The sequence below is a fragment of the Homo sapiens genome, chromosome 12, assembly GCF_000001405.40.
Source record: "Homo sapiens chromosome 12, GRCh38.p14 Primary Assembly".
In the NCBI taxonomy this organism is placed as follows: Eukaryota; Metazoa; Chordata; class Mammalia; order Primates; family Hominidae; genus Homo; species Homo sapiens.
Window position 1 is genome coordinate 3,981,559 of NC_000012.12, and position 69,025 is coordinate 4,050,583.

General features: G+C 46.4%; 1 long non-coding RNA gene across 3 annotated transcripts, besides 16 other annotated features; it reads left to right on the forward strand.

Moving 5' to 3' along the window:
- Positions 8,678 to 9,200: an enhancer, noted in NCBI's record as "H3K4me1 hESC enhancer chr12:4099402-4099924 (GRCh37/hg19 assembly coordinates)". NCBI's record gives its function as "activates a minimal SCP1, AML or CMV promoter by ChIP-STARR-seq in naive H9 embryonic stem cells {active_cell/tissue: H9 hESC(naive)}" and the evidence as "EXISTENCE:reporter gene assay evidence [ECO:0000049][PMID:30033119]".
- Positions 9,201 to 9,723: an enhancer, noted in NCBI's record as "H3K4me1 hESC enhancer chr12:4099925-4100447 (GRCh37/hg19 assembly coordinates)". NCBI's record gives its function as "activates a minimal SCP1, AML or CMV promoter by ChIP-STARR-seq in naive H9 embryonic stem cells {active_cell/tissue: H9 hESC(naive)}" and the evidence as "EXISTENCE:reporter gene assay evidence [ECO:0000049][PMID:30033119]".
- Positions 30,351 to 45,100, forward strand: LINC03141 (long intergenic non-protein coding RNA 3141). 3 transcript variants are annotated; one of them, XR_931568.3, is made up of 5 exons: positions 31,462 to 31,556; positions 31,852 to 31,945; positions 32,134 to 32,228; positions 37,424 to 39,523; positions 44,664 to 45,100. It is a non-coding gene; the product is annotated as a long intergenic non-protein coding RNA 3141 (long non-coding RNA). The 3 variants fall into 3 exon arrangements; XR_007063171.1 differs by lacking the exon at positions 31,852 to 31,945 and having other exon boundaries at positions 30,351 to 31,556; XR_007063170.1 differs by lacking the exon at positions 31,852 to 31,945 and having other exon boundaries at positions 30,351 to 31,556; positions 37,424 to 37,581.
- Positions 36,739 to 37,336: an enhancer, noted in NCBI's record as "NANOG-H3K27ac-H3K4me1 hESC enhancer chr12:4127463-4128060 (GRCh37/hg19 assembly coordinates)". NCBI's record gives its function as "activates a minimal SCP1, AML or CMV promoter by ChIP-STARR-seq in primed H9 embryonic stem cells {active_cell/tissue: H9 hESC(primed)}" and the evidence as "EXISTENCE:reporter gene assay evidence [ECO:0000049][PMID:30033119]".
- Positions 37,337 to 37,932: an enhancer, noted in NCBI's record as "NANOG-H3K27ac-H3K4me1 hESC enhancer chr12:4128061-4128656 (GRCh37/hg19 assembly coordinates)". NCBI's record gives its function as "activates a minimal SCP1, AML or CMV promoter by ChIP-STARR-seq in naive H9 embryonic stem cells {active_cell/tissue: H9 hESC(naive)}" and the evidence as "EXISTENCE:reporter gene assay evidence [ECO:0000049][PMID:30033119]".
- Positions 41,515 to 42,112: an enhancer, noted in NCBI's record as "OCT4-NANOG-H3K27ac-H3K4me1 hESC enhancer chr12:4132239-4132836 (GRCh37/hg19 assembly coordinates)". NCBI's record gives its function as "activates a minimal SCP1, AML or CMV promoter by ChIP-STARR-seq in naive and primed H9 embryonic stem cells {active_cell/tissue: H9 hESC(naive and primed)}" and the evidence as "EXISTENCE:reporter gene assay evidence [ECO:0000049][PMID:30033119]".
- Positions 42,113 to 42,708: an enhancer, noted in NCBI's record as "NANOG-H3K27ac-H3K4me1 hESC enhancer chr12:4132837-4133432 (GRCh37/hg19 assembly coordinates)". NCBI's record gives its function as "activates a minimal SCP1, AML or CMV promoter by ChIP-STARR-seq in primed H9 embryonic stem cells {active_cell/tissue: H9 hESC(primed)}" and the evidence as "EXISTENCE:reporter gene assay evidence [ECO:0000049][PMID:30033119]".
- Positions 43,307 to 43,902: an enhancer, noted in NCBI's record as "OCT4-NANOG-H3K27ac-H3K4me1 hESC enhancer chr12:4134031-4134626 (GRCh37/hg19 assembly coordinates)". NCBI's record gives its function as "activates a minimal SCP1, AML or CMV promoter by ChIP-STARR-seq in naive H9 embryonic stem cells {active_cell/tissue: H9 hESC(naive)}" and the evidence as "EXISTENCE:reporter gene assay evidence [ECO:0000049][PMID:30033119]".
- Positions 43,903 to 44,500: an enhancer, noted in NCBI's record as "OCT4-NANOG-H3K27ac-H3K4me1 hESC enhancer chr12:4134627-4135224 (GRCh37/hg19 assembly coordinates)". NCBI's record gives its function as "activates a minimal SCP1, AML or CMV promoter by ChIP-STARR-seq in naive H9 embryonic stem cells {active_cell/tissue: H9 hESC(naive)}" and the evidence as "EXISTENCE:reporter gene assay evidence [ECO:0000049][PMID:30033119]".
- Positions 45,525 to 46,030: an enhancer, noted in NCBI's record as "H3K4me1 hESC enhancer chr12:4136249-4136754 (GRCh37/hg19 assembly coordinates)". NCBI's record gives its function as "activates a minimal SCP1, AML or CMV promoter by ChIP-STARR-seq in naive H9 embryonic stem cells {active_cell/tissue: H9 hESC(naive)}" and the evidence as "EXISTENCE:reporter gene assay evidence [ECO:0000049][PMID:30033119]".
- Positions 46,031 to 46,535: an enhancer, noted in NCBI's record as "H3K4me1 hESC enhancer chr12:4136755-4137259 (GRCh37/hg19 assembly coordinates)". NCBI's record gives its function as "activates a minimal SCP1, AML or CMV promoter by ChIP-STARR-seq in naive H9 embryonic stem cells {active_cell/tissue: H9 hESC(naive)}" and the evidence as "EXISTENCE:reporter gene assay evidence [ECO:0000049][PMID:30033119]".
- Positions 49,604 to 49,843: a silencer, noted in NCBI's record as "silent region_4144". NCBI's record gives its function as "represses an Ori minimal core promoter by ATAC-STARR-seq in GM12878 lymphoblastoid cells {active_cell/tissue: GM12878}" and the evidence as "EXISTENCE:reporter gene assay evidence [ECO:0000049][PMID:35858748]".
- Positions 62,504 to 65,654: a meiotic recombination region, noted in NCBI's record as "this region was identified as a recombination hotspot within the HapMap YRI population". NCBI's record gives the evidence for it as "EXISTENCE:nucleotide sequencing assay evidence [ECO:0000219][PMID:20981099]".
- Positions 62,504 to 65,903: a biological region, named in NCBI's record as "meiotic recombination hotspot 12B".
- Positions 63,938 to 63,950: a nucleotide motif, noted in NCBI's record as "nucleotide motif; similarity to the predicted 13-mer PRDM9 A binding motif (LD hotspot motif), CCNCCNTNNCCNC".
- Positions 64,496 to 65,895: a meiotic recombination region, noted in NCBI's record as "crossovers mapped in sperm cells of males of African ancestry with hotspot activity specific to the L6 and L8 alleles of PRDM9". NCBI's record gives the evidence for it as "EXISTENCE:DNA detection assay evidence [ECO:0005519][PMID:21750151]".
- Positions 65,102 to 65,117: a nucleotide motif, noted in NCBI's record as "nucleotide motif; similarity, but not exact identity (6/7 nucleotides), to the predicted 16-mer PRDM9 C-type binding motif, CCNCNNTNNNCNTNNC, found close to the center of the hotspot as mapped by sperm typing". NCBI's record gives the evidence for it as "COORDINATES:motif similarity evidence [ECO:0000028][PMID:21750151]".

Genomic DNA, 69,025 nt, shown 5'->3' on the forward strand with positions numbered 1-69,025 from the left:
ACAAAAAAAACTATTGAAAGGCTAACAGTTTTGAAGGGAAGACATGGAAAAATAGAAATTCATAAATGATTTCTAATCCAACAATCTTATTTTACAGATAAGAATGCTGAGGACTAGAAAAGTAAGGCAAGACTTCTGCTTCTAGCCAAAATGCAGTAGGAGGGACCATATTTACCTCCCCACTCACACTGGACAAAAAAAAAAAAGTATATATCTATATCTATATTTACATCAATCAATGGTTTTCTGACATTTGATATCAGGCAACACAGGACAGTGATCCACAAGATAAGGAAAACAAATAAGTTGAGTTTCCCAGGTTCCTGCCTGGAAAGAGTTTCGAGGGTACAGCACAGGGAGGAGAAATCCAAGCAGAGCCCAGCAGTCTCTCTAAGTTGAGGAAGTGAATCTGGGAATCTGGGAGGGTCAATGGAGCTAGAGTTCCCAGGGCAGAATATCAGCACACTAGAGAGAAGAGAACTGCACCGAGAGAGCAGCAGAGGTCTGCAGAGGGCTCCCCAAAAGTCTTCAGCTGGGTACCCATCAGTGAATGTGTGTGAGGAAACTGTCCAGATCAACTGGAAAGAAGGAGATGATGCTCCTGATGCTCACACAGGGCTGCAAATATTTCATGATCCCATTCCCACCAGAGCAGAAAACTTCATAGTTCATGGAGCAATGGGTAGAGTACTCACAAAAGTGTTGCATCAGTAATGGAGAAAAATACCCCTAAAGTAAAGACTTCCTGGTTTTACCTAATGAAGCTCAAAATAATGCCCCAAAGGGGTCAAACTGTTTCCAAGTAACATAACTTTAGGACAAAGATTAAAATTATTTCTAGGAATACAAAATTAGCTAGTGCCCAATGAGGTCAAATTCTTGATGTCTGCCATTAAGTAAAAAATTACCAGCCATAAAAAAAAACAAAAAAACAAACAAACAAAAAATAACAGAAAAGTAACACTAATAAAGAAGAGAAATTGATCAATAGAAGGAGATCCAGAAATCATACAGATGATACAGTTAACAGATAAGGACAATGAGACAGTTATAATCTATACATTCAAGAAGTAAAAGACCATGTTGAGTAGAGATATGAAAAATTTAAAAGGACTCAAATTGAACTTCTAATGATGAAAAATATAATACGTGTAATGAAAAATGCACTGGATTGAATTAATATCAGATTAGACACTGTAAAAGAATAAAGTCAGACAGGCGCGGTGGCTCATGCCTATAATCCCAGCACTTCGGGAGGCAGAGGCGGGAGGATCACCTGAGGTTAGGTGTTCAAGACCGGCCTGATCAACGTGGTGAAATCCCGTCTCTACTAAAAATACAAAATTAGCCAGTCATGGTGGCGCATGCCTGTAATCCCAGCTACGCAGGAAGCTGAGGCAGAAGAATCACTTGAACCCAGGAGACAGAGGTTGCAGCAAGCCAAGATCGCACCATTGCACTCCAGCCTGGGCACCAAGAGCAAAACTCCATCTCAGGAAAAAAAAAAAAAAAGGATAAAGTCATAGCAATAGCAACTATCCAAAATGAAATAGAAGAAAAGACTGAAAAAAATAAAAAGGGCATAGTGAGCTCTAGGACAACTTCAGGCAGCCTTTATATTAATATATATAATTAAAAACGCTAAGGGCAAGGAACAAAAAGTATATTTACAGAAATATTAGATAAAAAGCTTCCAAATATGGCAAAGTTAAAACTCCACAATTCCAAGAACTTTAAAGAACCTCAAGCACAAGAAACATGAATAAAATTACACAAAAACACATCATAAAGAAATTACCTAAAACCGGCCAGGCACAGTGGCTCACACCTGTAATCCCAGCACTTTGGGAGGCCAAGGCGGGCAGATCACAAGGTCAAGAGATCGAGACCATCCTGGCTATCACAGTGAAACCCTATCTCTACTAAAAATACAAAAACATTAGCCGGGCGTGGTGGTGGGTGCCTGTAGTCCCAGCTACTTGGGAGGCTGAGGCAGGAGAATGGTGTGAACCTGGGAGGTGGAGCTTGCAGTGAGCAGAGATTGCGCCTCTGCACTTCAGCCTGGGCAACAGAGTGAGACTCCATCTCAAAAAAAGTAAAGTAAAAAATAGGAATTACCTAAAACCTATGATAGGCCAGGTGTAATGGCCCATGTTTGTAATCCCAGCATTTTGGGAGGCCAAGGCAGGAGGATTGTTTGAGTCCAGGAGTTTGAGACCAGCCTGGGCAACAAGATCCCAGCTCTACGAAAAAATAAAAAATTAGCTGGGTGTGATGACACACACCTGTGTTTCCAGCTCCTCAGGAGGCTGAAGTAGGAGGATCTCTTGAGCCTGGAAGGTTGAGGCTACAGTAATCTATATTTGTGCCACTGCACTCAGCCTGGGTGACAGAGTGAGACCTTGTCACACACAAAAATTAAAACTTATGATAAAGAGAAAATCTTAAAGGTAGGCATAGAAAAAAGTCCCATTATGTACAAAGGAACAAATATACAAGGGACAGTAGATTTCTTGTTGAAAACAATACCAGTCAAAAGACAATGGAACAAATTTTTTTTTTTTTTTTTTTTTTTTTTTTTTTTTTTTTTTTTTTTTTTTTTTTGAGGAGGAGTGTCACTCTGTTGCCCAGGCTGGAGTGCAGTGGTGCAATCTCGGCTCACTGGAAGCTCCACTTCCCAGGTTCATACCATTCTCCTGCCTCAGCCTCCCAAGTAGCTGGGACTACAGGCACCCGCCACCATGACCGGCTAATTTTTTTGTATTTTTAGTAGAGTCGGGCTTTCACCATGTTAGCTAGGATGGTCTCAATCTCCTGACCTCGTGATCCACCCGCCTCGGCCTCCTAAAGTGCTGGGATTACAGGCGTGAGCCACTGTGCCCGGCCGGAACAATATTTTTTTAAGTACTAAAAGGAAAAAATTAGTCAACCTAGAAATCTCTACCCCATGAAAACATCTTTCCTTTTTTTAATTTTTATTTTCATTTTGAGATGGAGTCTTACTCTGTCTTCCAGGCTGCAGTGCAGTAGTGCAATCTCGGCTCACTGCAACCTCCACCTCCTGGGCTCAAGCAATCCTCATGCCTCAGCCTCCTGAGTAGCTGGGACTATAGGAGCCTGCCACCTAACCTGGCTAATTTTTTGTATTTTTAGTAGAGACAGGGTCTCACCACATTGGCCAGGCTGGCCTTGAACTCCTGACCTCAAGTGATCTGCCCACCTAGGCCTCCTAAAGTGCTGGGATTACAGGTGTGAGCCACCGTGCCCAGCCATATCTTTCAAAAATTAAGTCAGGCCGGACACAGTGGCTCACACCTGTAATCCCAGCACTTTGGGAGGCTGAGGCGGGCGGATCACAAGGTCAGGAGATCGAGACCATCCTGGCTAACATGGTGAAACCCCATCTCTACTAAAAATAAAAATTAAAAAAAAAAATTAGCCAGGCGTGGTCGTGGGCACCTGTAGTCCCAGCTACTTGGGAGGCTGAGGCAGGAAAATGGTGTGAACTCGGAAGACAGAGCTTGCAGTGAGCCGAGATCATGCCAGTGCACTCCAGCCTGGGCAACAGAGTGAGACTCTGTCTCAAAAAAAAAAAAAAGACAAAGTGCACAACCTTGTGAATATATTAAATGCCACCGCACTGTTTACTATAAAATAGTTAATCTATAATATGTGAGTTTTGTCTCAGTAAAAAAAGTGAAAAATAAGGAATTTTATTTGAATAGGTAGTTTTAAAACTACCCATTGGTTACTATGCTCACAACCTGAGTGACAGATTCTGTTGTATTCCAAACCACAAGATCACACAATATACTTTTGTAACAAACCTGCACATGTACTCCCATTCTAAAATAAAAGTTGAAAAGAATTATTATATATTTTATATATATATATATATATATATATATATATATATATATATTTTTTTTTTTTTTTTTTTTTTTTTTTTTTTTTTGAGACAGAGTCTCGCTATGTCACCCAGGCTGGAGTGCAGTGGCGCGATCTCGGCTCACTGCAAGCTCCGCCTCCCGGGTTCACACCATTCTCCTGCCTAAGTTTCCCAAGTAGCTGGGGCTACAGGCTCCCGCCACAATGCCCGGTTAATTTTTTGTATTTTTAGTAGAGATGGGGTTTCAAAATGTTGGCCAGGATGGTCTCGATCTCCTGACCTCATGATCCGCACACCTCGGCCTCCCAAAGTGCTAGGATTACAGGCCTGAGCCACCACGCCCAGCTTTGCGTTTCCAGCTACTGGGGAGGCTGAGGCAGAAAAATCGCTTGAACCTGGGAGGTGGAGGTTGTGGTGAGCCAAGATCGTGCCACTGCACTCCAGCCTGGGCAACAGAGTGAGACTCAAAAAAAAGAATTTTTCAAACATATAAAAGCTGAAGTAATTCAAAGTAATTCATCACTAACAGACTCGAACCACTGGAACTATTAATGGAAGTATTTCAGGTGGAAAATAAATAATACCAGATGGGATCTTGGATCCAAAAAAAATTAGAAAGCCAGAAATGGTAAATATGTGTATGGGAGAGACGGGTAAAATATTTTTCTTAAATTAAAAATCACTTCAAAAGATAATTGATTATTTAAATAGACTTATGACAATGTATTTTGAAGTACACTGCAAATGTAGATGTAAAATATATGACAATCGTGGCACAAAGGTCAGGAGAGGGGAGTGGAAAGGTGCTGTTGTAAGGTTGTTATACTGTGTAAAATAGTATATTACTTGAAGGCATATTGTGATAAGTTAAAGATGTTTTACTATAAGTCCTAAAGGAAGCTCAAGTAAAAACTTCTCAATTCATAAGGCAGAAAAAAAGGAAAACAGAGAATAAAGAACAGATAAGACATAGAGAAAAATAATAGTACCATGATACATCAATAGTCACATTTGGCGGGGCGTGGTGGCTCACGCCTGTAATCCCAGCACTTTGGAAGGCCAAGGTGGGCAGATCACAAGGTCAGGAGATCGAGACCATCCTGGCCAACATCGTGGAACCTCGTCTCTCCTAAAATACAAAAAATTAGCCAGGTGTGGTGGCAGGTGCCTGTAGTCCCAGCTACTTGGGAGGCTGAGGCAGGGGAATTGCTTGAAGCTGGGAGGCAGAGGTTGCAGTAAGCCGAGATTGCACCACTGCACTCCAGCCTGGCAAAATATCAAGACTTTGTCTCACACACACAAAAAAAAGTCACATTCAATGTAAATGGTCTGAACAGCAATTAAAGGGCAGAGATTGTCTGACTGTAGCAACCAAGCAAGACCTAATTATATGGTGCTTATAAGAATTCTCTCTCTCTCTCTCTCCAAATATATAGATAGATATAGATGTAGGAATGAATTAAAAGAAAGCCAAAGCAGCTATATTATTATCAGACCAAGTAGAATTCTGAGCGAAGAATATTTCCAGGAGTTTACTAATGGCAAAGATATCAATTCCTCAAGACAGTCAGAAATATTTATGCACCTAATAACAGAGTTTCAAAATAGGTGGAGCAAAAATTTACTAAACTGCAGGAAAATCAGAGAAATCCACAGTTATAGTCTAGGATTTCAACAATTCTTTCTCAATAATTGTTACAACAAGGAAATAGATAATCAGTAAGTATATAGAAGACTTGGAAAACTCTATCAACCAACTTGACATACTTGATATTTATAGAACACTCCACCCAACAACAGCAGAATACACATTCTTTTCAAGTACACTCACAACATGTACTAAGATAGGCCAAGTCTTAATAAATTTAGAAGGATTTAAGTTATACCAACTATACTCTAAGTATATTCTCTGACCATAATAGAACTGAAATAGAAATCCAAGAGTAGACTCACTCATGTATGGTCAGTTGGTTTTTGACAAAAATGTCAAGGTAATTTAATGGGGAAAGTAATGTTTCAATGAATCATTCTGGAAATTTTTGTTAACTATATGAAAAAGAAAAAGAAGAAGGAGGAGGAGGAGGAGGGAAGAAATTCAACCCTTACTTCACACCATTTACAAAAATGTAAGAGCTAAAACCATAAAACATATAGAAATCACAAAAATCCCAGGGGGAAATATTAGATGTCTTGTGTTTAGCAAAGATTTCTTACATGTGACACACAAGAAAACATAAATTTTGAAAGACAATAACGGCAAAGGTAAGTACCTGAAACCTCTGTTAGTCTTCTCACGGTTGATGATCTCTCTGAATCATCATGGCCAGCTTGCTTCCAGTGGTGCCAGGTCACACTTGATTAATGACACGCCAGTGCTACTCATTCCTCTCCCAGGGTCTACACGAAACCCTCCTTGCTTTTCCTACATTTTCCTGTGAGGGTCCTCATTGCTGTGCTTTAATTTACTTCATTTTCAGTATAAAGTATGTGAGATATACAGAAAGCTTAAAGAATACTCATGAGCCCACCACCTAGCTTAATATCTCATTTTTTAAAACTATTTTTAAAATTATTTTTTTTTTTAATTATTATGGGTGTATATATTTATGAGGAAGAGATATCTGCATTCCCATGTTTTTTGTAGCACTATTCACAATAGCCAAGATATGGGATCAACCTAAGTATCCATAAATGGATGAATGGATAAAGAAAACGTGCTATGTATGTACAATGGAGTATTACTGAGCCATAAAAAAGAATGAAATTCTGTCATTTGCAACAACATGTGTGGAACTAGAGGACATTATGTCAAGTGGAATAAGCCAGGCACATAAAATTATCTTCTACGCAGCTATTTTTTTGCCGTCAATAATTTTTTGCTTCTCAAGGACAGGGAGCATAGCTTCAGTCTTACTCTCAACTCTAGCACAATGCCCAATAGACAGTGGGTATTAAGTAAATGCTTGAAGAGAGAGAAAGAGAGAGAGACAGAGAGGTTGCAAGCACTCAGCTACCCTCTGGATTAACAATTGCCTCTCTTTGTGAGGACTTAAAAGGACGGAACAAGTGAGGCATGAGACGCACTTGCAGGACTCTGAGAGTGACAGTCTCCCTTAGCACTTCCCTTGCCTTGAGAGGAGGGCTGTGTGTGGTTGAGATAAAGCTCCAGGTAAAGAGGTAAAGTTCTTAACTCTGTGCTCTGAGCTCTACTTCCCCTTTGTTGCCTCTCTTATGTGGTTTCAGTTTAGACTCTACTTTTAATAACACATACACTCACACCAGCCTCCCTGTCTCTTCCAGCAATCCTCCCTGCACCCATCCACTGCCACTCAGCCGCCATTACTCAGATGCCCCACTGTGGCTGCTGCCTTGAGCCAAGCTGTGGTCGAGGCCACCTCCCCAGCATGCTGTTCTGCCAGAGCTCACTTTCTTGTCTTCCTGGTGCATTGGCTACCTGGTTCTTCCTAGAAACTGTCCTGCTTTTTTGTTTTCCCCCCAGCATTGCAAGTTGTACTCAGGGCCCCTATGATTCATGTCCAAACCCTGCCTTCCATCTTCTGGGGGGAGTACTCAAAGTAGAGAATGTGCAATCAGATTGGGCTGAGCTGGCCTTGTCCCTTTTGTGGAGATGATGACATGGAGGATTGGGTGGGTTTGGGAAAGATGTACGAGGTGGGAATGTGCTGAGACAAGCTAAATGCCACTGTGGTTAGAAGTCTCTGTTTTCTAGCAATTGTGAAGCAGTGGGACTGCCCCTCTTTCTAGAAGTCAAAACAAACCTTAGAAAACCAGTGCAAATGAGCCTTTCTGCCCCGTATTTCTCAAGACCCACTGCTTTGCTTGTAACCAAAGTCCTCTACAGAGAGATACCAGTTCCTAGCCCGGGCTCTGGTCACTCTCCTGACCAGACAGAGGAAGGACAAATTCCTTTCCCTTATCAAAGCCAAGGATCTGACTTAGGATAACAGAATCTTGGGTTGGGAGGGCTCCCTCAAGAAACATGTCATCCATTCCCCTGCCTTCAGCTGAGTTTTCATTTACTCCTCTGTGAAGACACCCTTGGCTGTCTGCCCTCCCCAGAAGCAGCCCCTACTTACTCACACTTTTTTGGTGATTGGCAACTCCATGAACATGTCACAGACTGGAAGAATACCTTTCTGAGATATGATCTAGACGTCACTGCTTTAGTGCAAGACTAGTTTCTCTTGTCTTGTTCCTCATGGAGAAGGGAATAGAAAAGATGGGGGCTGGAAGGGCATCAGAGGAAGGAATAGAAACGGAAACCAAGACAACTGAGTCCAAGGCTGAAGGCACTCTGTTCTACCTAAACTCTTGCCATTCAAAATGCGGCCCATGGGACAGGTGCATGAGCCTAACCTGGGAGCTCAGTAGAAATGCAGAATCTCGGGCCCCACTGCAGACCCACTGAATCAGATTCTGCATTTTTGTCAAGATCACCAAGTGATTCATTTGTGCATTAAGTTTGAGGAGCACTGGGCTGGGGCTCATTCTCCATCACTCACTGTAAACGTTGGGTCCAGAGCCTCAGCCCAGAGCTGGATTCTGTGTCAGAGCATCTGAATCTGTCTCTATGCAACACACCCTGCCTTCAGCCCTCTCCAGGGCTCAGCTAGAGAATTATCAAAGCCATCCAGCCCAAACCTTTTGACTTTGAAGGAGAGCGGGAGTGTTCCCCCAGATGGATGGGTCAACTTGACTTTAATCATATGGAAAAGCCCTTCCTATATGCTGAGCTATGGCCGTGCCCACCACACCACCAACATAGCTCCACCTTGGAGCTGGTTTTGAGCTTATTACAGGGAACTGCATTTTGTTGGGTGGTGATGTTTTTTTCTTTACGTGTGCATGATTCATTGGGATTGCTTCTTTTTGTTTTTTAACAAAGGGTAGTTTTTGTGTTTTTGAATGACACCTTTACGGTCCCCGTTACCCCAACCCCCTTTGATGCAAGGCCTCTGTTTTTAAGCATCAGGGTTCTGCCACCCGGACCTGGTGAGGCATATTTAAAGCTGTTTAAATTGACAGACCGGGCAAACAGGATTAAGTCGGTGGGCCCAGAAGGGGAGGTGGGGGCAGGGGGAGAGTTGCAGAATGGTTTACATGGATGAGCAGGACAGCCGGCTGGGCTGGGAAGGGGCCTATCGCTCCAGCCGGCCAAGAATTCTCGATCTGGGAGGTAGGCAGAGAGTTTGCAATCTGCCGGTGATTGGATTAGACATGGTGTGAAATTTGGAGCAGGGCTACGCGGCTGGGGCGGGGGCCCAGGCTGCTGTGGGGCCAGGCTGCCGAGGCCCCGCTGAGGAGACCGTGTCGGGATGCCTGTCCCTGCCCCAGCAGGCCTTGGCGACAGCGTCAATGTCACAGCCCTCGGAGGCTCCCCCACAGCTGGGCCGTGTTGTCTTCCCACACCACTGAGCCTTCAGTGCTTTCTCAGGGAAAGCAGAGGCCGCCTGGGCCCCCATTCACAGGGCCCCTTCACCCCTGGCCTCTCAGCGGTGGCCCAAGCTGCGCAGGAGTAAGACGCCTCCGTCTTTCAAGTCTTTGGGTTCTGAACAGCTCCCTCTTGATATCTTTTTTTCGCCTTTTTCTTTCTTTGTCTCTCCTTCTCATCTTTCGAGTTTTCTCACTCCCTCTCGCACAATCTGTTTCATTCAGGAGGATGCCGCTCCATCTGGATTTGTTCAAGGGCCCAAATCAGCTTGGGTTTTCCACTTTTTCAGGGATTTGGAGGTTCTGATTAACCTCTTTGAGGATTTTGAATCTTATTCCAGAACCCTAATCAGGCAACTGTGGGGTTGGGGGGTAGGGAAGGGGGGTGTGGAATTCGTCATCGCTGGGACGTTGACAATGTGTGACAGAGGCAGTAACACAAGGTGCAAGGCTAAAGAGACGGGCGGGTGGGGGGCCGAGAGGAGGAAGATGAAGGATGGAAGTGGATTTGAATGGGCATTCCCAAAGCCCATCCAATAATGAAACGGGCTCTTTTTGTCAGGAGAGCCAGTAGTGAGAGCCAGAGTATGGACACCCGGATCCCTGGCAGAGAACTGTGAAGCTAGATGTCTCTTGACCTCCTTTCTGACTCTTGTCTATAAAAGGCAAATTTTAAAAACAAAAAACAAAGCAAACAAACAAGCAAACAACTCTAAGCTATCTTGCCCACCTAGGGAACTCTTTAATTCTAACTCGTCTCCTCAGCTACTGCACAAGTATAGCTTTGGCCAAGTTTTCTTTCTTCTCCATCTTGGCTTCACTGTGTCCGAAGCAGAGGTGTGAGTGATCACATTCACTTCGTCTGCTTTGAAAAGTCCTCCATCTGTTGATCCAGGAAAGACCTCCCAAGGGCATCTAGTTATATGACTGTAGTATTTCAGAGCAGAGAAAGATCACAGAAACAAGCTCCATTTCTTCACAAATAATGAACTTGAGAACCCTTGGGTCCCGGTGTCACTTCAAAGTGTCCAGTCATCTCACCAGCTCCCCCTTGTTAAATGGTCAGTCCTCTTAACAGTTGGGGCAAAGCTCAAAATAGAACACAGGTCTCACACTTCCCGTTCAGGGCTCTTTTCTCTTCTGCCTGCTGGGTCCACGTAGCTCTGCCTCCAGGGACACCTGAGCTTGGTTCCCAATAAACCATGAAAGGCTTGTTCTTTCTGTGATAGCCAGGAAAGTACCTGTCAGGACGGTACCTTTCTCTCTTCCCCTCTCTTATATTCTCTCTTGCTCTGAGTGCAAACCTAGGCGAAGGAGAGCAAGTCCGGCCTCTCCCGGTCACAGGCGTAGTTACCGACTTCTCTCTCGGCATGGGACTTTTGTGCCTCCTTGATGTCTTTTAGAGTGGATATCCTGTATTAGTAAATATATTTCATGTCATGGGCCAATTTGGATCTATTTGCATTGTCTACTCAGGTTCCAAGTCCAACTCTGGGTTTACTACAGAAGAATGTTGGAACTAATAGGAATGCTCACCATGGATGAGGAAAAACTGCAACTTCTGAGCTTGGTCTCAAAGGCAGGTTGGCACACCTCTGAGAGGACATGTGTCCCCAGATCTGCAATGGTCCCACCCATATTTCCAAAACCAGCCACTTCTCCTTCTAACGAGGGTCCCTCCCCTCTCTTGCTACAGCCTGCAGCATGCTCAGGGCTTCCCTTGCCTTTGTGTGGTCATTAAAACGAGAGGTTTTTCTGGTGGAGAGAAAAAGCTTTTTGAACACTTCAATCACCAATATGCAAATAAAAACCCAATTATAGAGACACCGACAGATCATGGGGCTTGCTGAAAATGTTCCCAATTCTGCAGGCATCTTCTACCTGCAATTGTCAGTGCACTGTGTGTGGCAGCAAGTCTCCAAAGGTGGCATCCCAATCATTCTTCACCTCCCTGTACTTGTATATGCTTCTCCAATTGAGACAAGGAGACAGAGTCTATTTCCCCTCCTCTGATTCTGAGCTAGCCTGTGACTTGCTTGGACCCATAGAATTTGGCAAAAGTAACTTTTTGGAATTTCCAAGCCCAGGTCTTCAGAGGATTGGTAGCTTCTGCTTCCTCTCTCTTTGGAAGCCAGCTGGGATGTGAGGAGTCCAGCTCGCTTAAGCCCACAACGCTGTGAGGAAACCCAAGGTGGCCACGTGGAGAGGCCACATGGAGGAGCACCAAGGCATCAGACACATGAATAAAATATTCTTGGGTTTTCAACCCAGCCCAGGCACTAGTGGAATGCAGGCAAGTGAATGACCCCAGATAATAGGTTATGCTCAGAACTGCCTGGCTGAGTCCTGCCCGAATTCCTGACCCAGAGAATCATGGAAAATCATAAATTATTGTTATTTTAAGCCACTAAATTTTGGAGTGCTTTGCTACACATAAATAGATAACTGGAAACGCTGTCTTCTGTGATCGTAGATGTGGCACAGTCCCTGTGGAGACCCTCACTTCTTTGACCGTCTTGTTTTGCTCTTGCCTGGGTAGGCTGGAGATTGCCTATAGCAAGAAATGCTGCACAGGTGCAAGGTGAGTCCACCCGTCATCACAACTTCTTTAGAAAAGTCAGTCTACCACTGGTGTTTGTTGCTTTGGCCGCAAACCACCAGTATAACTGCCTTGGTCCTCGGAATTGAGGGAATCACCCAGCTTTCTTGACTTTGTGTACAGAGGATGAGGACAGGGCTGGAATGGTATGGCACAGCTTTGGAAAGGGACATGTGGGTCTGTTATGTTTCTTTTTAGCCCACTGCCTGATGTCTCTTTCAATCTTCATTTCCTTTGGTCCTTCACTTCTTAGGTTTGTGTGCCCCTCTAAGAGTGGTGCAGCTTCAATTACACGTAGGTAATTTCTAGTTTAATGTCAGGGTCATTGTTTTGATCCGTCCTCCCAGAAAGTCTCATCATTCCTCTCCGAGAAGTTCTGGAGTAAAAGCTCTTCTTGTCATGTCAGTTCCCAGAGTCTGAACAGATCTTGTTCTAAGATCCAATGCTCTGTCCCTGCCCTCCATCCTGCATTCTGCTATCCTGAGGGCATTCAGAGCTCTTTTGTGTGCAGCTGACCCTCAAGAGTGAGTCCCCAAGAATTGCTGTGGTAGGTATCAGGCAGATAAACCTCCAATGGTTCAGTAACACTATATATATATATATATATATTTTTTTTTTTTTTTTTTTGAGATAGGGTCTTGCTGTGTCACCCAAGCTGGAGTACAATGCTACAATCTTGGCTCATTGCAACCTCCACTTCCCGGGCTCAAGTGATCCTCCCACCTCAGCCTCCTGAATAGCTGGCACTACAGGCAGGCATGACCATACTTAGCTAATTTTTTAGTAGAGACAGGGTCCCACTATACTACCCAGGCTGGTGTCAAACTCCTGGGCTCAAGCAAGTCTCCCTCCTTGACCTCCCAAAGTGCTGGGATTACAGGCATGAGCCACTGCACCTGGCCCCATAACACTATTTTAAACAGTATTAGAAGGTGGCTAAAACTGAGAAGGAGAGAGCAAAAATATTTTACTAATATAAGCTCAAGAGTACTTATTCTAAACAAACCTAGTTTCTATCCATAGAAGGCTGGTTAAATAAACCACAATATTATCACATGATGGAATATTAACAGCTATAAAAAGAATGAGGAACTTTAAAAATATATTGATATGGAAAATTATCCAATGTATACTGCTATGTGGTGGGGGAAAGGCTCAAAATGGTGTGTATAGCATGCTTCCTTTTCGCCTAAAGGGGAAGAACAACAATAATGTTCATTTGCATGTGTCCATATTTGCATAAAGAAATACCAAGAGAATACATGGGGCAATTTAACAACGATTACCTCTGGCAGAGGGGAGATGGAAAAGGGTAGAGAAGGCTGACATGGAGGATTGACATTAACTTTAAACTTCTTTATTGTTTCGATTTTTGTACCATATAAATTGCATTACCTAGTCCAAAACAATGTTGGTGGAGAAAGGATTCATACTTTGCCTAATTTGATTAAAGAATAGCACAAGAAGAAAACTCAGGCCGGGCACGGTGGCTCACGTCTGTAATCCCAGCGCTTTGGGAGGCCGAGGAGGGCGGATCATGTGGTCAGGAGATCGGGACCATCCTGGCTAACACGGTGACTCCCCGTCTCTACTAAAAATACAAAAAATCAGCCAGGCGTGGTGGCGGGCGCCTGTAGTCCCAGCTACTCGGGAGGCTGAGGCAGGAGAATGGCATGAACCCGGGAGGCAGAGCTTGCAGTGAGCCGAGATCATGCCACTGCACTCCAGCCTGGGCGACAGAGCGAGACTCCGTCTCAAAAAAAAAAAATAAATAAATAAAAAGAAAACCAGCATCAGAAGGTTTGAATGGAATCATGCCTGTTTAAATTGCCTGGAGTAACCCCAATATGAACAAACTTGAAAATAATATGAAGGAGGCTAGGCAAAGGGGAATGCTACATCACTGTTTCCAAGAATCCGAAGGATGTGTGCCTGAGGCGAGAGCTGGAAGAAACAGGCTTCTCTAACCTGAAGAATTACAGTAGTCTTGAAGACTTGTGAGAATGGGTTTCCCATCTGGCCTTGGAATCTCACACTCTGATTTATGTGAATTTTGTCTGACCTTCTGGACCCATGATTCCATGAAAGTTATTCCAGTGCAGATGCTCCTTGACAGTGAGAAAGAGGTCTCTAGCTGTGTTTCTGAGCATCCCAATCAAGGGTGCAGGGCAGTGGGTCAGAAGCTGTGCTCTGTGGTTCAGGGGGCTTGCAACTTGGGTATTAACCCTGGACATGGTGAAATCAATTGTACTCATTAAATTAGCATTCCTGTCCACTCTTTAGATAGATAGTAACTTCTCAAGACCAGGGCATACGCATCTTACTCATTTCAGTTAGTACTTGTTGAATGAATGAATAAATATGAAATACACTTTATTTGCAAATTGTTTGAAAAAGTATTTGCAATAAGTATTCAAAATTTTTTTATCTGAAGCAATGAAGGCTCCATCCAGGCATTTCTAACACTGGAAAGATGATATTGTTGCCAGTAGAGGGCAGTGGTGCCTTTATCAATTAATAAAAGAGAGCGGGAGCGTGTGTGTGTGTGTGTGTGTGTGTGTGTGTGTGTGTGTGTGTGTGTGTGTGTGTGTGTGTGTTTGATTTTAAAAATCTAAACAATTAATGTATTATCAATTAATAAAAGAACATGCGCACACACTCACACACCCACACACCTCTCTATTCTTTCTTTCCCAAATTAGCTTCTTCCTATTGTTTCATCAAGACAGAAGGACCTGTACATATAGTTCAGTGATGGGCAGTTGAGGTCATAGTCATTGACCACAAAGCCCCCTTGGCCAACTTGGTAAACCCACTGTGTGCTGGAATGAACTTGAATTCTACATCAATACCTTCTTAATAACACTCAGAAATTGTGGGGACTGTTTTCAGGGAAAAGAAGATACCAACCTCCTTCCTTCTTCTCTCTCAGGGCCTCTGACCCACCCCTCTGTCTCCTACAGGGTCCACATCTAATCATGGGAATCAGGGGTAGCCTCTGCAAGACCTGAGTTCTTCCCGAGTGGCGAAAGCAGGCAGGGACATGCAAAGGGCCGTGACTGCAGGCTGCTCAAATATTTCAGGGTACAAAGAAGCAGCTGTCAAGCCAGTGTGGCTCAGTGAGGGAGAAACAAGTCAGCCTGAAAATTACCTGTGCTGATTCTTGCCATAGACGATTTCTCATCCCCCTGCAGCTCCTTGTACCCAACCTACCACGTTCAAATCAGCACCAGATGTTGTTGCCCTGAATTCCTTTCATCAAAAACTCTGGGAAATATGACTTTCTGCTCTAGAGCAGTAAACTGGTGCTCCATAGACCTTGGGAAAGTCCTTCACCCTTGAGTTCTTCTGGATTTCGGTTACTCAATCTGATGCATAGGACAATTAAATTCACCAGTTCACCGCTTCCAAACCAGATGTTGTGTGTGCACAGCCCACATGGACTGCTAGGTGCCCATGTTGAGTGCCTCCGTGTGCTTGAAGGGCACATGTCAACAGATTGAGGAGCCACATGGTGTCTCGCAGAATGCAAATGGTGGCCCACTAAGACCAAATGAATTCCAGAAAGTCAGGTATATGTAAAGTCAGATTAGACCTAAGTGGGTAGAGTGTAGAATGGAATGGAATGAGGGCATGAAGAGGTGTCAGAAGGAAAGGGAGGATCGCTGCAGTATTCAAATAAAAATCATCCACTATCTTAGTGTAACTCCTTGCAAAGTGCTTCCATGCCCAGCATCTCACTAAAACCTCAGGCTGGATGGTAATGTAGGCCAGGGCATGGTGCTCCCCATTTTAAAGAGAAATTGTTGCAAACACAGGTTAAGTGACCTCCCCACGTTGACACAACTCACTTATGTCAGAGCCAGTTCTCCTGGGTCCATCCTTTCTATTTCTAGGAATGAGTATAGGTTGCTTTTGGAAATAAATAAGATTTCCATGTTTCACATAGCAAGGACACAAAGTTCAGTTTGGAGGACCTGGGAAAGGCCTTTAAAGTGGGAGGCCCCCACAGGCACACCAGATCGCCGCCAAGCACTGTCAGTAGGAAGGCGCTCGCTAGAGGTGAGCCCATGCTGTCACAGAGCTGAAAGGAAGAGAAGAAAAAGGAGAAGCCATCAGTCTCACTTTTCAGAGGTACAGATCAGGAGCTGTTTGGTGTTTAGGGTTCATTTTACTCCAACACTGCAAATAACTACAACCCTACATACGCTGAGTCCAGAAGAAGTTATGCAAAGGAGTAGAGGGTACGAAGTAAGTGTCATCTACTGCCCTCCTCCTCCGCAGTAATGAACACACCTCTCCTCTCCCTGGTGTTAGATGGGTCTTCACAAACAGTAATTATTGGGAGCCAAGGATTACTGCTGAGAGCACTGGCTTATCGTTGACCTGAAAGAGGTGGAAGGACAGGTGTACCCTGCGGCAGGAAGCCACTCTAAACGTAGGTGTGGTCGCTACCACTGTCTGTGGCTGGTACAAATCTCTGTCCTGAAGATATTTTAGAAACACTGTGAGACACAGTTGACTGGGTATATCACTCCTCCCAGGCAAGAAATTACTGAAAATAATAATTATTGTTATATTGTCAATACCTTGGTATATTACATTTCATAGCTTAAAGTTTTCATATGCATCTTTTCTTGCTTGATCCTCAACCATCTAGAATACACACAAGGCAGGATTTATTACTGTTCTTTTACAGACAAGGAAACTGAGACCCAGGGAAGTGAAGTGGTTTGGCCAAGGTTTTGTAGCTGGTACTTCACTGGGTGGAAACTCAAACATAGGACTTCTGACTCCAAATAGTCCCAGCGAGGTTGAGTAGTGTTGAGTGAAGGAAGGGCCCAGCTGCCACCGTGGGCCTCCAGCCCCTTTGAAGAGCCTCGTTGGATCTGGCTCCTAGAGAAAGGCAGTGCAGAGCTGTCTCTGTGCAGGCTGAGGCGCCTGGCAGAGCTCCTCATGATTTCAGGAACGTTGCTTGGACTCTCCACTGGAGCATGAGGAAAAGGGAACGGTTGGTTATGAGGGGTGGAGAGGGGTGCAGAAAGGAATGAAGAAAAAGCATCAAACTGAGTGGTCTCAGAGTCCTGTTCTGACTGTACTGTAGCTTGGGGCAAGCCCCTTCTCCCTGAGCCTCAGGTTCACCTTGTGTTGAATAAGGTGCTAAAGCAAAGGATTCTAAGGTCCCTCCTAGCTCTCAAGTGTTAGAATGATGACAGGCACACGCGCACATACAGTGTTGCAACCAGCTTCTGAATTGTAACATTAATTAATTCATTGAGTCATTAAGTAGCTATTGAACATCTATTATGTGCAAAGCAATGCTAGTGCTTGATAATGGATTAAAGGTGAGCATAGGCTAGATGCAAATTTGGCTTTCAATATAAACCAAGATATTAATGTTGGTATATCAAGCTCTATATACCAAGAAGAGGGTTGAAAATTTGGAATAGGCTATCAATGCTTTGGGCTTGCAGGAAACACTGAATCTCCACATTAATCCCAGCTATTAGCAAGCTAACAGGGCATGTCCTGTTGTACATTAGCTGAACCTAGCTATCTAGAAACACGTGAAAACATGGTGAAACCAAATGCACAGGTTCAATGAATGATTTCACCTACCCAATTCTTCAGCAATGGCTGCATTTGCCCTTAAGATATAGATCATCCTAAGAGATACCATGTCGTCTGAGCATTCTCGTGCATTAGTGTAGCTGAGTGACTGGAGAAGAGAAGGGGTTAATAAATGGTGGTTTGCTGAGAAAGATGACTTTATGAGGCCTGGCAGGGTAAACATCTCTCCTGCCCACTTCTGCCTGGTGCCACCGTGGAATGAGACACTTCCTCCTACTTTCCAATTGCATCTGCCCTCCTAATCCCACCATGTGGCCAGGGTTAAGGGTAGGAGCCAGGAAGGAGAGCCAGCTCACCTAAGACACAGAGAGAAGAAGCCAATTGTCCTGGCCCACACAGGAAATCAGAGGCAGGGGCCACAGCCAGCCCTGGAATTCACGAGCTCCAGGCTTCGCTTCCAGACAGATGTTTGTGTTTCCTCCAATGTTTGTTTAATGCTAGAAACATTTCAGTAGAAACCAGAGAGCTGGCTCCTCTGAAGCTCACCTGTTGCTTTGGAATGTATTTATTTGTACCTGGGGCCCCCTCTCAGCAGACTGTTCCTTTCCTACAGCCAGAAGGCTGATGTGCTCACGTCACTGTCTCCACAGCAACTGACTGTGATATTACAAACAGCAGATTGTGCCTGGAGGTAGATAGCAAATGGTCTGAGCAGGTAAAGTGGGCCAAACAAACTTCCTGTTTCCAGGCAAAGGTCTCAAAGAACAGTGAAACGTTCCCTCACCCTCCCACCCCCAGACATGCTCTTCTCCAAAGAAACAAATATCTCACAAATTGTGGTCTTGTGTTTTTTTCCTCTCATTATTCGTGCAAAGGGAGGCAAAAGCATTTCTGCTTTCCTTACTGATTACCCCCACCCCATATCTCTGCCTCTAATTTACCCATAAATTAAAAACAAAGAAGGAACTCTTGCTCCTCTTGGCATGGTTATGACCTTGGTATTTAAATATGCATTGCAGTCATGGTGGTAGCGAATCATCGCGGGTCTACATTGCGTTGTCCTCAAAGGAAAAGAAAAACTGAAATAATGGAAAACCATGCCTTCACTAGTCAACACATCTATTTACCACGAAGCCCAGGGTGGCAGGGCCCTCCTCATAGTTTGACTCCAGTGTCCCCGAGAGCTTGACCACCAGTTTCTGATGATCACCAACCTACTCCACCGCCACTCACTTTCATTTGCTCTGTGATGTTTTCCATGTCACTAAGCTTACAGCAACCTCTTGCACCGTGACATTCTTCTAAGTCTCTGGAAATAGAATCATGGAGCTCAGAGGAAGTGGACATGACCAGAAGGTGTATGCCAATCCAAGCTCTCCCCTTGTCTCCCTGACATCACCTACCTATGACTTCTATGTCCTCTGCCAGGGCATGACCACAGCTGGCTGAGCATTCTCAGTTGAGGTTTTGAGCCTTCAACTCCAAGGCACTCAAGGAACTGAGCTAAGATGTTGCAGTACCAACTGAAATCTAAGTCTGTCTCTAACTCAGAAACTGAGTGCTTACCTTGTCTTCTTCCTTTAGCTTTAGACGATTAAAACATCCCTCAAAACACCTGGATTTCCTACAGAATACACTCTTGCCTATAGCCAACACCTCTAATATCCATATTCTTGGGAGGGGGTGGTTAGTCATCACACTGCAAAGATGGGGACATCTTACAATGGGTTTGGAGAAAGAGCAAACCTGAAGAAGGCTTTTCTGTCCCCAACAGTCCTGCATGTCTGACTCTTTCCCATCCTGCAAGACCACAGAGGCCACCTGCTCCACAAAACACACCTGGTAGGGAGCTCTTCTCCCTCTGCAGACCCATAACACCTTATACAAACTTCATGTTCACAGCTAAACATCACCTTACATTCCCTACTAGACCTTATAAGCTACTTAAGAACAGAGTCTATGTCTGATCATCTTTTCATCCTCTTTTGCCTTGAACATAATAGCTGCTTAATAAATTAGGGTAAATGAATAAATGTCAATAATGCAATGGACTGTGTGTGTCTTCATTACCTGGACTATTTCCACCCACCCTCTCCTTTCACTCCTTAAAGGGATCTTATGCATGCCTTCATCACCTGAAGGGGCCATTTTATACCCAGCTGTACTGTAAGCCTCCCCTCCCTACCATAGCCTAGCCAAACTTTCAGTCATTCCTTATTATCCTAGGTGAGGCATGGGGGTTAATGCCACCCAAGCAGTTGCTTGTGGGCAGTGACTTCCCCAAACAGGTATTTATTCTATTTTTCAGTCAATACAAACAGAGACCTTTTATTTTATTTTTCATTTTAAAAGTTGAGGTCTCACTCTGTTGCCCAGGCTGGAGTGCAGTGGCATGATCATCGCTCACTGCTGCCTTGAACTCCTGGGCTCAAGTGATCCTCCCACCTCAGCTTCCCCAGTAGCTGGAACTACGGGTGCACACAACCATACCTGGCTAATAAGAGATCCCTTTTTGAGACCTTAGGATTCTAGAAACTATCTTTGAACCTTAGGCAAGAGATCTACTCTTCCAAGATTACTTGATCTTTTCTTCCACACAAATCAAAGTTTTGCCTAATCTAGCATATCTCTAGAATGGACTATTTCCTTCTATATGCACCACAAACTGTCTACTTGTAAGAACTAGTTTTAGCTTTGGCTACAAGTGACAGAAACTCAAAATTCATGGTCTTAAACAAGATGGAAATTTATTTCTTCATCTCATAGAAAAATTCTGAAGAAGATAGCATGGGGGATACCAGGGAAGCTCCCAAAGGTCATCAGGGCCCCATATCCTTCTATCTGGCCTGCTATTCTCAGCACTTGTCCCCTACCTCATGGATCAGTATGGCTGGTTGAGCTCCACCTTTCATGCTAGCAGCCCACCAGCAGAAACAAGGAAGTAGTGAAGGACCTACCTCTTCCCTTTAAGGATGTTTCCTAGAACATAACCACAACACTTCCCCTAAATTCCACTGGCCACAGTGGAGGCTAATAAATGTCGCCTTTATTCTGCTTAGGTTGTAAATCCTGAAATTTGAGATTCTGTTTCTTTCTTTCTTTTTTTTTTTTTTTTTGAGATGGAATCTCACTCTGTCACCCAGGCTGCAGTGCAGTGGCGCGATCTCCACTCACTGTAAGCTCTGCCTCCCGGGTTCATGCCATTCTCCTGCCTCAGTCTCCCAAGTAGCTGGGACTACAAACGCCCGCCACCATGCCCGGCTAATTTTTTTGTATTTTTAGTAGAGATGGGGTTTCACTGTGTTAGCCAGGATGGTCTCAATCTCCTGACCTCGTGATCCGCCCGCCTTGGCCTCCCAAAGTGCTGGGATTACAGGCATGAGCCACCGTGCCCAGCCCAGGATTCTGTTTCTAAGGAAGAGAGCGATAACAGATATTAGGGGCAACTGGCAGACCTGACCTGACTTTTTGCCCTGAATGGTTAATTTTCCATCTCTGAGGGATGAGTTTCCTTTTTCCTCAATGGTCAGGGTAGGCAGAATATCTCTGTCTACCTTTGCTTCTCATAGATAAAGAGCTTAGATAGGTCTGGGGAACTCTAAGGTATGGCAGGGTCAGATGACTTTCCCACCACACACAGCAAATAAAGCCCAGACAGGAATGACACACAGTGGTCCCGACTCTCTCTTGAGGAGGCTCAGCTGGGTCTGAGTCAGGAGCAGAGGCCATCCCTCTCACTGCGCTGATGAATGCCAGGATAAAGAGAGGCATGGGAGTCCTGGCCAAAAGCAACCTCAGGAACCTGTAGATAAGAAATCTGTGCCCAGTGGCACTGGGCTCCAGTGTGCTCATTCCAGCCACAGCACAAGGACCTGTAGCAGGCCTCCCTGGTGCCATCTTGCCTTTCAGGGCACCATCATCCTCTCAGGGCAAGAACAGCACCTCCTGGACTAGCCAACCGCCCCCACATAGCACCACAGGCTCCTGCCACCTGGCAGGTAGCTTGGGACCATGAGAGGCAAACCATGTGACTGCACCCATTCTTGGGGGCCCTGGGCTTCCAGGCAAGCCAATCCCTGTCTGGGCTGGTAGCTGTGTGCAGACTTTCCTGTTATCGTCTTGAATCTGGCCCGGCCCCTCCAGCTCTCTAATGCTGCCTATCTGAGTGGGGCCTGCCCTCCCACTAATGTTTTCTCCTCCACAGGGCCTCGGGAAAGGTATTTGGCCTGGCAGTTTGCCTGCCTCCTCTCCCAGGGTGCTGGGGCCTCTGAACATCCCACAGACTGTGGGGTGATGGTTCCAGCTTTGAAACGTCTTGTACACATAGGGTGTAGTACCGTGGGGAGGCTAGGATATGCCAGCTGCAGGACTACCTTGGGCTGGAAGGCAGGGTGCCTGGGTTCTATTCAGGGTTGATGGCCCCATAAGACAAGAGGGACACTATCCTACCTAAGATGCCCTTCTGGGGAACAGGGTGGTACCTATTCAATGGGGTATATGGAAGCTCTCCAGGTATCTACCCTTCAGATGAATTCTCCCTTCCACAAACAAGATGACCACCTCCTGTCTTCAGACAAGTAAATTATTCTTATTGCCATTTCACAGGTGAGGCTGTTAAGGCCCAACTATGAGGACGGGGTACAATTTCCCATTCCGTCTATATATTCTCGCACAGCTAATACAACCTCCCTAAAGGGGACACTGGGACCACTGCCAAGTCCAGCACTAGTGCTGGATCTGCAATGTTGAATTCTCCTTTTTTCTGAAAAGTCCAGAGTCAGAGGTTTAACCTTTAAGGAGAGTTAACCTTCTTCATTATCAAGCAGAGTCACCGTTCCCCTCCTCCTCCTCCTTCTCCTTTTCTTCTTCTTCTTCTTCCTGAAAATGCTTTTCTTTAAAAATGAAATATTCTACCACAGGCCTGAAGTCTTCTATCCTTTCCCCATGTCCTGCTCCCCACTCTTCTCCCCAAAGGCAACACCATTGCCAATTTGGAGTGTGTCTTCCTGGTTCCCATCCACACAGCCACCCATGGGTGTGCGTGAAGGGTCCTCTTTTCCCTACAAGGTGATGGGTCTGGAGAAATGGTTTTTTTGGTTTTGTTTTGTTTTGTTTTTTTGAGATGGAGTCTCACACTGTTGCCCAGGCTGGAGCACAGTGGCACGATCTCGGCTCACTGCAAGCTCTGCCTCCCAGGTTCACGCCATTCTCCTGCCTCAGCCTCCCATGTAGCTGGGACTGCAGGCACCCGCCACCACACCTGGCTAATTTTTTTTTTTTTTGTATTTTTAGTAGAGGCGGGGTTTCACCGTGTTAGCCAGGGTGGTCTTGATCTCCTGACCTCGTGATCTGTCCACCTTGGCCTCCCAAAGTGCTGGGATTACAGGCGTGAGCCACCACGCCCAGCCAAGAAATGGTTTTGATGGCACACTCTTTGCACCAGATATAGACAGTTTTTTCCCTCTTCCTTTCTCTCCTCAAAGAATCCTCTAACAACGGGTTCACTGCAATCCTTACTCTACTCTAATTGCGTTCTCTCTTTCACCATCCTCTGCACACCCCAAACAAAGGGGTCCTGGGAGAGACAGCCCTGGTGAGGAGAATAAGCAGGCAACAGTCCAGTGGCTGGGGAGGAAGCCTTTCCCGGGCAGTGGCAGAGAACCACAGAGGACTGAGCTCTTGCAAAATAATCTCCAGGGACCAGGCTTCATGGGAATGCTCCCAGCTGGCTTTGGAGACATTATCCCAGGCTGGAGAAGGACCGAACAACCCTTCTTTCCAGACAGGCAATATCAGATGTGGAAAAGTGAATTTGCTTGAGGACATTCTTACTTCTATACCAGTTAGGATCTTGCCAGACTCTGCAGAGAAACTGCCTGCTATGGAACCTGGTATGATTGAGCCTCTCTTTTGGTTTTAGGAAAATAAGGTGAAAGAGATCATTAATGGTTAGCATTAGCATGCCCGGGTTCTGCTCTTCTCGCACAGTTAGACCTTAATTAAGAACTTCCTGTCTTGTATTGTCTCCATATGAAACAGGAATGGGGAATAGATATTATTCTTCCCCTGAGATTTATAAGTTTATGTATTTATTCATGTATTTATTTATTTGTTTAAAAGATGGGGTCTCCTTTTTTCACTCAGGCTAGAGTGCAGTGGTGCAATATTGGCTCACTGCAACCTCAACCTCCCAGGCTCAAAGGATCTTCTCACCTCAGCCTCCTGAGTAGCTGGGACCACAGGTGGCACCACCACATCCGGCTAAGTTTTGCTTTTTTCATAGAGATGGGGCTTCACCATGTTGCCCAGGCTGGTCTCAAACTCCTGAGCTCAGGCAGTCCACCTGCCTGAGGCTCCCAAAGTGCTGGGATTACAGGTGTGAGCCACCACGCCCAGCCAAGATTTCTACGTTTAAAAGATTCATATTCTAGAAGGAAAGAGCTAGAAATTAAAGTAGCAGCACACAATGGAAAAAGCCTCACATTCAAATCCTGACTCTTCTACTTACTAACTGTCCTCCCGGGGCAGGTTTGTTTACATCTCCAGGTCTCACTTCCTTTCCTATTTTAAACTAGTATCTTCCAAAGTTATTCCGAGGAATGAATGAAATAACACTTACAAAAGGAGCTAGTTTGGTACTTCTTACATCATGGGCATTTAGTAAATAGTGATTTCATAACCTGTTTTGTTTTGTTTTCTTTTTTTTTTTTTTTTTGAGATGGAGTCTCACTCTGTGGCCCAGGCTGGAGTGCAGTTGCGAGATCATGGCTCACTGCAACCTCTGCCTCCTGGGCTCAAGCGATTCTCCTGCCTCAGGCTCCCGAGTAGCTGGGACTATAGGCGTGCACCACCACGCCTGAATAATTTTTTGTATTTTTAGTAGAGGTGGGGTTTTGCCATGTTGGCCGAGCTGGTCTCGAATTCTTGACCTCAGGTGATCCACCCGCCTCGGCCTCCTAAAGTGCTGGGATTACAGGCGTGAGCCACCATGCCCGGCCACCTGTTTTGTTTTCTTTGAGAGAGGCATTGTCTTCCTCCAATTCGTTTAATCCAGTGGACGTCATGCACTGAGAAAAAAATGGAATTATTTCTCCACTCCGAGTCTATGAACTGCCAAAACCCCAATCTCAATGACAGGTTCAAGATACTAAAAAACGTTTATAACAATGGTTCATTGAGAAAGCACTGAAAATGAAATGGACAGCTGAGGTAATTTTCCAGATAATCCCCACCCCAAATCGGGTAATGCCTGGCCTGATTGATCAGGACAGTTGCCTCAGGTCTCTGCTCCATCTTGCCCTCTGCAGCCTAGTTGTTTCATAAATACTTTGCTTAATTAAAAAATATATATATATATATAATGTTGATTCATTATGTATTTTAGACTGTATCAGGTAGCTCAAAGATTCTCTCTCTGAAGAACAGGAAATGGTTGTGTCTGTTACTCAAATGCTAATTTGTAATAGAAGTCCCAAACAATAATCATAATATCATCACTAACAATTGTCTTTGCAAAAGCCAAAAATGTAGCCCTGTCTATTGCCTTGTTTGTTTTTACTGTGTTTCTAATGAAGGGCCCAGGGGCGTATATGAGTACTACCAATTTGCAAGGAGAAAAGTGAAGGTCACCAGAGTGGTCCATGGACACACAGCGAAGCTATGTTCAAATGTGAACCACGATTCAAAGCTCCAGATCCCCCAAGAACCACTCTCAAGTGTGTTTAAAGAAGTTTAGAGTCGTCTCCTCTTCCTTCAGGGTGGGTCCAGCCTCAGGAGAGCCAGCTCATACCCTGACCCCGGTATAAGTTCAGGAATGCTGGAGGACCACACTTGCCCCCTCTCTACCCGCTTCAGCCAAAAGAATTCCTCCCACTTAGATACCTGAAGTGATTCACTCCTTGGAGGGCTCCCAATCACAGGTCCAAAGATGATCTGGGGCTGGTTGCATCAAACCCACTGAGTCAGCCTTGGGTGGAACCCAGGGATTCATATTTATTAAAAGCTGCCCAGGTGACACACAGCTAGATTTTAGAACCATGGCTTTAGAACTGAGCCTTGCCTTCCCAGCTATCCTAATTTGAAAATGCAGGACTCCTAGGAGGAATAAGCCGTGAACTGGACAGAACATAAATGTAAAATTTCCCTAGTCTTGAGAGACGGCTGTCCGTAAAAGTGCTCCCTGATCAAATCTGTTCAGCCATGCTAATTACACTTTTTGCCTTCTTGGAGATCCACCGTTCATATCAGCATAGTAAAAGCTCTTATAATTCTTAATAAAACCTGGTTGGCAGAGCATTTCCAAAACATATTTGATATAGAAACTTTTCCCCCTAACATTTGTTAATATTCCATAGGACACACTTTGAGGAGTGCTGACATTGTGTAAACCATTTTAACACCTTTTCCTCTGGGTAACCTGGAAAAGTAAGAGACACGGAAGCAGGAAAAGTGTGAAAAGGTTAAACAATATTACCAAGAAAAAGCATTCTTGTGTTTGTTTTGTTTTGAGATGGAATCTCTGTTGTTCAGGTTGGAGTGCAGTGACATGATCTCGGCTCACTGCAACCTCTGCTTCCCTAGTTCAAGTGATTCTCCTACCTTAGCCTCCCGAGTAGCTGGGATTACAGGCACGCGCCACCACACCCGGCTAATTGTTTGTATTTTCAGTAGAGATGGGTTTCACCATGTTGGCCAGGCTGGTCTTGAACTCCTGACCTCAGATGATCCACCCACCTTGGCCTCCCAAAATGCTGGGATTACAGGCATGAGCCACCGCACCCAGCCAAAAGCATTCTGTTTTATAGTTGCACTTGGGAACAGCTCAATTTTTTTTTTTTTTTTTGAGACGGAATCTCACTCTGTCACCCAGGCTGGAGTGCAGTGGTGCGATCTCGGCTCACTGCAACCTCCGCTTCCTGAGTTCAAGCAATTCTCTGCCTCAGCCTCCAGAGTAGCTGGGATTACAGGTGCCCACCATCATATCCGGCTAATTTTTGTATTTTTAGTAGAGACAGGGTTTCACCATCTTGGCCAGGCTGGTCTTGAACTCCTGACCTCATGATCCACCCACCTCGGCCTCCCAAAGTGCTGGGATTACAGGCATGAGCCACTGCACCCGGCTGGGAACAGCTCAATTTTAAGGTTTTATGCGATACTGTGTAGAAAAATCCCACTGATGTGAATGCAAACTTTATATATTTTCCTGATAAAGTGAGTCTTTACACATCAAAATTATTTCTGTTAGAAAAGTAATATGCAATTTTAAGTGGCTTTAGAGTTTACAAAGTCCTCAATATGTTGATATAATTCTTGTAGGTATTAAAATGAGTATTAATAGTTTTATTTTATGACAAGAATACCGACATTCAGTAAGCTTAAACAACTCATTTGAGAACTGAAAGGGGCTCAAAAACAAGCTAGTCCAATGACTCCTAAGCCTAACTCAGAAAATTCAGTGCCCTTGTTAACATCATAGGTTCCTAGAAATTCTGCTTCTGTAGGTCTTGGGAAGGCACAGGAACCTATCCATTTTTTTTTTCCTTTTTTGAGACAGGGTCTCACTCTGTTGCCCAGGCTGGAGTGCATTCCCATTGCAGCTCACTGCAGCCTCAACCTCTCAGGCTCAGGTGATCCTCCTACCTACCCAGTCACCCAAGTAGCTAGGCCTACAGGCATGCATCACCATGTCTGGCTAATTTTTGTATTTTTAGTAAAGATGGGGTTTTGCCAAGTTGCCCAGGCTGGTCTTGAACTCCTGAACTCAGGCAATCCACCTGCCTTGGAGTCCCAAAGTGCTGGAATTACAGGCCTGAGCCACTGTGCCTGGCTGGAACCTATCCTTTTAATTAACCAGGTGACTCTGATACTGCCTGTCAGTAGACCTACCTTTGGGTCTAATCCTCTCTTTTTCCATTGAGAAACCTAAGGCCCAGAAAGTTAAACTGAAGGACCTGAAATCACAGAGCCAGGACTCACAGATCTTTCTCATTCTAAGTGTACTTCTATAGCCCCTGAATCCTTAATGCCTCACATTGGAGCCAGGAAAGTCATGATAGCTCACGGAGGTCCATGGAAAATATTCAGTTAGCACATCTGGAGGTAAGACATAAAGGTACTTGAAGAGTCAGCTAATCTTTACAAACTGTCGGAGCCACATCTGTCCAATATTCCTACGACAACATCAGGAGATGGATCAAATCATTTTCCTATATGAACAAAGTAAAATTCTCACATTTGACATGTAATTATTTTCCTTCAAAAGCTGACTTGGTCTCTCAAAATCTGCCTCCACGCTTAAACCTTTCAGAAATCCCTCCTAGAATCCTCCAGCCCAACTCCTAACTCTTCCTTTGATCTCACCCCTCTTCAGCAGCTGTGCATCCAGTTGCCCTTGATGTGTTTTTGCTGACAGGTTGACCGTAAATGTTTCTGAGACCTGTTCATAAGGTCAGAGGCCATAAGAACTTGTGGAGTCTCCAGCCTTCTCTACAGGTAAAATTATGTCTTTTCATTACTGTGGATTGGCCCGCACTGGGTCTATACAATGTTAATAAATGTGGTCGGCCAGGCGTGGTGGCTCATGCCTGTAATCCCAGCACTTTGGGAGGCTGAGGCAGGCGGATCACTTAAGGTCAGGAGTCTGGGACAAGCCTGGTCAAAATGGCAAAACCCCGTCTCTACTAAAAACACAAAAATTAGCCAGGCGTGGTGGCAGGTATCTGCAATCCCAGCTACTCAGGAGGCTGAGGCAGGAGAATCACCTGAACCTGGGAGGCAGAGGTTGCAGTGAGCCGAGATTGTGCCACTGCACTCCAGCCTGGGCGACAGAGTGAGACTGAATCTCAAAACGACAACAAAAACAACAACAACAAACAATATTAATAAATGTTGTCAGCTGTACAGAAAAAACTCTGGCTGAGAGACGGGAACCCTAGATCAGATCCCTGCTCTGCCACTAACTCACTGGTTGCCTTCAGGCAGGTAATTTCAACACTTTGTGCTTCAATGTCCTCATCAATAATTGAGTGAATAAGACTAGATCAATATTTCCCAAGACATGTTCCAAAGGACGGTTGCTAAGGAGGTTGATGGTTGTTGTAAGAAAACAGCACTCTGTGGTTAAGGCGGCTGGTGCAGGACATCTCAGAGCCTCTAATGTGCATTCTGAATCTCCAGTGGGGGCTTGGCCGACACAGAACCCTTTTTTAGGAGGTACCGCATTAGGTTAATGTTCTACAAAACTCACTTGGCCAGAGGCTGGCAAGAATGAGCTCCAGGGTCGCTTACAGGATAAAGAGATGTGAATAGCAGAGTAAGCACTGGACAGGAGCTGGGAGACGGGTTCAAAACTCTTCCACTTACAAACTGTATGATGGTAGTAAGCACATCAACCTGCCTGAGCCTCAGTTTCCTCATTGTACCTCACAGGATTGTGGTGAAGGTAATGCACAAATGCCAAACGCATGCTTTGAATAAAATAAGTGCTTAACTTCTATCAGAACTTGGCTATCTTGCTATCTGGCATTCAATTTTATCAATAGCTTTATCAACAGCTCCATTGGATTTCCTTCTGAAACAGCTCTATGCATCCACCCCTAAACTATATACACTTTTTTTTTTTTTTTTTTTTTTTTTTTTGAGACAGAGTCTCGCTCTGTCACCCAGGCAGGCTGGAGTGCAATGGCACGATCTCGGCTCACTGCAACCTCCACCTTCCAAGTTCAAGCGATTGTGCTGCCTCAGCCTCCTGAGTAGCTGGAACTACAGGCGCCTGCCACCACGCCTGGCTAATTTTTGTATTTTTAGTAGAGACCGGGTTTCACCGTGTTAGCCAGGATGGTCTTGATCTCCCGACCTCATGATCCACCTGCCTCAGCCTCCCAAAGTGCTGTGATTACAAGCGTGAGCCACTGTGCCCAGCCAACTATATACTTTTTTTTTTTTTTTTTTTTTTTTTTTAGACAGAGTCTCACTCTGTCGCCCAGGCTGGAGTGCAGTGGCGCAATCTTGACTCACTGCAAGCTCCGCCTCCCGGATTCACGCCATTCTCCTGCCTCAGCCTCCCAAGTAGCTGGGACTAAAGGTGCCCACGACCAAGCCCGGCTAATTTTTTTTTTTTTTTTTTTGAGACGGAGTTTTGCTCTTATTGCCCAGGCTAGAGTGCAGTGGTGCAATCTCGGCTCACTGCAACCTCCGGCTTCCAGTTTCAAGCGATTCTCCTGCCTCAGCCTCCCAAGTAGCTGGGATTACAGGCACCCACCACCACGCCCAGCTAATTTTTTTGTATTTTTAGTAGAGACAGGGTTTCACTGTGTTAGCCAGGATGGTCTCAATCTCCTGACCTTGTGATCTGCCTGCCTCAGCCTCCCAAAATGCTGGGATTGCAGTCGTGAGCCACCGCGCCTGGCCATACATTTTAAGAAGAGTTCTGCAAACAGCCCCGACCATTCTCTCAACCTGCCCGAGAGCTTTGAGCTCCCTTTCCTTCACCCATTCTCTAGCAGGAAGGTATTATATAACCAGACCTGAAGTTTAACACAGCCAGGTATGTGACTGAACTTCAGGCTTGAGAGTTTGTGCACCACAGCCCTAGAGCTCCTCCAACAGAGGTGGGTACCGTGGGAAGTTTGCTGGGAAGACTCCGGTCAGCTGATGAGTGGTTTTAGGCAGTGAGTGGAACAGACTGTTTCCAACACACAGCGGAGCCCACTCAAGCCTCAGGAATGTTATAACCTTTCCTCACCGGAAGTCAGGTGTTTGTCTAGCTTGACCCAGGTCAAGGCGTGCTTGGACTGAATAGAGCCAGTCTTTTCCCCCAGCTGAGCCTATCTGTTTTGACCCAGTCAGGGCCAGGAGTCACAGGAGATACAGGCTGGAGGTTAATAATAGTGGTAGAAGGTAGATTTCTTGTGCAATTTGCATTCAATGAAGAGCCAGAAAAAGTGACTTGATTAATAGGATATCAACATGGGTCGTGGGGAGCCAATACCCCAGTACTTTGGATAGAAAGCCTATGGTTCTGAACTGAAGGATTCTGATGCTTTCTTCATCAAACAGTGAGCAATGCCAGGCACAATTCTAAGGGCCTTACATGTGTTAAGTCCTTCAATCCTCACTATTCTGTGAGGTAGGTTCTGTTATTATCCTTCTTTGTATAAGCACAGAGAGGTTAACTAACTTGGTTAAATTTCCATGCCTATTTAGTGATGACTTTGCTGAATTCAGGTTCTAGAACCTGTGATGCTATCCACCTTACTAGACTGCTTCTTTAAAGTTAAATAAGGGCCTCACTCTGAAGTCACTAATTGAGCTGTGAAAAGCAGTTTCATTCAAGCTAGTATTTCATAAAGCAAGGCAGAATGACTTTGCAAAGAACACAGGCCAAGAAACCAGAAATTGGGACCCAAGCATGGCCACCCACCTGAATTCCACTCAGATCAATGCTCCTCTGGTTGTTTGACTTCCCGGACTTCCCTCCCCTAAGGGCACAGAGCTCTCACCAAACCTGAGATTTCACACACAAGCGGCCTGCTTAGCAGGTACCATCTCCACCAAAACACACATTTGAAGAGCTGTAACCTCAGCTCCATCTTCCTGGTATCCTTCCTCCTTAACCTTAGAAGGTACAAAGAGGAGGGCCAGGCACAATGGCTCATGCTGGTAATCCCAGCACTTTGGGAGGCCAAGGTGGGCAGATCCCTTGAGTCCAGGAGTTCGAGACCAGCCTGGGCACATGGTGAAAACCCATCTCTATAAAAAATACAGAAATTAGCTGGGTGCGGTGGCACATGGCTGTAGTCCCAGCTACTTGGCAGGTAGCTGAAGTGGGAGGATCACTTGAGCCTGGGAGGTTGAGGCTGCGGTGAGCCAAGATTGAGCCACTGCACTCCAGCCTGGGTGACAAAGAAAGACCCTGTCGAAGAAGAAGAAGCAGCAGCAGCAGAAAAAGAAGAAGAAGAAGAAGCAGAAGAAGCAGAAGAAGAAGCAGAAGAAGAAGAAGCAGAAGAAGAAGAAGAAGAAACAAAGGGGAGGATGCAACTTGGAGAGGTGAGAGTCCAGTTCATTGAGTCAACAATTATTTTATAAGTGCCTCCTGCAGGACTGGCACTGCTGGGCACTCAAGGGACCAAGATTAGTCAGATCAAGATAGTTCCCTTTAGCAGCTCCCAGACTATAAGAGAGAAAAGACCTATACAATCATGGGAATATGAAAGACAAGGTATTCAGTGCTCCATGAGGCACAAGAAAGCTCTATAGGACTTGGGAGAGGAGTAGCTGGCTGGAGGAATCACAGAAGGCTTCCTGGAGGAAGTGGCTTTGAGCTTCTGCCATCTCCATGCAGCTACTCCAAGCTCCAGAGCCAGCCACGGAGCACTCCTGGAACTCTTTGCAGGATCCATCTCGAAGTTCTGACTCCCAGCAGAGAAACAACACTGGTAGGCTGAACTGGCCCAGGGCCCTGCCAGCCGCTTTCTCCCTCCACTTATTCCAACGAAACTGTCAGATTTTCCTGAATGCAGTTTTTGCTTTAAAGTGGCAAGGGTTGGGGAGTTGGGGGTGGGGTGGGGATAGCTTCACAAGTTAATCCACTAATGTTTCACCTGCTTCTTCTCTGTGTTGCCAGGCCCAGCCCCTAGGAGAAAGCCTAACTGCAGTAAAGGAGTCCTGGAGACAGGACAAGAATGAAGTCAATGAAGCATAGCAGGAGTGGAGATAAAGGTGCTTTCTTGGGCCTCACTGCCCTGGGGTGACTTATCCAGTTAATTTTTTTCCCTCCTCCTCTCTCTTTCTCCCCCTTACTCTGCTGACTCTAAAGGCCCTGGGAAGATGTGTGATCATGTTTATATGAGACTGTCTTAGGAGATTGCCAGAAGGCCTATTTCTCTAGTTGTACTTGCCTTCTTGTGCTCCTGTAAGAAGACACAGAGATAGAGGATTATGTTGCCCTATGACTCAGATGGAGGGGTAAGGGGCAGAGGCAGAGGCAGACAAGGTGAGAGGCATAGCAAAGACCACACAGCAAGCTGCTACCCACATCCCTAAGAAGTATCCGAACCCCCAGAAGTTCTAATAAACATTATTCCCATTGCTGATAGTTAATTTTTCCCAATCATTCATCCATTTCTCCATTCCATAGAAATTTATTGAACATCTATTATAGATGCGACAAAATAAAAGTCTGGGTGTGGTGGCTCATGCCTATAATCCCAGCACTTTGAGAGGCCCAGATGGAAGAATCCCTTGAGCCCAGGAGCTTGAGTCCAGCCTGGGCAAACTAGGCAAGACCCCATCTCTACAAAAAAATTAAAAGTTAAGTTTTGTCAATGGCCATAGCTTATTCTCAAATATTAATCTCCCTAAAAACTGTAACACACAAAAAGGGAAAGTCTTGATACATTTTTAGGTTTAATTCCATTTGTTTCAGGGGATGGTTTGCATGTGCCTCGTTCAACTGCTTACAACGCTGTGAAATTCCATAATCATTGAATTGATTTATTCTCAGAGAACAGATGTCCACATATATTTGCTGCCATTAGCAATGTATTTATTCATTTATTCATTCATTCACTTGGAAAACATTGTCCAAATACTTCATGCTACTGAGTGTATTCTGGTGGGGAGAGCAGAGTTAGTGATGGGGAGGTGGACACACAGGTGGCCCCAAAACACAGAATTAATGCCCCTTCATTGTCTAGCACTTGCTATCTGCATCTTGTTGGAGTTCCTCTCAAGCCCTATGAGGTAGTGCTATGGGCCTTTTTGTACAGAGGGGAAAACGTGGAGACTCAGAGAGTTTAGGTAACTGTACCAGGGCCCCATAGCTGCAAGCAAGAAGCAGACACACCCTAATAGATTCCCACACAAAGCAGGCACGTGAACTCTGCTGAAGGAAGAAGAGGAGGAATCAACGACCTATGCTCATCTGCTGGACGTCTCTCTAAGAGCACGGACCCCTGCCTATGGACCAGGGGCAACCATTCAAGGCCTTTACAGAGTTAGGAATGAAGTTATCTGATCCAAGGCAGGAAGATAAGGATGTTGTAACCGTTCACTATGGTGTGCTCCTTTCAAAGGCTTCTTCATCATCCCTGGAGGGGGATTGTACGAACTCTCAGGGTTGGGAGAGGAAGGGGGCAGCTAGAGAGACTGCAGCTTGGTGGGTGAAATGGAAGCAGGGATTGCATGCACCACAGCTCGCTTCTTTGTAACCAAGGCAGAATGGAAGAGGAAGGCCTTTGGAATAACTTTCCTAAATAAGCCAACAGGCCATTTAGGCGAAGGTGGGGGTCGGGGGACACAATGTGACTCCAGTGGGTGGCCGTAGCAGAGGTGACAAAGAGGAAACGGCCCCCTGGCCTTGGCCCCAGGCTTCAGGATGAATGAGGCCTCTCCCAGCGACCTGAAGGTCACCCCAGGGCATGTCCCAAGACCTTGTACAGACAAGGCTTCTGATTACTCATTAGCCAGCCTGGGGACTGGCCTCCATGTTGCTGTCCTTGGCCATAAACAGATGAAAGCCCCAGCCGCCAGCTCAGGGCAGGCGGGCCTGATAGTCTAGTAGCTATCTCAGCCCCTGGAATTATCAAAGCCTGGAGCAGCCCAGACAGAGGAGGGAGGCTGGGCTTTCAAACACTTCTGTGCCCTTCACAACTCCTCCTCCCCTCTTACCCCTCACCCAAACAAACAGAAGGAAAAAAAAATCCCATCATACTAGACAGGATTTTAACAGATGGCTTCCAGGGCAAAGATTGCCTGAACCAGCTTCGGCAAGGACATGCCAAGATATGCTGATGAGAGGGAAGGAATCCTTCTGAAACCCCTGGAATGGACTGTTCTATCCTTGCTTCAAGGCTGAGAAAAAAGGCATCTTGGATGCAGATTCAGGGTGGGGCCAAGACACCCGAAGGCCTCGGTCCTGCTCAATCTCTGCCTTCTCACCTCCCCCCTTCTTTAGAGGGCCGTGGGTAGGTACCCATATGGGCATGCCTTCTGTTGCTTCTCCAAGCCTCTCCCACTCAGCCCTCTCTGACTGAGATTTGAAGTCTAGAAAGCAGCAAGTCCTTCCCTCCACCTTGTCTGAGAAAATCCAGTTATCCACTCCAAGTCTCTACTCCCCTACCATGAACCTGGCCCTGGGACCAACCCCACAACCAGGCAGCTCTCTTGACCCTGGGTCTTTGTCCGCTGTCCATAAATCAAAGTGGTAGGTTGATATTCTGTAGAGAGAAATGGAAACAGAACCAGAAAGTCCTGCTATTCAGAGCCTCCAGAGCTCTATCTTGACCAATACCTAACAGTAATAAAACACCAACATGGCAAAACAGCCACGGCAGCAGCCCAGATAGAAACAGGAAATCTTCATTCATTCCATTTTCTCAGCATTTGGAACACATTTAGAATGACTATAACGTGGTAGTTGTCAAATGGATCCAAAGACCTGGTCCCTGATCTCAAGAAGTTCCTAAACTTGGGGAAGAATAATGTAAATAAACAATAACATCAGGAGCTACCATTTATTGAGTACCTACGATGTGCGGTTTCACACAGCAATGACGCGGCATGGCACTATCATCCCCCTTTTACAAAACAGGCCACTGAAACTCAAAGAGTACAAGGCCAGGTGAGAGTCTGGGAGTCATACCTAACCTGGTGGGTGTGACTCAGGTAGGGAGGCTTGTTAAAAAATTATTCAATGACACTTATGAAAACTTTATTCAGGACCATCGAGACAGGGGTAGGGACCATGGCAATGGAATTTTGCAGTGGGCAGGGAGCGGGGAGAGGTTGGGCTCAATTCTGATGCAGCAATGTATAGCCAAGGAGCAGGGTGGGGGTCAGTGGTGGAAAATTACTAAGAGGAAACATAAGGGGATTCCAGCTGAACAACTTAGCAGGATTCACACTGAAGATGGGCCAGGGTGATGAGATGTCACCTGGGGCCTGGTGGAGGAGGAGGAGCCTAATCAGATATTGAAGGGTGGGGTGGTGGGGAGGTTCTTGCTAAACTGACTTTGCAAGGCTCTTGCTAAAATTAGATTTTACAAGGAAGTGCACAGATGGGCCTTGAAGAACGTTCGGGAACCTGCCTCAAGTTTGGTCCAGCAAGGACTCCATCAGGAGAAGACATATTTAACACTGTCAGCCACTTGGGAATTTTTCTTCTCACTCGGTGTCCCAAGCTGCTTCTCCCCTTACCTGTCCCGTTGTGTCTTTTCTGCCTGCTTTGTTTCTTGCCTTCCCCCTTTTCCCCTTGAGTCTAGATTGGATCCCCACCTCTCTTTTCTTCTGCTACCCATTGAATCCATTCCTAGGGCTTTCTTCATCATCTTTTTACTTGCAATTTCCAAGCCTGTATCTGCAGCTCCCACCTCACTCCATGCTCCAGATCCCCATTTCCATCTCCAGTAACTTCAGATACCTAAAACCACCTTGCCATTCTCAGGCTACTTTGTTCAGTATCTCTTTGCCCCTTGCTTGAACCATTTTATTTTATTTTTTTATTTTTTGATACAGAGTCTTGCTCTGTCGCCCAGGCTGGAGTGCAGTGGCGCGACCTCAGCTCACTGCAACCTCTACTGCCCGAGTTTCAGCAATTCTCCTGCCTCAGCCTCCTGAGTAGCTGGGACTACAGGCATGCGCCATCACACCTGGCTAATTTTTTGTATTTTTAGTAGAGACGGGGTTTCAGCACGTTGGCCAGGCTGGTCTTGAACTCCTGACCTCAAATGATCTGCCTGCCTTGGCCTCCCAAAGTGCTTTGCGGACAAAGACCCAGGGTCAAGAGAACAGCCTGGTTGTGGGGTTGGTCCCAACGTGCCCAGCCCAGCCGTGTGGACCATTTTAATGGCTTGAATCTCCTCTGTCATTTTAGTTTCTTCCTATTCCAGGTTACCTTACATGTGTCATCTTGATTTCTCTTCCTAAATATCTCTTTTCTTACAGGACGACCATACTCAAAATATCTTCAGTGGTCCCCTAATGCCTATAGAGTTGTGCCTAGATACAGGCACAGCTCTCTACATTCTGGTGCCAACCTGTCCTCTCCTCTTCTCAGACCCTATACCCCAGGGCCACTCACTATTTCCCCAGTGCATGTCAGTGCTTTTGTGCCCCATGCCCTCTTCAGACTTCTGCCCCTGCCCCTTCAGGATACTGTTAAAACAGGTGTCTTTTATGGATCCAGTCTTGATTCCCATGGCCAGATGTGGGCTCTTCCTACCTGAACTGCCATAGCACTTTGTTGTTTCATGTCCTTGGGTATTAGAGTTTGGTCTCACCTTGCAGTGTGGTGCCAGGTCAGGAGCTTAAGTAGTGAAGTTGGAATGGGTTTGAATTCTGGCTCAGCAACTTTCTAACAGTGTGACCACAGGCTCTTTAATGTGAGCCTTTTTCTACCATCTGTAAAACGGGCAAAAGGATATAAGCTTGCTGGGAAAGTTTGAAGTAATACATGTAAAAGCACCCTACACGAGTGACAGGCCTCTGAGCCCAAGCCAAGCCATCGCATCCCCTGTGACTTGCACGTATACGCCCAGATGGCCTGAAGTAACTGAAGAATCACAAAAGAAGTGAATATGCCCTGCCCCACCTTAACTGATGACATTCCACCACAAAAGAAGTATAAATGGTCGGTCCTTGCCTTAACTGATGACATTACCTTGTGAAAGTCCTTTTCCCGGCTCATCCTGGCTCAAAAAGCACCCCCACCGAGCACCTTGCGACCCCCACTCCTGCCCGCCAGAGAACAAACCCCCTTTGACTGTAATTTTCCTTTACCTACCCGAATCCTATAAAACGGCCCCACCCTTATCTCCCTTCGCTGACTCTCTTTTCGGACTCAGCCCGCCTGCACCCAGGTGAAATACACAGCCATGTTGCTCACACGAAGCCTGTTTGTTGGTCTCTTCACACAGACGCGCATGAAATTTGGTGCTGTGACTCGGATTGGGGGACCTCCCTTGGGAGATCAATCCCCTGTACTCCTGTTCTTTGCTCCGTGAGAAAGATCCACCTATGATCTCAGGTCCTCAGACCGACCAGCCCAAGGAACATCTCACCAATTTTAAATCAGGTAAGCGGCCTCTTCTTACTCTCTTCTCCAACCTCTCTCACTGTCCCTCAACCACTTTCTCCTTTCCACTCTTCAATCTCTCCCTTCTCTTAATTTCAATTCCTTTCATTTTCTGGTAGAGACAAAGGAGACACGTTTTATCCGTGGACCCAAAACTCCGGCGCCAGTCACGGACTGGGAAGGCAGCCTTCCCTTGGTGTTTAATCAGTGCAGGGACGCCTCTCTGATTATACACCCACGTTTCAAGGGTGTCAGACCACGCAGGGACGCCTGCCTTGGTCCTTCAACCTCAGCGGCAAGTCCCGCTTTTCTGGGGTAGGGGCAAGTAGCTCAACCCCTTCTCTCCTTGTCTCTACCCCTTCTCTGCTTTTCTGGGAGAGGGGCAAGTACCCCTCAACCCCTTCTCCTTCACCCTTAGCGGCAAGTCCCGCTTTCCTAGGGGGCAAGAAGCCCCCAATAGCTTATTTCCGCACCCCAACCTCTTATCTCTGTGCCCCAATCCCTTATTTCCGCACCCTGACCTCTTATCTCTGTGCCCCAATCCCTTATTTCCGTGCCCCAACTCCTTCTCTGCTTTTCTGGAGGGCAAGAACCCCCCACCCCTTCTCCGTGTCTCTACTCTTCTCTGGGCTTGCCTCCTTCACTATGGGTAAGCTTCCACCTTCCATTCCTCCTTCTTCTCCCTTAGCCTGTGTTCTCAAAAACTTAAAACCTCTTCAACTCACACCTGACCTAAAACCTAAATGCCTTATTTTCTTCTGCAATGCCGCTTGACCCCAATACAAACTCGACAGTAGTTCCAAATAGCCAGAAAATGGCACTTTGAATTTTTCCATCCTGCAAAATCTAAATAATTCTTGTCATAAAATAGGCAAACGATCTGAGGTGCCTGACGTCCAGGCATTCTTTTACACATCAGTCCCGTCCTAGTCTCTGTGCCCAGTGCAACTCGTCCCAAATCTTCCTTCTTTCCCTCCCGCCTGTCCCCTCAGTACCAACCCCAAGCGTCGCTGAATCTTTCTAATCTTCCTTTTCTACAGACCCACCTGACCTCTCCCTTCCTCCCAGGCTGCTCCTCGCCAGGCCGAGCTAGGTCCCAATTCTTCCTCAGCCTCTGCTCCTCCACCCTATAATCCTTTTATCACCTCCCCTCCTCACACCTGGTCCGGCTTACAGTTTCGTTCCGTGACTAGCCCTCCCCCACCTGCCCAGCAATTTACTCTTAAAAAGGTGGCTGGAGCTAAAGGCATAGTCAAGGTTAATGCTCCTTTCTCTTTATCCCAAATCAGAAGCGTTTAGGCTCTTTTTCATCAAATATAAAAATCCAGCCCAGTTCATGGCTCGTTCGGCAGCAACCCTGAGACACTTTACAGCCCTAGACCCTAAAAGGTCAAAAGGCCGTCTTATTCTCAAAATACATTTTATTACCCAATCTGCTCCCAACATTAAATAAAACTCCAAAAATTAAATTCCGGCCCTCAAACCCCACAACAGGATTTAATTAACCTCGCCTTCAAGGTGTACCATAATAGAAAAAAGTTGCAATTCCTTGCCTCCACTGTGAGACAAACCCCAGCCACATCTCCAGCACACAAGAACTTCCAAACGCCTGAACCGCAGCGGCCAGGTGTTCCCCCAGAACCTCCTCCCCCAGGAGCTTGCTACACGTGCCGGAAATCTGGCCACTGGGCCAAGGAATGCCCGCAGCCCGGGATTCCTCCTAAGCCGCGTCCCATCTGTGCGGGACCCCACTGGAAATCGGACTGTTCGACTCACCTGGCAGCCACTCCCAGAGCCCCTGGAACTCTGGCCCAAGGCTCTCTGACTGACTCCTTCCCAGATCTTCTCGGCTTAGCGGCTGAAGACTGACGCTGCCCGATCGCCTCAGAAGCCCCCTAGACCATCACCGACGCTGAGCTTCGGGTAACTCTCACAGTGGAAGGTAAGCCCGTCCCCTTCTTAATCAATACGGAGGCTGAGTAGCCTCCACATTACCCTCTTTTCAAGGGCCTGTTTCCCTTGCCTCCATAACTGTTGTGGGTATTGACGGCCAGGCTTCTAAACCTCTTAAAACTCCCCAACTCTGGTGCCAACTTAGACAATACTCTTTTAAGCACTCCTTTTTAGTTATCCCCACCTGCCCAGTTCCCTTATTAGGCTGAGACACTTTAACTAAATTATCTGCTTCCCTGACTATTCCTGGACTACAGCTGTATCTCATTGCCGCCCTTCCTCCCAATCCAAAGCCTCCTTTGCGTCCTCCTCTTGTATCCCCCCACCTTAACCCACAAGTATAAGATACCTCTACTCCCTCCTTGGCGACCGATCATGCACCCCTTACCATCTCATTAAAACCTAATCACTCTTACCCCACTCAACTTAAAGTGCCAATATCCCATCCCGCAGCATGCTTTAAAAAGATTAAAGCCTGTTATCACTCGCGTGCTACAGCATGGCGTTTTAAAGCCTACAAACTCTCCTTACAATTCCCCCATTTTACCTGTCCTAAAACCAGACAAGCCTTACAAGTTAGTTCAGGATCTGCGCCTTATCAACCACATTGTTTTGTTGCCTATCCACCCCATGGTGCCAAACCCATATACTCTCCTATCCTCAATACCTGCCTCTACAACCCATTATTCTGTTCTGGATCTCAAACATGCTTTCTTTACTATTCCTTTGCACCCGTCATCCCAGCCTCTCTTCGCTTTCACTTGGACTGACCCTGACACCCATCAAGCTCAGCAAATTACCTAGGCTGTACAGCCGCAAAGCTTCACAGACAGCCCCCATTACTTGAATCAAGCCCAAATTTCTTTTTCATCTGTTACCTATCTCGGCATAATTCTCATAAAAGCACACGTGCTCTCCCTGCCAATCGTGTCCGACTGATCTCTCAAACCCAAGCACCTTCTACAAAACAACTCCTTTCCTTCCTAGGCATGGTTAGCTCAGTCAGAATTCTCACACAAGAGCCAGGACCACACCCTGTAGCCTTTCTGTCCAAACAACTTGACCTTACTGTTTTAGCCTAGCCCTCATGTCTGCGTGCAGTGGCTGCCGCTGCTTTAATACTTTTAGAGGCCCTCAAAATAGGTAGAGGCCTTTCCTGCAGGGTCTGAGAAGGCCACCGCAGTCATTTCTTCCATTCTGTCAGACATAATTCCTCAGTTTAGCCTTCCCACCTCAATACAGTCTGATAACAGACGAGCCTTTATTAGTCAAATCAGCCAAGCAGTTTTTCAGGCTCTTAGTATTCAGTGAAAGCTTTATATCCCTTACGGTCCTCCGTCTTCAAGAAAAGTAGAATGGACTAAAGGTCTTTTAAAAACACACCTCACCAAGCTCAGCCACCAACTTAAAAAGGACTGGACAATACTTTTACCACTTTCCCTTCTCAGAATTCAGGCCTATCCTCAGAATGCTACAGGGTACAGCCCATTTAAGCTCCTGTATAGACGCTCCTTTTTATTAGGCCCCAGTCTCATTCCAGACACCAGACCAACTTAGACTGTGCCTCAAAGAAAAAAAAAAATTGTCATCCCTACTATTTTCTGTCTGGTCATACTCCTATTCACCGTTCTCAACTACTCATACATGCCCTGCTCTTGTTTACACTGCCAGTTTACACTGTTTTTCCAAGCCATCACAGCTGATATCTCCTGGTGCTATCCCCAAACTGCCACTCTTAACTCTTGAAGTAAATAAATCATCTTTGCTGGCAGGACTATGCTGAATCTCCTTAGGCACTCTCTAATCAGACATCCTGAGTCGTCCCAATTCTTAGACCTTTTATACCTGTTTTTCTCCTTCTGTTATTCCATTTAGTTTTTCAATTCATACAAAACCGTATCCAGGCCATCACCAATCATTCTATATGACAAATGTTTCTTCTAACATCCCCACAATCTCACCCCTTACCACAAGACCTCCCTTCAGCTTAATCTCTCCCACTCTAGGTTCCCACGCCGCCCCTAATCCCGCTTGAAGCAGCCCTGAGAAACATCGCCCATTCTCTCTCCATACCACCCCCCAAAAATGTTCGCTGCCCCAACACTTCAACACTATTTTGTTTTATTTTTCTTATTAATATAAGAAGGCAGGAATGTCAGGCCTCTGAGCCCAAGCCAAGCCATCGCATCCCCTGTGACTTGCACGTACACGCCCAGATGGCCTGAAGTAACTGAAGAATCACAAAAGTGAATATGCCCTGCCCCACCTTAACTGATGACATTCCACCACAAAAGAAGTGTAAATGGCCGGTCCTTGCCTTAACTGATGACATTACCTTGTGAAAGTCCTTTTCCCGGCTCATCCTGGCTCAAAAAGCACCCCCACTGAGCACCTTGCGACCCCCCACTCCTGCCCGCCAGAGAACAAACCCCCTTTGACTGTAATTTTCCTTTACCTACCCGAATCCTATAAAACGGCCCCACCCTTATCTCCCTTCGCGGACTCTCTTTTCGGACTCAGCCCGCCTGCACCCAGGTGAAATACACAGCCATGTTGCTCACACAAAGCCTGTTTGGTGGTCTCTTCACACGGACGCACATGAAAACGAGCAAGTGATAGTAGGCAGTAATTATAAATACTATGATGCGGCCGGGCACGGCGGCTCATGCCTGTAATCCCAGCACTTTGGGAGGCCGAGGCAGGCGGATCACCTGAGGTCGGGACTTCAAGACCAGTTTGACAGACATAGAGAAACCCCATCTCTACTAAAAATATAAAATTAGCCAGGCAGGGTGGTACATGCCTGTAATCCCAGCTACTAGGGAGGCTGAGGCAGGAGAATCACTTGAACCTGGGAGGCGGAGGTTGCGGTGAGCCGAGATTGTGCCATTGCACTCCAGTCTGGGCAATAAGGGCGAAACTCCATCTCAAAACAAACAAACAAACAAACAAAAAAAGCAAAAAAACTCATGCAATTATTTATTCCTCACTAGAACATAAATTCCTTGAGATTTGGGCTGACCAGCTTTTATTAATTTTTGCATCCATCCCAGTCATTAGCACAGCACCAGGAATACAGAACTCTTTCAAGCAGTGTTAGTTAAATGCTGACTGAGAAGGAGGAATTGCGATTTTCTTGTGTCTCCTTCGCCACTTGTTTTGTCAGTCTGACCCACTGCCTCCCTGCGGTCAGAGCCTCCACAGTCTCTATCCTGGCCCTTTGCAACTGCCTGCCTCTGATTCTGCACACCACAGTGCTGCAGTATCTATGGGCATGCCATATGTATAAGATGTTATTTAGGGACTTGCCTGAAAGAACTCAGTCGGGTCAGGCGTGGTGGCTCACGCCTGTAATCCCAGCACTTTGGGAGGACACGGAGGGAGGATCACCTGAGGTGGGGAGTTTGAGACCAGCCTGACCAACATGGAGAAACCCCATTTCTACTAAAAATATAAAATTAGCCCGGTGTGGTGGCGCGTGCCTGTAATCCCAGCTATTCAGGAGGCTGAGGCAGGAGAATCGCTTGAACCTGGGAGGCGGAGGTTGCGGTGAGCTGAGATCACGCCATTGCACTCCAGCCTGGGCGACAAGAGCCAAACTCCATCGGAAAAAAAAAAAGGAGAAGAATTCAGTTGTAGGTGCAAATGAATGCTGAGAGCTTCTCAATGGAATAGGCATTGTAAATCACTCTGAAGTTGGGATGAAACACTACGAAATCCTGCCATGCAAATCGCAATACCCTAAACCTCTGTCAAAGTGGCCCTGAAACCCCTGGAGACCTGGCAGGAGGTTCCTTTCTGTTGCCTGGCACTTAGCCGTTCTGAGTCTGGCTAAACACCAGCAACCCGGAGGCATATAAAAACTGAAAGCCCCAACCCCAGGCCCTAGATGAGAATGCAGTCTCGCCCCTTGGCACTTTCTCCATCCCATAAAGCAGAGTGAAATCCTATACGTGGGAAAATGTGGGGCAATTGGCTAAGGTGGCCTCGTTACCCCACCCATCCTTCTTGCTTACTTCTGGTGGCTTATCCTAGAATCAAGGCCCGAGATTGTCCATAACTCAGGTGGACGTCCGAGCCAGGGGTGACCACAGAGAGCCCCAATCTCCGGCCTTTGCAGCTGTGCTGGGGAATGCTCCAGGCCAAGGCCCTTGAGCCTGGGAGGGGAGAGCACTGGTTGCAGATGCGAGCTTGCAGGAAGCTTTGATGTTCCGAGCAGGATTGGGAGGCGTGGGAAGTGAGACTTCTGTTCCCTTGAGCTCCCATGAAGCGAAGCCTTTCCGTTATCTTATAACCCGCAGCATAGCCTAAAGGTGCTGGCTAAAGTCTGCCTTGGCCCAGAATACATCAGGCCAGAACCAAAGAAATCAAATCAAAGTGGAAAATTAGACACTGTGCAGGGGAAAGCTCTCCTCTCCAAAATATATATGCATCAAACTGTACCCCCGTCTAGCTGGGACAGGAGCCATCAAAATGCAAATGTGGGTTTTGGGAATGCTAATGTTGGAAGTGGAGAACAATACTGAGACAGACTTCTTGGGGCCAGGGAGAGGGCCCCAGGGCAGGATGTGGGAGCCGAGTTGGGGGCAGGGATGAAAGGGGCAAAGGAAACTGAGAGAGAGACTGGAGATGAGAGAACAGCAGGAGTCGATTGAGGTTGAAAGGCTGCTGGGGCAGGACTAGGAAAGGGGAGCGCTGAGAGACCGGTCAGAGGACCTGACCGCTGACCGCTGACCCGAGGCTGCGTGCCCAGGAAAGAGGAGGGGGAGTTCAGGGAAACTTCTCTGAGTGGCAGCCCAGCGGGGAGGAGAGTCAGGACGTGCCTGGACTCTCAGGCCTGGGCTTAAGGTCAAGGCCTGGAGAAACAGACAGAAAGATGTGTGTTTCCGTAAGAGCAGGGAAGCCAGGAGGTGTGCTCCGCTTTTGTGCTACTGGCATGTGAGCGAGAGGCCTTGAAGGAAGGGCTTGAGACCCGGGAGCCAGACTGAAGCCAGGGTTGGGTTCAAGGGGGTCTCACTGAGAGCCGCTTCCCTGGGTTTAATTTTGCTCTTCCTGGGAGGACTGAATACGTCAAAGCAGAGCCTGGCACGGCGTCAATGCTTTATGGATGTTTGTTGTTATCTTTGTAGATGAAGAAACTGGGGCTCTGAATGGCATATTAACGCGTGCAGCTCCAGACAGCGAGGAAGTGATGGCAACTCTATCCGAACTCAAATCTGCCAGACCTATACCAGTAGGTGCCTGTGTGCAGTTGGGGACTCACCTCTGCCAGTGCTGGCATGAGCTAGCTGTCTTGAACTGAAAACAGACACTCAAAGATGGGCTGTGGGATCCCAGAGAGGTGGCAGAATGGTCAAAGCTATGAAGCCAACAGCTGCTGCCAACAAGAAAGTCCTGAGCCCTGAGTGATTGTAATTTAAACTTAATGCTGGGAGTGGGTGTTTATTTTGGAGGAGTGGGCTGCTTATTTTTGGTTTGGGGACTTGTTCATTCATCTTTTCTCAGCGGCGCCTACTGCTGCCCTGGCCCGAAGTTAAAGCTCAATAAATCACTGTTGCACAACTGAGTGCCCACGCCTAGATTGTAAGTTCCTGGAAGGCAAGGATTTGTGTCCCACACTTGTTTTGTACCCTCCAGGATCTTGCACAGCACTTGGCGAATGGGTATTGAATGAATTCATTCACTGAAGCGTCTCTCTGGTGCCAGGCCCAGTGCTAAGTGATGGGAATACACAGATGAATACGATATGGTCCCTGCTCTTGGGTAACTCATTATTCTGGTAAATGAATAAAGGAAAGAAAGAATGAATGGAGACTGTGGGAAGGGCCAGGCCATTCTGCTAATTGCACTATGAACCGGTGGATAGCAAAGAGATGTGCCCCTCAGAGACCCTACTTTCTCTTGTGTTTTGGCGAGCGGCCGCTGAGTGGGTCTCAGAACTTTAAACAAACAGTGTCTTTTATAGAAAAGGGGATGCACCCCCTTCTTTCTCCTGCACACACTTCAGGAGTGGAGGTTCCCAGAGGGATGACTGGGTGCCTGGAGCTCTTCGCATCCTTTCCGCCAAGCTCTCTTGGGACCAAGGACTGCCAGGGGCCATAGGAGGCAGGCCAGGAGACCAGGGACTTTTCCCTGGTGTGAAGCTAACTGTCCCTCAGCCAGCACAGTGGGGAGTCACTGTGATTCCTACTGTGGAGAGCCAGCCAGACTGGATTCATGGCTCAGAGGTACCCACAGCACTCCCTTTTTAGGTGGAGACACCCTCCCTCAGAGTTCAGTAGAGGAGTTCAATGAAAAAACTGGATTTTGTAAGGGTGGGCAGCTTTGCAAAATATTGAGAAGCACACATTTCTCAGTTATACAAGGCTCATTTCCCACATGGGTGACCTGAAGGAGCAGGTGATGCATCCCCGCTGCACCACAGCCTGAGGCAGCCACATGGGTGGGGGTGTGTGTGTGCACGCGTGGGTGTGTGTTTGTACCAGGAAACTGAAAGTGAAACAGGCCAGTGACATTTCCAGGGCTCACATGGAACAATATGCAGGAGGGGGGCAAGATTGGCCCAGGGCCTGCAAGCAGTGATGGACAGGACTGAAATGAAATGGGGCCTCACGCTGGCCACACCCTCCCCACCAGCTTTGCCCAGAGTCCACACTGCAGGCTTTGCCCACAGAGTCCATACTGTAGGCTCTGAACCTCCACTGTGGAACCACATGGGGAGCCACAGGGACCAGTCCCACGGAAAAGCCAGGACATGCTCCAAAAGATGGCCCAAGGAGGTAAGGACAGAGATGGTGGGTTGAGTCACTGGAAGGGAGAGAAGGCAGGAAGATACAGACACATGTAGGAGACCTACAGTTCAGTGGATCCGCATCCACGTCCACTCTGCCAGTATTCCAGAATGAAGGAGAGCAAGCACAGCAAGCACAGACCAGGCCAAGCGTTGGTAGACTTGGAAAAAGCTGGAGTTTACAATGTGGTATGCACGTTTTACTGGGAGAAAATGTGTCAGGGATGAGAAAACTGAGCTTTGAAGACAGTTCAGTATGGATGAATTCTCTTCAATCTGATGACTTGCTCTTCCCCACTATCATCACTATAATCCAGTTTTCCACCACCTCTGATCTCTGAACTTGTCTTCTCACTTCCACTCTTCCTCACCCTCTCCCCACCTAATTCGTGCCCCATGCCTCAGCTAATGATATTTCTAGAGTAAAAACTAGAACTTGAAATCCTCATCTTAAAACCTTCCAGTGGATTCCCATTGCTCTTTGGAACTATACCAAAGTCCTCATGTTCTCCGGAGCTCTGCATGATTGGTTTGCCTCCTCTTTTCCTTTCCTCCTGTCTCTCTCCGGCGTGGGTGGCTTTCTCTGGTTCCTTGAATGCAGGATCCCTCCTGCCACAAGGCTTTAGCACACGAATGCACTCACCCATCACTCAGTTCAGTGCATGATTATGTGTGAATGTGTGATTGCTAGATTGGTGGTTGTTTAATTGGGTGGACTGATGGTTACACCAGCCTTTTCCTTATTGGAGAGTAAGCTTTTTGAGGACAGCAACCACAAGTTTTGTTCCCATTATAGTCCCAGTACTGGAAAGGTGCCTAGTGCACAGCAGATGACCAGTAAATATTTGCTGAATAAGTGAGGGAATTCTTCACTTCATACATTCTTCACTGCTAGAAAGCATTCAGGCCAGATGAGGAGCATGAGGCTTGGAAGGACAGTGACTTGCTAGAGGGGCAAGAGGGAATGGGAGGGAATACCTAGGACCCGTAGGGGTGAAGGCAGGCTAGCTTCTGAATCACAGCTGAGGGGATGATACCTAGAAAAGTTTCTTGCCATGCGTAAAGCTTCCCTGCCTTAGCATCTTCCTTTAGAGATAACTATGACTGGCACCCAGATCACATTGGTAATTCAAAGAAACAGCAGTATAAATTTTATTTATTTATTTATTTATTTTTTTAGAGGGAGTTTTGCTCTTGTTGCCCAGGCTGGAGTGCAGTGGCATGATCTCGGCTCACCACAGCCTCTGCCTCCCAGGTTCAAGTGATTCTCCTGCCTCAACCTCCCGAGTAGCTGGGATTACAGGAATGCGCCACCATGCCTGGTAATTTTGTATTTTTAGTAGAGACGGTGTTTCTTCATGTTGGTCAGGCTGGTCTCAAACTCCCGACCTCAGGTGATCCGCCCGCCTCGGCCTCCCAAAGTGCTGGGATTACAAGCCTAAGCCACTGTGCCCCACCTAACAGCAGTATACATTTTAAAAGAAATTTATTTTTTTGACCAAGTTTTGGGATGCATTTTTTAGTCCAATAAAAAATACAGGCAGCTGGGCATGGTGGCTCACACCTGTAATCCCAGCACTGTGGGAGGCTGAGGCGGGAGGATCACTTGAGCCCAGGAGTTCGAGATCAGCCTGGGCAATATGGCGAAACCTTGTGTCTAGAAAAAAATACAAAAATTAGCCAGGTGTGGTGGGGTGCACCTGTAGTCCCAGCTACTCGGGAGGCTGAGGTGGGAGGATCACTTGAGTCCAGGGAGCTCAAGGCTGCAGTGAGCCATGATTGTGACCACCACTCCAGCCTGGGCATGGGCAACAGTGAGACCCTGTCTCAAAAAAAAAAAAAAAAAAAAGGATGTGTGCGTATATACATATATTCACACACATATGGTAGGTATACATCTATATATACATGTATCTGGTAGGCTAAGCCTACCACATATCAGAACAGACACCAAAATAAACAAAATATCAGAAAAGATGACCAAAATTCTTAACTAAATGGACAGTTTGGATACTGCTCCATGGTAGAAAAGGCTGTACTGTGTAGCTAGTGTTCTGTAGATTCTGGAAAGGAAATCTCTTGTTTACGATTGTGCTGCTTAGCTTATAATAGATACACCATAAATATTTGTTGAATGAATAAAGGAATAGAACTTTCATTGGTATGGAAAGAGTCCTGAAGGGCAGGGGCAAAACCACAGCATCTAAAGTGCTAAAGCCATCTGTTCTAGCAATTTATTTGCTATTTCTTGGAAGGCCTATTATTTTATAATCCAATTTCCTGACAGAAGTAGAAGCCCATAGGTTCTAACACCTTTGGCTATTTGAACCTAGGTAAGTTATCTAACCTGTCTCAACTTCCACCACCTTATCTGTTAAATGGGTATGATAATTCTTTACTTACCTGGGGATAATTTAACTGTTCTGATGGGGTACAAAATAGAAGTGGCCTCTGTCCTTTCTAGTGGAAGAGATAGTAAGCAAATAAAATTAGAAAATTACAGCTTTTAACATAGGCATGATGGAAAACCGCAGGGTGTCACGTGGGAGTAGCAGTGGGACCTCATTCAGATTGGGGCACAGGGAAGGCTTCACTAGTAAAATGCCATTTATGCGGAGACCTGAAGGATGAGTTAGGAATTGGCCAAGAGATAGTGAAGGAAACAGCACGCGCAAAGGCCTGAGGCAGGAAAAAGCTGGGGGAGAGGGGCAGTAATTTCAAGCAGCCCAGAAAGACCACTGGGATAAAGCTGGATGGAGAGGGACAGAGATGCTCAGAGGTACTAAGGTGGGGGAATGACATGATGCCATTTACATGTTGAGAAAAGCACTTGGGCCGCTGCGTGGAAAATCGTTTGGGGCTGAAGTATAAGAACTGGATCTCGGTTCTTACAAGAACCTGAATCTTAGCGCCAAGGACTCTAATGATCCTGCTCAAACCTCTCATTTGAAACACGAGAAAAAAACCCCAAAACACCAGAACTACAATTGTGAGAAGCCTTGGCCAGGATCGCACGTTAATCTGGTTGTAATGTAGCTGTGAACTAGGGTCTCTGACTGCTCTTCCGCGATTTATGAGCCCGTGCCCCCCTCCCCCCGCTGCCTTCTGCAATGGTGGAGTGGCCAGGAGATGACTGCCGGGCGTCGGAGTTTTGAGGCAGGCGAGGGTGGCTCGCAGGCCAGGCTCCTGCGGTCCGGGGAAGATGCGCAGCAATGCGCCTCCAAGCCGGGCCCAGGCCGAGCGCCTCTCGCCGCCGCGCACATTCCGGAGGGGGACCGCGGGGCTCAAAGGGCCTGCGGCGTAGGTGGCTCAGCCCTTTCCTTGGCTTTCCCTCCAGGGCCATACTTGCCGAAACCCACTGCCTGAGCCTCCCGCCCGCCCGCCGCGCCCCCGCCCGGGGCCGGGAAACGAGCAGGGACAACTCCCCGCCCGCGCCTCCCCGCGCCCGGCGGCCCGGCTAGCAACCCAGAGGCGCGGCGCTGCGATTGGCTGCGCGGGGGAGAAGGGGCGCTGCGCTGCTCCAATCGCCGGCCGCGCCCGGAGGCCGCGCCGCCAGGAGGCCGCGGACGCGTGCTCGCATGCCTGTGGTATTTGCTCAGAGGGGCATGACCACTTCGGGCAAGCCTTTAAATGTGAGTCAGCTTTCGGCCGATCCCTGGGAAAAATTCCTTCGGTGTTGTCAGGCAGGGTTCGCTAGCTGCAGCTTTTTTTTTTTTTTTTTAAACAATTCAAAAGGGATAATCCCGCTGAATGGGGAAAGGCATTCGGACCCCGTCTCCCCGGAGGAGAGGCCGTGGGCAGTGCCGGGGGCCAGGCCTCCCCGACTCTGGGCGGCCCCGAGGGGCTGGTTTTCTGGAGGGTCAGGGCACCTGCCCTTTCTTCCCTGCGCCCTCTCCCCAACTTCAGCAGGGCACAAAGGGCCGGGGGGCACGTAGACCGCGGGGCGAGCAGTGCCCCCTGGAGTTGTGCCCGGTCCCGGCCTCCCTTTCTCCCCTCTCTCCGCGCTTCTGCTCCTGGACCCGGCCTGGGGAAGCCGAGCGGTTCTAGGTCATCTCTCCACCTCCCTAAGCTTCAGTTTCCTCATGGGCGAAGGGGAAGGCGGACAGTAGAGGAAGTGAGCTGGCCTGGGAGTGTGGAAACTTGGCGTGTTCTCCCAGCTTAGTCTTACTAACGTGCTTGGGCAAGCCCCTTCTGCACTCCCGGCCTCAGTTTCCCCATCTGTAAGATGAGAGAGCCGGTCTGGAAGAGTCCATGAGTGTAGTGACATCAGGCGATCGCGGTACCCCTTCCTGGGGCCTGTGGGCGCGGGGTGGATAAAGCCCTGTGACTTGCCCGCCTGCTCCTGCACAACTCCATAGCTGCTCCCCCAGGCCACCCAGCTTCCCCTCCCAACGTCATCTTAGAGACGCCCAGTAGGCAGGATTGGGAGCACCAAGGGGAAAGAAGACCAAAAAAGGCCGAGGGCTGAGGGAAGTGAGTTGGGACTGGAGGGGTTTATGTGCAATTTGATTTTAAACGAACATCTTGTGCAGAAGAAGAGGCAATTTGGCACCTGTTACTGGTGGGTTAATAGCTTAGGCACTCTTGGTAATGGGGATACAATACTGTGAAGACCAGATTAGCCGACTGTGGCAGCAAATTATGAGTTGACCGGAGGCTGGGTGCGGTGACTCGTTCCTGTAATCCCAGCACTTTGGGAGGCCGAGGTGGGTGGATCACCTGAGGTCAGGAGTTCGAGACCAGCTTGGCCAACATGGTGAAACCCCGTCTCTATTAAAAATACAAAACATTAGCCGGGCGTGGTGGCAACTGCCTGTAATCCCAGCTACTCGGAAGGCTGAGGCAGGAGAATCGTTTGAACCTGGGAGGCGGAGGTTGCAGTGAGCCGAGGTTGCACCATTGCACTCCAACATGGGCAACAAGAGTGAGACTCCGTCTAAAAAAAAAAAAAAAAAAAAAAAAAAGAGTTGACCAGAGAGATGCCATAGAATCTCTGCGCTTGGGAATCTTTGAAAGATAAGGCAGGCACCACCCTCCCTCCTTTGAAGGGCTTTGAAATCCAGGCAGAGTGAAACTCTTAGAGCGCTCTGAATCAAGAGACCATTGGAGCACTGGCTACTTCTGTGTGTGAGAAGTGTGGTTTGGTAAAAAAGAGCATTGCACTGTGCTGCTAACACAGGGGTGTGACCTTGGGCAAGTCACTTGCCTATTCTCAGTCTCCTTTTCATCTGCAGCAGGATGAGGGATTAAGCTAATTGACCTCTTAAAGTCCCTTACAACTCTGACACTCCACGATGAAATGGAATAATGTGTGAGTAATTGCTTTGAAAACTGCATAGCACTAGGGGTCTTTTTGTTGTTATTTTTATATAGATAAAGGTGACCTGAGAGTTCATTAAACTCTGAAACTGGTTGTAAATCAGGCCATCCACAGCCTACCAGCTGAGATTGCAACAGGGCATTTTTTGGCGACAGGTTTCTCTGGCCTGTGAATCAGTATTATTTATTCTGTTTGTACTGTCAGTTCCTGCCCTGGTTTTGTAGCCTGAGGCAGCCACTCTTCGCACTCTGCCTTGGTTTCTCCACCTCACTTGCCTTCTCCAACTTCTTGTGATTCAGATGAATCATGCTATGCCTTTGCCAAGCTTGGATCTCCTGGAAACAGGACTGCAAATTTGGAGGAAGAAAAACGAGAACCAGATTGGTTTGCCACAACTAACTTTGACCATTCTCCTTTTTCCTTCTCTGTGATCTTCCAGTTGTATGGGGGGCTCTGGGATGTATGCAGATGGGGAGGGGGAATAGGCTGAAGATTGAGAAAGAAAAAGGCAGGTGCCAATCATAAAGGAAAGGATTTAAAAATGTATTCCTACCAATTCAGAAATAGGGAAAGACATCTAAACCATCAGGAGGGTCAGATGATCATTATGCACTATACAAAAAAGAGTTCCTAGACTGGAAACCTGGTGCAGAGTTTAGTTCTGCTTGGGCAGGTCAGGGTAGTCTTCAGAAGGGGGTGATACCTGGGATATTTCTAAGGAGAAAGAGCAGTTTTTCTTGTAGTGAGAAGTGCATCTAGCCTGTGGGTAGGGCCTGAGCAAGGCAGAAAGTGAGACTGTGTAGTGGGGCTTGCGTCTCCTAGGAAAGGCCAGTCGCCAGGTGTGTTGTGAGCTCAGGTGAAGATGGCAGAACTGGAGCTGGAAGGCAGAGTTATAAATGGTTTTATCTGTCCTCTTAAGAAATTTGGACTTTATTTTGTAGGAAATGGAGAATAGCTACAGTCTTTTGAATAGGTGGGAGAGATCAGTGGTAGGAACATTGTTTTTCAAACTTCAGGTTATACAGGGAAATTCAGGTCATGACTGACATTTGAAAAATAGAATGGATGAGAATAGAATGGAATAGAAAAATATGAAAATCTGTGTGTGCTGTAAGTATTGGTTCATGAAATGTGTTTGTGTGTGTGTGATTGTGTATGTTCTGAATCATGGTATGAAATATACTTATTATTGTGGGTCCTGGTAACAAAAAAGTCTGAATCCACTGGAATTCAGACCCTTCATGCTGAATCGAGGGGTATGGATTGGAGGGGGAGGGACAAGAAGTTCTTGCAGGCAGGACAGGTGACTTGCATTCTGTCCCACTTCAAGCTCTCAAGAAGGAAATTGCTTAACTTTTGAAAAGAGTTAACCGATCTCTTCCAAGTCCTCCTCCGCAGAGGAAAGATGATTATATTTGCCCTGCAGAGTAATGGAGGAGACTACTAAAGTATTTGGTACCCTGCTTCATTGGTAGGGCGTGTTGCCTAACAGTGCAGATGCTGTGGATCAATAGTTGGGACTCGGTTCCTTCCCGTCTCTACCACGCATCCACATGGCTGTGGTACAAATCATGATCCTGTGAACTAAAAATGATGCTAGTTTTCCATTTTTCCAGTGAAACATTTGCAATTCCTATAGCCAGCATTTTGGGATATCATAGCCCATGACTGGTATTCAGGCATCAGTTTAGTGAAGATGGGAGACATCATCCCCAAAACATGAATAATAGCCTTATATTTAAAGCACTTAAGAAGGCTACTTCATAACCTCCCTCAGTCAGTAATATCAGTGGTCTTAACAGACCTGAGGGTTGGGGAGCCTTTGGGGATAATGAATTCCCTCCCGATGCAGTCATAGAACATCTCCTATTCTGCTGGTCTCAGAAAAACTGGAGAACAGCTGGCTACCATCTGCCCTATGACATGCCCATTACTTTAAGACTGTTTCTGGGAGTCAATGTTTGCTTTTTCTCAGGCAGCCTTATATGCAACAAGGGCCCATTTACTTTCCTGAGTCCAGCCATGTGGAGAATGTTGCTCTCTTGCAGCAATACAGCATGGTCCAACTCGTTTCTTTTTAAGGTGACTGACACTGTGCACATTTGGTTACATGTTGTACACATCCATGTCCTCTTCCTCTTTCCTTACCCAAACCAGACTCTATGCATTTGGTCCAAACCAGACTCTATGCATTTGGTCCAGACACCACTTCAGTTTACATAACTCCAGACACAGTCTCATGGTTGCACCTTCAGGGCAAGCATACCTACATCTCTCTTCAGACTCCATACATGTACATGTTCTTTTTCTGAGTGGGAACTGTTCAAGTTTCCTTGATCCTGACTGGTTCTTAATCCATAACAACAAGAGCAATGCGCCATGATCTGAATACCACTTTGTGCCAAGCACTTTTAAGCAAACTTTAAGAGACATTATTAACTGTCTTTTGCAGATAAAGAAATTGAAGCATGGGTATTGTTCATAATTGCACATCTAGTTAATAATCAAGTTGAGTTGCAAAACGAAGTTTCTTTAGATTGCAGTCTCGTGCTTTGACTCCTGAGATACTCTCCTTTCCCTGATTCTTTTCTGGTAGCCTCCTTCCATGACAGCTAGGAATGCCTTCTCTTTCTCTTCCCATTTTGTCTTAGCAAAATTATGAATATCCTCTTTAGAGAGAAGGTCTAAGTGGAATCTCGTTTTGCACTGGCACTATACAGAGGAAGCACATCCAAAAGTCATTATGTCTAGACTTCTGCCTCTTGACAGACTTCCCTTGCTGTGAGAGAAAGAACTGCTCTCAGCATAAGATTGAGGAAGAGACAGAAGGAAAGTGCCCCAAGTCACACAGCTCTGGATCTAAAGATGCTTGAACAGTGAGGCAACCGTGTGCTCCATTGTACCCATCCTACACCCCTTTCTTTTTTTTTTTTTTTTTTTTTTTGAGATGGAGTCTCACTCTGTTGCACAGGCTGGAGTGCAGTGGTGTGATCTCGGCTCACTGCAAGCTCTGCATTGAGACATTCTCCTGCCTCAGCCTCCCAAGTAGCTGGGACTACAGGCGCCCGCCACCACGCCCAACTAATTTTTTTTTTTTTTTGGTATTTTTAGTAGAGACGGAGTTTCAACCATGTTAGCCAAGATGTTCTCGATCTCCTGACCTCGTGATCCTCCCGCCTCGGCCTCTCAAAGTGCTGGGATTACAGGTGAGCCACCGCGCCCAGCCCACCCCTTTCTTTATCATGTATTCATTCCTTATTTACAGCTTTGCCCTCCATCCCTACCTTCCTTTGGTCATCCACTATTGTGTCAGGAACACCAATCAGTCATTCCACAAATAATGAGTATGATCAAAGATCAAACATCTTTGATGTGAATAGCACTTGTCTTGGCTATTATCCAATGTCTGGGCCCTGGCCATTCTCTATGGCCAGGGATATGATCAGGGCTGGCCAGATGCACAGGGAGGGCACGACATGGGGGAAGTGTACGCATTTACACCTGCCAGGCTGGAAGACCATCCTTTTGACCAACATGAGCTCCTACGAGACATAACAAGGCTTTTTTCCCTTTGCTTGGAACGAGGAACCATAGAATTTGCTGAGGTGGGGAGGTTCTAGTGGGTCATCAAATCTAGCCTCTCCCATCTGATGCAAGAATCGGCGTTACAACTTCTCTGACGTTGCTCAACCAGCTTCTCCTTGAACACCCCCAGATGTGAGCTAACTTGATCTCCTCACCCCATTTTTTTGGAAAGCTTTATGTGTTAGGCAATTCGTATAATTCTCTGTCAGGCTTGATCTGATTCCCTAATCCACCCATGGGTCCCATTTCTACTTCTTGGGATGACATAGAAGAGTTCTAATCCCTCTTCCATGTGATAGCTCTTCAAATATTTGAAGGCAGACGTGATGTCATTCTTAGTCTTTTCATGCTGAGGATGCCCAGTGTGTGCCAGTTTTGCAATTCTTAGGATTCTTAGTAATGTCAATCTCACTTGCAGGGCATACTTGAGTTAATGCATAAATAATGAGCTTTTACCATGTGCCAACTCCCTTCAAAGACATTATGGAATTCAATTCTCATGTCCAACCTGTGAGATAAGAACCCTTTTTATTTTATAGAGGAGAAAAGAAATTAATGAGGTTAGGGGTTTAAGCCAAGGTCATGTAGTTAGACATGGACAGAACTGGCACATTAACCTGAGCCTTTTACCAAACACATGTGCATTATTTTTTTCTCTATATGAGTTTCACCAGGGCAAGGATGGTGCAAACATCCAAGATACAGGTCTTGTCATCCTTAATACATAGGATCATAGAGAAGCGGTGATCTATATATATCTCTGCAGTCTTAAGTCTTACTTGCTAGAGCCATTTTCTGCCTCTACTTCTCCCCCACCTAATTCTGGCTGTAAATTGTAACAAGATATCGGATAGCCTCTCCATTTTTTTGCACATAGAGAAACAGAGCAGAGAGGTTGATGTCCAGGATACTGTTTACTTGGGGACACAGTGTCAAAATCAGAATTAAATCTCCAAGTCTTCAAAGACAATCATTTATTGCACATAAACAGAAATTGCTAATTTCACATGTGTATGCTTGGAGTGCAAAATATTGGAGACATTTGGCATTTTCCATAATATTTTTGGAATACAGGAGCCCTCTGGTGGCCAAAATTGTAGCAAGGAGGTATCGTTCGGAAAGCTGATCTGAGATTTCCTACCAGTACTCCTCTTAGTGCCCTCTGGCTTTGTTTGAGGGTCACCCCTTTTCCATTTTGCCTCTTTCTTCCTCTTTTCATACACGGTTACTTGCTTTTTGCCCACCCTTTCTCCTTTCCCCTTCAAGCTCCTCTCTGCATCTTCCCCTTCAACTCCAGCTGTCACCCCTGATCCCACTGGAATCTCTCCTTGCTGCCATCTTTGGCCTCGGAGGACCCTTTCTGAAATCTGGCCAGTTCCCCTGTGGCAGGTGCTGAGTGACAGCTGCTGCCTTGCTGCTGCTTCAGTAGTGAATTCAAATCCCTTGTGGGTGTTTAGAGCCTGCAGATGGATTAACTGATGATTCCTGTTCATCAACAAGCATTTGCAGTATCCTGCTAAGCATGTTAGGGATACTGAGCGGCCCCTAGAAGCAAGTGCTCTTGGAAGAGGCAGGTGAGCTTCTTCCCCCTTAGGCACAAGGAGCTCACCACACATCACCTGGTCCCTGGGGTTGACCAGCTGTCCAGACCTGGGCCATTCTAAGTTTCTATGTATAGCTCTTAACTGTGCAAATGTCTGTTTTCCTCATTATTGTGTGCATGGAATGGTCTGTCTTCTGTAAGATCGCACCTCACAATAGCCAACAGCAAGTGAAGACCCACAAAATAGCTGATCCACATATTGGTAATTGAGAACTGACCACTGATCCAGAGGCAGAAGTTATACTGGTGGCTTCAGTGGATTTCAGTGAACCAAATGAGGGGAAGGAAAGCTAAAATAGGACAGGCACAGAAATTTTGGCTAAAGTTTTAGACACCATCTTCTTGGCTTCTAATGCAGTAAAGTAATGGGGCAGTATAACACTTAGAAGGCACTTTGGACTCTTGAGAAAAATATCTTCCATAAAATGAGCTGGTGACTTTATTACACTGCGGTGCTTAACAGTTAGTGGCTTAATCACGGGGCAATTGGGTGAGAGAGGCCAATTCATGACCCTTACTGCAGAGACAATCAGAAAAGCCTTCTCAGGGTGCAGAGCATGTTGCAAGAGGGTGGGGTGCCAGGCTCCTGGGCATGTTAGAAAGTGAAACCAGAAGAAGGGCTCTGGGGAGAATCATAAAGTTTGGGAAGCTACAGCTTTCTATAAACTGTAGAAGAATGGCTCACGCCTGTAATCCCAGCACTTTGGGAGGCCGAGGTGGGCGGATCATGACGTCAGGAGATCGGGACCATCCTGGCTAACACGGTGAAACCCCGTCTCTACTAAAAATACAAAAAATCAGCCGGGCGTGGTGGCAGGCGCCTGTAGTCCCAGCTACTCGGGAGGCTGAGGCAGCAGAATGGCGTGAACCCAGGAGGCGGAGCTTGCAGTGAGCCGAGATCGTGCCACTGCACTCCAGCCTGGGCGACAGAGCGAGACTCTGTCTCAAAAAAAAAAAAAAACAAAAAAACTGTAGAAGAAAAGGCTAGGGTGGGTGAGGAGGTTGCAGCGGGCATTCCATTAGTTAATACGGTCCAACTTGATGGAGGGGTTGTGCAGTACTGACAAAGTGCAGCTGGGTTTCTCCTGCCACTACCACCCCAGCAAATGAGAGTGGCCTTTGGATGAAGCAAGATGAATTTGGGCTACTAGCTATGAGGATTTGGGCAGGATTAGAAAGTGTTGCCTGGGTGGCTGCAGAATTCTCTTCTCTCTAGATTTTAAGAAAATGCAGACAAGTCTTTTCAGAGGCCTTTTTGGAGGTGCACGTGGGTGAAGCCCTACCTCAAAGATGCATGAGCAGCTGGGCTTGGTGGCTCGTGCCTGTAATCCCAGCACTTTAAGAGGCCAAGGCAGGCAGATCGTTTGAGCTCAGGAGTTTGAGACCAGCCTGGGCAATATGGGGAAACCCCGTCTCCACCCAAAAATACAAAAATTAGCCAGGCATGGTGGTGTGTGCCTGTAGTCCCAGCTACTTGGTAGATTGAGGTGGGAGGATTGCTTGAGCTCAGGGGGCAGAGTTTGCAGTAAGCCATGAATGTGCCACAGCACTCCAGCCTGGGTGACAGAGTGAGAACCCGTCTCCCAGATAAATAAGTAAAAAGATGCATGAGCTGGCCTCTGGCAATGTTCTTCCTAGACTTGTCATTCTACAGTCACCTTAGACTTTTTGTTTCACAGCATTTTATGGACTTTTAAAGTTTGTCATTTCCGGGGTTTGGGAGTGAAAGGGTGATGCTGGAGTGTGTGCTACATCTGTCATCTTAATTCAGTTTCCCTCTATAGGCCTACTTTCTTGCCCTGTATCCTGCCAAACCACAGACACTCATCCACCTCCCAGTTTCTGACATAACTTACAGATTCACTATAACTGTCATTCCACCAAGAATGGTTTATGTAATTTTATGATAAAAGCAGTACATGGTTTGTGTAATTTTTCCCCTGGTTCAGTGTGTGTGCACTTACCGCAGTGCCCTTTTTAATAGAGCTGGCTACAGTGATGGGATCACTTCTCTGTTCTGAACATGAAGCTTTGGGCAAACAGCCTGGACCATGTCTATTAAATGTGCTTTGTTTAGCATCTTATTCCAAAGACAGGTGCTAAATAATTTTTTATAGTGATTTTAATGACATAACAAAAAGCACACTAGATCAGAAATTAGATGATCTGGTTTAGTCCTTGCCTGCCACCAATTAGCTCCTCTAGGCCTCAGTTTCCACATTTATGCAATGAGGAGATTTAGATTAGATGACCTTGAAGGGCACCTTCAGCTCTGAAATTTACCACTTATCTTCCATAATGGTGACCTCCTCCATAAAGACTGTCACCTTCTCAGGGGCAGGGGAACACCTCGCCTGTAGTGTTCCCAGAATGCCTGGCAGGACTCTGGCCCTTGACGGCAGGGGTGGGTGGGTGGGGAACAAGGAGTGCTCAAATATCTGTTGATAGATTAATCATATCCATCCACTTTCCAAGAGAAAGGTAGTAGTACTTTAGGAGTAAGAGACACTGAAAAGAGGCAGGAGGGACAGGTTCTCCTTCCAATACCACCTCTTATTTGTGTGTATACTGTGTGCTATAGTCTTGACCTCCATTCATAAGGAACTGCTGAAAGTTGCCCACTGCCTGCCCTAGATCTGGAGGAGAAGAACATAGCTGCACACTCAGGCTCATGCTCTCAAAACAGAGATTGGGGCTGAGCTGTCAAGACCTGTAGAAATATGCTCCTCACCCCAGTAGGAGTTGGAACTGTCCTTTCTCACGACAAGATGGGATTTATGCTTTTCTATGAAAATGTTTGTGTAAATTGAAAAAAAAAAGCTAGGTTTGGACATGGAGCCGAGGCTTTTGTGAAGGGTAAGATTCCTCAGCTGTCATAAATATCAGTGGAAAGGGAAACAGGTGTCGAATCCCTGCTTTCCTTACACACATATTTTAAGTGGATCATAAACCCCCTCTGTTCTCCCCACCAGTGAGTCCACACTGTTTTGGTGCCTGCAGCTTAGAAGGGCAGAGCCTTTTTTCCAAACCACATGGGAGCATCACTTTGCCAGTGACTGCTTGAGTTTGGGGAAAATAGACTCTAGTTCTAGTAGACTGGCTTGAGTCCTCTTCCCTTACTCAGATAACTGATGAAGAGGCTGGTCCAGCTTCTTTTGCTCAGTGGACTTAGGGGTTGTCAGTGGAAACATGTCTCACTTTCCTTCTGATAACTGAGCTCCAACATAAAGGAGTTAAACGTTTGCCAGATGGGCAAGGTGGGAAGTCTTGGCAGCGACTCTGGGCGAAACCAGGAAGAACATGATGAGGCCAGCTGAAAGAGAACGTCACTGGTTTCTAATGAGGGGGTGCCTATCAGGGGAGCAGGGCCTTCCGGGAGAGCCTTTTCCTGAAAGGAGGGAAGTGAGGTACAGAGAGAGAGGTCCTGGGTCCTACTCAGAGAAGGGAAATGCTCTGAGAAGTGGAAGGGGGTGCAAAATAAGCAGGCAGATTATCATCTGAGGGTCTTTTAAAGAAATTTGAACTTGCAGAGACAGGCAGGTGACTCACGAGAATGGATCTGCTCACATCAAGCAGAGGAGAAAGATAATCACAGCTCTTAGAACTGCAAAGTACTTTAAGGGGCTCTCAAGTCAGTCCATTCATTTTACAGGTGAATAAACCAGGGCTTATTCTTGGAGTAATGGAGAAGGCAAAACTTTTCCTAGTGCAGGATAGTTTTAGTCCAGTAGTACGATTCTGGGGGGAAAGCATGGGGTTTGGAGTCAAACAGACTTGAGTCTGCATCAGTACACCAATTACTAACTGTGACCTTGGCGGATAAGAATACTTACCTCTTGGGGCTGTTGAGAATAAGTGAGAAAATAGATGTGAAAGCCTCTACCCAAAAACTTGTCAGTGTGGCCAATGAGACCTGCTGGATGGTCATTTGCCTTCCATTATGATTACGATGTACTTGGCTAATAGAGACTCTATTAAGAGAGTGACTGAAAAATATTAATCAAGTGATTGCTATATGCCAGCACACTCATGTTATGTTATAGGCACTCAATTATTAAGATCATATTAGTCTAATGGATAATTATAAAAATATGAACTGTGATACTAACAAATAATAACATCAGTGGTAATGCAATGATGATAATAAAGTGTCAGTGCAATTGCTCTAGAGATGTTACATGAAATGAGGGAAGGGCCAGGCGCCGTGGCTCACACCTGTAATCCCAGGACTGTGGGAGGCTGGTGCCAGAGGATTGCTTGAGCCCAGGAGTTCCAGACCAGCCTGGGCCAACATGGTGAGACCTTGTCTCTATTAAAAATAAAGATTACCCAGGTGTGATGGCACACACCTGTAGTCCTAGCTGCTCGGGAGGCTGAGGTTAGAGGATCGCTTGAGCACAGGAGTTCGAGGCTGCAGTGAACTATGATTGCACCACTGCACTCCAGCCCGGACAACAGACAGAGACCCTGTCTCAAAAAAGAATGAAAAGAATAAAAAGAAAAAGAAAGGAAAAGTTCTTTTGGAATCTAGCATTGGCTTTGGTGTTCAACAACAAGTAATCTGAGAAACATGAACTCTGTCGTCATTCATTCATTCATTGGACAAACAGTAATTGAGGGCCTACTTTGTGCCGGTCACTTTACTAGGAACTAGAGACACAGTGGTCAATAAAAGCAAGATTCTTTCCATAAATGGAGATTACGTTCTAAAGGAGGCAATGAACAAACAAGGAAATAGAGAACATTTTTAGGTAATGGTAGGATTTATAAAAAACAAACAACAAACAAAAACAGGGCAAGCGGATGGAGATGATCTGAGGGAATAGCTATTGTAGGTAAGGTGAATATCTCTAAGTAGGTGACCCTCGGAGGAGAGATCTGAATGGGGAGGAGCTATGAGGCGTGGTGGATTGGATGGGGATGGGGATGGATTCCAGGCAGAAGGCAAAAGCATGTATAAAGGCCCTAAGGTGGCCATGCGTATGGTATGTGATACTGATCTATGGCTGGAAATGTATGTTCTATATTTCTGCCCAAATGCAGAAAAAAATGAAGAGTTAATGTAAAGAGACTCTTCTCTGGATAACTCAGCCTGGGACAGCTCTCTCAGGATGAGGCTAACAGCGATGGAGCAGGTTAGGGGCCATGAATCTTAGGACCTTCCAAGAGATGAGAAGAGTCCTGAAGACGCCTGGTGACTTGGCATGAGAGTTGGAGAAATGGTGCCTTGAATTGGAACACAGCCATGAGGCTCTGTCCAGGATTCTATCATTGTCAAGTGTCCAAATGCAGACTCACGATCAGCCCCCGAGGACCTGGAAACCCTCCCCAGCTGCCCATGTTACCTCACTAACCTATTTGGACCATCAGATATGAATTTTTTCGATTGCCTTTAAAGATATTTCTATTTCTTGGCAGTATTGTCTCTTAAAGTAGGCCCTTGAGGGCAGGGGCCATGTCTAATTCATAGAATTCCCATGGGAAACAAAGCACCTAGAACAGAGCTTGGCACACAATAGGACTGCATGAGTGTCTGTTATCCAATAAGCATCACGGGTTTACTGTTCACCTAATAAAAGCCTGCTTTTTATTTGGCTTACATTTTTCTCATCCAAGCTTTCAGGGTTACCCTGGGTTACGGGTTTGTGGAAGCTGTGAACAAGCTACGTGACTTTCTAAACTTTACTTATCTCTGTTTGCAGCCTTATCTGTAACATGGATGAATTCTTGTTAATCTGGGGCATAGTGAAAACAGTGCTGGGCTGGGGGCGCTTTTTCTAGCATTGACTAGCTGTGCCACCTTATGACCAAACCTCTAGGAACCCAGGTTCCTTATCTGAATGTGTCAGACATTCCTGCTGTGATTCCTGCATTTCATGGGGTACTGCCATAGATGTTAGGGAGACTAAATCGATGTTCTATGCGCTCTGTAAACCGTAAGATGTACATCGAGGGTGCAAGCACTATACCGGGGACCCTCTCACCAGCCTCCTCCTGATCATTCAGTTGTCTCTTGCTGTATTTTTCCAGCCGTTAAGTTTTTGTTTCTTTGTTTGTGGATAAGCGACTACTGGATTTGTCCCATGACGGGATAATGTTTTTCTCTTTGTTTTGACATCTTACCATTACTATTCCCCAGCCCCCACTTTAGGAGTCCCAAGAGCCCCCTGGGTTGATGGCTTTAGTGAATAGTCTATAGTGATCCCCAGGTTATTTCCAATGACATCAATATTCAGGACTCAGTTATCTGTCATTCACGTAATTTCAACTCAGTACATGTGGAATGAGCTCCAGGTCTGTGTTGTGTATTAAAACTGGGGGCCGTAGCGGGTGAAAAGAAGAAGAAGGAGCCGTCGAAGAGCACAGGTCTCACGGGAATGAGGAATGCCCATGTGGTGGTGACTCCACACAAAATGCAGTGGGTGACACTGTCCTGGAGCAAAGGGCTGTGACAGCGGAATGAGGGGCACCTTCTTCACGTGGCTCCCTTGTCTACTGGGCATATGCTGATCCCAACAGGGTACGATGTCCTCATCCGCAGCCTGGTAGATGTTGACAGAATGGGGCAGGGATGCTTTCTTACACAATGGGGAGTGGATTATCAGGGGAAAGTGTACCCCATCCTGAAAGTGAGAGGCCCCTACCAAGGGCTGGAAGACCAGGAGGAAGGGGGAGGAAGGTTGGATCAGGGCTTAGAAAAAGAAACAAACTTGGCTTAATGGGGGTTTGTCCTGTACCAAGACCCCTTGGGGTTTTCTGCCGGGGTCTGTGCTGTGACTGTCTGCCTAGCACAAGCCCTGGCAGGAGAGTTGGACTCGCCAGGGCTGAAAATCAGGAGCCTGGACCCTGTCATTGAGAACATCCAGCCGGGCTCTCTCTGTCCTTTGTCAGGGCCCAGGAGGCTCCATATCATTACTCCAGAGCATTCCGCTTCCCTCCGGCCTCATTACGCAGTGCATTAGCTGTGGGAACTAAACCCATTACAAAAAGGAGGGGGTGGAATTGGCACACGGGGAAAGAGGCCTTCTCAGATCAAGCTAACAACTTGTGCCTATTAACTAAAGAAGATCATTAGAAAATTCCCATCTCCTTCTCTCCTCTCCCCCCGCCTTGCCCCCACCCCCACCACTTGCCGTGTCAGATGCTGCGCGGGAGCCGAGCTCACGTGAATTTGCCTGTTTCTTGCACACACACCCAACCTTAAAGGGGCCTTGCTCAGGGCTTTGTAGAAGAGAAAGCGTTGGATGGTGATGAGAACTTGCTTTGATGTTGAGTCTGATTTTAAATGAACGGGACTTTCTTTCTCTCTGCAACGTGGTTCTTTTTGGAATCAGTGAAGACAGTGACTAAAATACGTTCTACCTTATGATTATTTTCTATCATCTATAACGAAAGAGACAAAGGGGAAAGGTTTTCTTTCTGCTGTTCAACAATATCAATGTTATAGCTGGAGTGTCGCTCTGAGATTAATCAATTTAAACCTCTTTTTATAGATGGGGACGCCAAAGCCCAGAGAGAGTAAGTGGTGTGTCTCACGCTTTACGAGAGCGACGTAGGACTCATGCTCGCAAGTCTGGGGTTCTTCCTTTCCTAACAAGCTTCCTCCAGTTTTGTCATTTTTTCTCTGTCAGTTTCCGTCAGCCTTCTGATTGCTGTACCCACTCCTTGGCTATGTTCCCTGGCTAGTGTTGGATAACATCCTCAAAGAAATCCAGTAAAGCACCTTTGATTAGGCCACAGACGGGACACTGAGTATCAGCGATGGCCTCGTCACTTGCTCTTCTTCTCTCCCGCAGGTTTAAAAATAAAACAAAAAATAAACCCTATGCAAAAATATGGTTCAGGACAAAGGTCTGACTGAGCCTTCTCTGTGTTACTCCTCTCCCTTACTAAAATCTAGGAGGCTCCACCGCCCCATTTCTCACCATACGGCTTCCTCCCCATGCCCATTTCTATTTCCAGTGGCAACCTCTACCCAGCCGTTGATGTGGTGGGATGTGCCTCCAAGTCTGTGTGCACTTTCCCCTCTGAATGTTTGGGCTGTGTCTAAAACTGCTCCATTAAAGAGGGGGCCGTGGAGGAGATGACCCATGCCATGGCTCTCCCTAGCCTGGGCAGGTCACTGGAGGAAACACAACCATCCTCGTTGTGTGGGATAGTGAGAAAAGGGATTTTCCTCCTTAAATCAGAGCGCTTTTTTATGTGTGTATGTGTGTGTGTGTTTTACTATGCTCTGTTCAAAGGTCTGATTAGCATTTCCTTTTCAGTTGCTCCTTCGCCATCCCAGCTGCACCAATTGTGGTCAGTAAAGCAGAATTGGTGCGCTAGCAATTCAGGAACGCAGCTGAAAGGGAAAGAGTGAAGAAAAAACAAGGGAGTGAATTTTCTTAGCGCTTGAAGAAACTACTCCAATTAAAAAGAGAGAGAGGGAAGAGATGAGATGAGATACTTGGAGGGAGTAGACAAAAAGATTCCAAAGAAACAGGAACCTGAGTTAAATTTTTAAAAAGAACAGGGGCCCAAACTACCTACACTGAGAAATAGGTAACAAAAAAAAGCACACGTAGAAAAATGTAAAAAAAGAAAAATTTTTTTCAGAACAATGAATGAGACAGAAAAGGCTGGAGTTTTAAGAAATGAAAAGGTAGAGATAGAAACTTTCTTATTTCTTTTCCTTGCTTTTTCTTTTTTATTAATGCTTCTTTTAATTTTTTTTTTCTAATGGAAGGAAATGGAATTGCTGGGTATTCAGTTCCAGAGGAGAGTTGGATGCTTACCTTCGGGTGACTTGTGCCCTGGAGTTAGGGTTGATCTCACCACTCCTGCTTTGGGACTAGATTTAGATTCCTTCCCCAGTTTCCCCTTTGACCTGAAGCACAGTTCCATTCTGCTCAGTGCCTTCTCCTTCCCTTGAACGCCAGTGGTATATCGGGACACTTAATGAGATTATATTGGAGAAGTACTTAGAGCTCAACAGAGTAAAGGCATGGGAGAAAGTGTTAACAATGTTCATAACGATGATTCTTGGGGTCTTTTTTAAAAAGGCTGTGTGCAGAACCTTGCTGGGACTCCTTGTTTGTATAAGCTATAACTTACCCCCTCAAAATTACCTAATTGGGACTGAAACATCTCCAGCTGGCTCTCAGACCCAAGGAGTTTGTTCTTGGAAAGTGTGACCTTCTGCTTCATCTGTTTGCAGACTTGATGCAAGGGGATGTGTGCTTTACGGGAAACTGTCAGCGCTGCAGTCGGCATCAGAGACGTGCTGCTAAAGAGAACACTACCAGCATTTAGGAGAAGGGACTTGGAATGATGGACAGGACCGTACCCCTTCTCTCATTATCACAAGCCAAAGCAAATGATGTATATCTGTGAGGTCTAACAACGTCCCTAAGCCTTATCCTTTTAGGATCCCAGTCATCCAGCGCACTGTATTGTTGCAGCTAGGAGTTTAAGACATAGAGTCAGACAGACATGTGTTTGAATTTCAGCTCCACCGCTGACTAGCTAAGCAAGCTTGAGCAAGTTACCATTTCTTCTAAGTTCCTTCAGTTTTTTTTTTTTGAGATGGAGTTTCACTCTGTCACCCAGGCTGGAGTGCAATGGTGTGATCTCGGCGCACTGCAACCTCCACCCCCTGGGTTCAAGCGATTCTTCTGCCTCAGCCTCCCAAGTAGCTGGGATTATAGGCATCTGCCACCACACCCTGCTATTTTTTTGTATTTTTAGTAGAGATAGGATTTCACCGTGTTAGCCAGGATGGTCTCGATCTCCTGACCTCGTGACCCGCCCTCCTCGGCCTCCCAAAATGCTGGGATTACAGGCATGAGCCACCTCACCTTGTCCTCATTCCTTCATTTTCAAAATGGGGCTATGTTATTTGCCACAGAGAGTTTCTGTGATGATTGTTAAAATGCACATAAAATACCTACCACATAATTCATTCTCAAAAAATTCTAGAAATATTACGTAATGACCCAGGAGACAGAAGATCTGGCGTCACTTCCCATCTGTGTGAGCCAGGACAAGTTAATTTACCTGTCAGTGCCTCAGTTTCCTCATCAATAAAATATGGGTTAAATGTCCACCTCGTTACGTAAACTAAAGACAATGAGTATAAAAACTATGACATACACTAAGAAGATACTACATGATGGTGATAGTTTTTGTGTTTACTTCCCAGACTCCAGTTTTATCCCTGCGTCAGCTATGTGATCCTTCACAGGTCACTTATTTTTCAAAGACCTCAGTTTAGTTTCCCCATTATAAAATAAAAGTGGAGTTAGACATCTATTGTCCATTCCAACTGTATGATTTTATGAACTTTCTATTTTTGTGATTTTTCTGTATTTCAAAAATACCTACTAGAATAGAGAACAAGGTTTCCAAAGGCCTCCCCTCCCCCGGGATACAGAAGCCTCTGTTCCTTGATTACCCTTTTGCTGACCTACTCTTAGCCCATAAACCCATCGAGCTCACACTGACTTAGACAAAGAGCAGAGACCCCCAGGAAGAAGAAAGTGTCCCTGCATTTGGTGAGCCTACAGTGTAGTTGAAAACAAAGGATGGATAGATATGCAAGAATAAGACTGATACGCAAAGCAAATCCCAATAAGTTAACATTAACATGGTGATTACCTAGAATCAGAGTTAAGAGCATGAGCTCTGGAGTCAGACCAGTGACAGGTCAGGTCCTAGCTCCACCACCTGCAACAGTTTCACCTTGGACAAAAAACCCCTTACCACTGCCTGAGTCTTGATTTCTTCCTCTGTATGAGGCTTTAAAAAATGCAGTAGCTCTTGTGAGGATTAAATCAGATGATCCATGCAAGATGCTTAGCCCAGTGGCTGGCATATCGTGAGTCCTCACAGTATTGGTTATTACTGTTATTAATACTGCTATTACTATTGTCATGGTTATCTCAGAAAACCTCACAGAAGAGATATGTAAAAGCCAGATTTTGAAGAGGGGCTAGAGAGTTTTGTGATGGGAGGGTGGTTCTTGGAAACAGTCAGTGGAAAGCAGTATGTCCATATGGATCTCTTGTGGAGGAACCCAACATCTGTGGATTTTCAAAGCTTTCCACGTAATTCTGACCCGCAGCCAGGGCTGATATGAGAACAAGGCAGTCACAGGCATGATTCATTAAGTGTGGACCACTAGACAAAAATTGAGATTTCTGACTTGAGGCATGGGCTCTGCTCCTAGCTAGGCGCCTGGCCATGGCAATTACTTCATCTCACTGGATTTTAGTTCCTTAATTTGCTAATCAAGGAGAATTGACATACCCTAAGTGATCTCCAAGTCTCCTCTCAGCTCTCAGGTCCAAGGATCTTAAACAGCTTTCCTTAACTGAGTAAGAATCCATGTTCAGGAGTCCATTCCAGTTCATCTCCCGCATGATTTCCTCCAGCCAACAGGACCCGGAGCCAGCCCTCTGGGTCTTCCCAGCACCCCACCCCCAGGTCTCTGTGTGTCTTACACAAGTCGACTCCCCAGTCTGACCTGGCCTCACCTGGCACCATAGAAAGAGGCCAAATTGAAATGCACTATGTAGGGACTCAGGCGGCAGTCCACAGCCTGGCCTACTGGGCCACTTGGAACTTTGTAACCGTGTAACTTGGAGCTCCTGATAATAATAACCGCTAGCATTTCTTGAGCATTTATAACATGTGAGGCACTGTACTAAGAGCTTGAAGTCTATTTAATCTGCTTTAATCCTTAAAACAGTGCTGTGACATCAGCATGGTGAGTCCCATTTTAGAGCTGTAGATGTAGAATCTGAGGCTTGAAGACATTAAATAACTTCCCCAAGATCACACAACTGGTGTGCGGTGCGGGTGGGCCCACACCCCTGTCTGCTGAGCTGCAGCACCAAGGCTTCCCTCTATTGTACCACATTACCTCCCACAATCTGCAATTCACAGTAATTTTTGGGGACCAATGAGTGATCACACAAGAAGGGTACAGGCTTGAGCCCTTATGTGTAAGGCACTGCATTTGTTATGTTAGGTCAAAAGTGGTCTCTTGAAACCATTTACTCCTTCACCCACCATTAGGAACTCTCCTCCACCTGCCCTCAGCTTACCTATCCAATCTCATCACCCTGTGACCATCTGCGGTCAGGCCACCCACTGTGGAGACTGCCTTGCTGAGTGATTAAGGGCACAGCCGGTAGTGTGGTGCTGCATT